The 72089-nt window shown below is 33.7% G+C and overlaps 3 protein-coding genes and 2 long non-coding RNA genes across 7 annotated transcripts in view; 2 read left to right on the top strand and 3 right to left on the bottom strand.

The window, feature by feature from the left end:
• tpm4b (tropomyosin 4b) overlaps positions 1-11621 on the bottom strand; it is a 13743-nt gene extending 2122 nt beyond the window's left edge. Inside the window, exons 1-6 of one of the 2 annotated variants that reach the window (XM_026205513.1) lie at positions 11355-11621; positions 8803-8928; positions 1519-1652; positions 1231-1348; positions 1077-1147; positions 95-170 (exon numbers count right to left, since the gene is read on the bottom strand). In XM_026205513.1, the coding sequence (XP_026061298.1) occupies positions 95-170; positions 1077-1147; positions 1231-1348; positions 1519-1652; positions 8803-8928; positions 11355-11468 (639 nt within the window). In that variant the 5' untranslated portion in view covers positions 11469-11621. Of the gene's footprint in view, positions 1-94; positions 171-1076; positions 1148-1230; positions 1349-1518; positions 1653-5637; positions 5946-8802; positions 8929-11354 lie in introns of those variants that run through there. The other variant, XM_026205514.1, reaches the window with a different exon arrangement.
• Positions 11622-17131: 5510 nt separating this feature from the next.
• LOC113045264 (lipoprotein lipase) lies at positions 17132-28943 on the top strand. Of its 2 annotated transcripts, XR_003275968.1 has the most exons (11): positions 17132-17354; positions 18012-18187; positions 18304-18483; positions 19814-19922; positions 20013-20246; positions 21830-22072; positions 22154-22274; positions 23021-23197; positions 24051-24158; positions 24245-24464; positions 28450-28943. XR_003275968.1 is itself a non-coding variant. In XM_026205510.1 (10 exons), exons 1-10 carry the CDS (start codon positions 17267-17269, stop codon positions 24396-24398), a joined length of 1590 nt encoding a protein of 529 aa, XP_026061295.1. In that variant the 5' UTR covers positions 17132-17266; the 3' UTR covers positions 24399-24663. The 2 variants fall into 2 exon arrangements, 1 of the variants encoding a protein (XP_026061295.1); XM_026205510.1 differs by lacking the exon at positions 28450-28943 and having other exon boundaries at positions 24245-24663.
• Positions 28944-29706: 763 nt separating this feature from the next.
• LOC113045262 (AP-1 complex subunit mu-1-like) lies at positions 29707-47384 on the top strand. Its single transcript, XM_026205509.1, has 13 exons — positions 29707-29924; positions 30689-30845; positions 31366-31433; positions 31565-31695; positions 31834-31981; positions 33204-33330; positions 33490-33632; positions 34606-34677; positions 34767-34925; positions 35013-35138; positions 44106-44181; positions 45576-45627; positions 46625-47384. The coding sequence occupies exons 1-12, from the start codon at positions 29883-29885 to the stop codon at positions 45596-45598; spliced, it is 1272 nt and encodes a 423-aa protein (XP_026061294.1). The 5' UTR covers positions 29707-29882; the 3' UTR covers positions 45599-45627; positions 46625-47384.
• LOC113045263 (uncharacterized) lies at positions 44172-52870 on the bottom strand. Its single transcript, XR_003275967.1, has 3 exons — positions 52575-52870; positions 51109-51164; positions 44172-44257 (listed from the first exon to the last, which is right to left on the bottom strand). It is a non-coding gene; the product is annotated as an uncharacterized LOC113045263 (long non-coding RNA).
• Positions 52871-68653: 15783 nt separating this feature from the next.
• The window catches only part of LOC113046355 (uncharacterized), an 8881-nt gene continuing 5445 nt past the window's right edge, over positions 68654-72089 (bottom strand). Inside the window, exon 3 of the long non-coding RNA XR_003276071.1 lies at positions 68654-69715. This is a non-coding gene — a long non-coding RNA (uncharacterized LOC113046355). The remainder of the gene's footprint in view (positions 69716-72089) is intronic.

The following is a 72089-nucleotide window of genomic DNA, read 5'->3' as shown; positions in this document are numbered from 1 at the left end:
AATGCAACAGCTCAGATCAGAATGCATTATGAATAATTTACACAGAATTTTGTTCTGCTCTGTGGTATTATGAGTCATTGGTCAGCTGACTTACCTTATCTGATTGAGCTTCTAAAGACTTGAGGTTGTTGGTTACGTTTTTCAGTTCTTCCTCCAGGTCTCCTCCTTTACTGTAAAAGCATAGATAAAAATTGGTAGACTCTTAAAAATAAAGACTCTAAAAGGGTGTTTTTGGAGGGATGCTAAAGAAGAACTGTTTTTGGTTTCCTAAAGAACCCTTAAGAAAAAAGCAAGTTTCTGAGTAAAAAATATCGGAAGCTTGTTTCCACCCCTGAAAAAAAAAATATTTTTTTCGTAATTGTGAGTTTACATTTCTCAGAATTGCATGAAATAAACTCGCAATCTTGCCTTTTTCTCAAAATTAAACTTGTATTTGCGAGTTATAAACTCAGTCAGAATTGCTTGATATACAGTAAAATCACAATTGCAAGCAAAATGTTGGAATTGCGAGGAAAAAAGTCTGAATTTCGAGAATTGTGGGATATGAACAAATCAGACTTTTTCTCGCAATTATGGCTTTTTCTCGCAATTGCGATTTTATATCAAACAATGCTGATTTTATAACTAGCAGCTACAAATTTGTCTCGCAATTCCAAAAAAAAAATGTTCATGAGTTTATTTAATGCAAAAATCAAAATTGTGAGATTAAGTCGCAATCATTTTTTTTTTTTTTTTTCATGGGCAGAAACAAACTTCCATAATTTTTACTCACAAGCTGCTGGTAAATTCACATTGAATTAAGCAGGAAGTAGAAAGCCTAAAATACAATTTTCTTGTAAAACATACTAAAAAAATCAGTCCTGACTTTATAACTCACAAAAAAGTCAGAATTGTAAAATCTAAAATCTGACTTTTTTAAATTTCTCACAATTGCACAATTGTTTATTCGGTGGCTGAAGCGGGCTTCCTGGGAAAACAGTTTCAAAGCAAACCCATTTGTTTTTTCAGTGTAGGTCAGCAAGTCGTGTTGTGGTTAACTGAATCTGCCTGTGTGTTAGTTAAAGATGTGTACTAACAGTTCTGCAATCCCTGCTCTCTCTTCTGCTCTTTCCAGTTCAGTCTCCAGAATCACCAGCTTCCGAGCGACCTGCAAACACACAGAGGACGTCCACAGATCCACTCCCGACTCAAACCGTTTGAAGAGTGTGTGTGTGTGTGTGTGTGTCTGACCTCTTCATATTTGCGGTCGGCCTCCTCAGCGATGTGTTGGGCTTCTTTGAGCTGTATTTCCTGAATTTCCATTTTCTCCTCATCTTTTATCGCACGATTCTCAATCACCTTTATTCCTCTGGATGCAAAAAAACAAAAACAACAACAACAAAGAAATGCATGATTTGTTATGCATTTCATGACAGCAGTTCTTAGTGAACAATTTCATGATGCATGATTTTTATTGTGCAACTGATGCACACCAGTAGTTGAATAATAATGTGCACAGATGCATGTGTTTGTTTGGACCTCTCGCTCTCATCCGCTGCTTTCTCGGCCTCTTCTAGTTTCTGGAGCGCCGTGGCCAGTCTCTCCTGAGCTTGGTCCAGTTCCTCCTCCACCAGCTGGATCCTGCGGTTCAGAGCGGCCACGTCTCCTTCCGCCTGGCAACAGAGAAGCAGTGCTTAAAGAGTCCGGCTACGAGGCAGGATCCAAAGATCCTACAGGAATGCTATTAGAAGCTAGTCTGGATCTTAAAACAATCTGCTAAAATCCTTCTGGATAAACTGGAATTCTAACATAACAAAACATTAGGAAATAAAGAAATGTCAGCTTATCCAGTAAGATCTTTGTAGATCCTTGTAGGATTGACACCTAATAGAAATGTACAGATATTAAAAATAATAATAATCTTTACTGATCTCATTTGTCTTTTTGATTTTATATTATTTATGCCCTCCGTTGCCAATAATAGTACAAGTTTGTGTTTAAAGTAACTAATAACTACAACTGAAATAAAAATGTTTAAAAGAATAAATAAATCTACTGTGAAACACAACAAAATTACTATTTTTTAAACTATAATCAGACAATATAAAAATTAAATCTAATTCAAAATATTAACAAAAACTATAAAAGTATATCACTGCTTAGCTTAAACTTATTTTATTTCAGCTAGTTGCCAATTAATATTTCTAAATATTTTTCACCTCTTTAATAAACCAAACATGTTCTAAATTAATTAATAAATAATACAATATATTATAAATTTTTATATATTATATAAAGTATATTATAAAGTATATTTTAATATAAATATATTATAATATATAAACATTTATATATAATAAATAATAATAATATTCAAAAATGTTATATAAAATATAAACTTTTTCTGATTTTATATACAAACATATATATATATATATATATATATATATATATATATATATATATATATATATATATATATATATATAAACTGACAAAATGAAAAAGCTATAATCTCCATGATACTAAAATCCTTTTTATTTTATAAAAGCTAAACTAACTGTTTCTAAAAGAGAACTGTAAGCGTATGTGAAGCTGATTCTTTCAGTTTCACTCATTTGAATGAGAGTTTTCCTCTGGCCACGCCCACTTCCTCTAACACAGAACAGAGTGGGCCTCATGCCTTATAAGGTGCTCAAACACGCATCTGATTATCATACCATTATGAGTCTTTAAAAGCTGCAAATACTTTTGGTCTTTAATGCACAAATATCAGGACACTAAATGGATTATTGGAATGAATCCTTTGTGCTGCTCCACAGATACACAGACAGGAGGAATGTTAGTTAGATTCACTTCTAGCTTCAAAAGTAAATCAGCTGTTGATGCTTTACTGAGATTGTAATGTGTCTCATTTCAGCTGAGATGAGGAAGCAGATCACGACGGAGTCTCCTGCAGTACAGTCATTTACTGCATCTGCTGATGTTTTGGATCTGCTTTCCAAAGATATATGGATAAAAGGGCATCTGGGTCATGGTTTTCTAAAGAGACATATGTTTGGATGAAAGCACACAGCAACAAATCAGACAGGAAGTGAGAATGTGAAGAATGTCATGCCCCCGACTAATTGTGGACAGCCGTTTCCAGGAAAAGGGGCTGTTGTGTGGTTATATTAGTGGTCAGTTTAATCCTTTAAAAAAATTGTGAAAAATGTCCCAAATTAATAAAAAATTCACATAAACCATAATATAATACTATACATTTTTACATTAACATTTACATTTAGCTGTTTTTTTTTTAAAGAAAAGAAAAGAAAAGGTAAGTGCTGACGAAGGTAAAAGGTCGAGAGTTAGATGTGGAAAACATTTGGAAGTGTTTTCCAGATTCAGTCATGTAGGCTTACTTTCAAAATAATATTTTTCTTTCCACCAAATAGAGAAGAAATGCCACTTTAACACCCAGGACAAAGTGGTTTCACCAAACCCATCTTGAGTAATTTTTTTTTTTTTAAATCAGTGCTTTAAGTGGGCCGGTACACACTGGTACTCAGTACCGCCACTTCCAAATAGACCTCTTGAGCATACCACCACCTCTCCGTTCGCCCAGGACGTGCTTTTAGCGTACTGGTACGTTCATTTGGACATCTGTTTTAATAGAGGTTTTAATCCTTTGCCTTCACTGCTGCTTTTCAGAGCGCCCTTCACAATGCACGCTTCCTAATAATTCCTAGTACGGAGTATGGAGCATGAATCACTTGAACCAGTTCGGGAGTTCGGAGCAGCTTCGCGGATCATTTGAATTAGTTCGAGAAATCGGAGCGGGTTCGCGAATCATTTGAGTCAGTTCGGGAGTTCGGAGTGGGTTTGCGAATCATTTGAGTCAGTTTGGGGAACGCAAATCATTTGAATCAGTTCGGGAGTTCGGAGCTGCTTCGCGGATCATTTGAATCAATTTGAGAGTTCAGAGCGGGTTCGCGAATCATTGAGTCAGTTTGGGGATCGTAAATCATTTGAATCAATTTGGGAGTTCAGAGCGGCTTCGCGGATCATTTGAATCAATTCGAGAGTTCGTAGCGGGTTTGCGAATCATTTGAGTCAGTTCGGGAGTTCAAAGTGGGTTCGCGAATCATTTGAGTCAGTTCGGGAGTTCAAAGCGGGTTCGCGAATCATTTGAGTCAGTTTGTGGATCGCGAATCATTTGAATCAGTTCGGGAGTTCGGAGTGGGATCACGAATCATTTGAGTCAGTTCGGGAGTTCAAAGCGGATTCGCGAATCATTTGAGTAAGTTTGGGGAACGCGAATCATCTGAGTCAGTTCAGGAGTTCGTAGCGGGTTCGCGAATCATTTGAGTCAGTTCGGGAGTTCAAAGCGGATTCGCGAATCATTTGAATCAGTTTGGGGAACGCGAATCATTTGAATCAGTTCGGGAGTTCGTAGCGGGTTCGCGAATCATCTGAGTCAGTTCGGGAGTTCGGAGCTGGTTCGCGAATCATTTGAGTCAGTTCGGGAGTTCGGAGCTGGTTCGCGAATCATTTGAGTCAGTTTGGAAGTTTGAATGCAGTAATGCAGTAGCTCTTTCTAAGGGTATTTTTTCAAAATCCTTTTGCACATTTTATTTATGTTCAGTAGGCTAGTTCTGTCTAGCTCAAGCAAATCCACAAACGAATAAAAGGATTTATTATTAAGGTTGCCTGTTGACTGCTGTATATTAAAGCCCTTCAATATAGTTGTTGTAACCTCAGGGGATGAGGGGAATCATCAAAACAAAAAAAATGCACATTCAACACAAGCTGATTAAACCACCAAGTGTTTAAAAGTCTTTCCACCATGGTGATATTTCATATGAGATTAATTTTCTATGATAGTATGAAGTTTATTTTTGTAAGTTCATTAAAGTCTTGACAAGAAAGTAATCTGCTAAAAACCTCCACCAGATGAAGTTTATTCATTTAACACAGGTTAACTATAGCGGGGTAAGTTGTCACAATTGGCAACCTGCTGCTTTTATTGACACTGATTTGCACATAATAACCTTTCTTCAAAAACATATTTTCCAGCTAAATGTAAATGGTAAAACAATCATAAAACACAAAAATCCCCCCAAAAAACTACTAAACTCTTTTTGTGTCCATCAGAAATGAATGAAAGAGAAGATAAAATTTTTAAATATAAAACACATGACATTTTGCCTTGATAACACAAACCCTTGTTTTCTCTAGCGATGGTTTATAAACCTTAATGAGGGTAGATGTTTTAAATGTATAGCCTACAGTTTATTCATTACAATATTGGTTAGTCAATGCTTTGACGTTTTTGTGTTAGCCTATATTTAGTTTAGGGTTAGGGTAAGTAATGGTGACAACTAGCCCCATTCTCTAACCTACTGGAATTTTTGATTTGAGTGTAAAATTCACTAAAATACTCATACTGTTAAATAATTTGTGCAACTGGTCTTTTAGTAAAAACTTTTTTCAGGCAGCGTGACAACATGCCCCGGTGTAGCATCACGCTAAAATACCGTGAGAAACATGCGCTAAAGTGTGACAACTAGCCCCGGTCTGCACTATTTTTGTTCAGCGAGGACCGAAACGCGCGAAAAGCAGCAGACAGAAGCAGTAGAGAAAGAAAGAGGAGTGCAAGGATGGTGATTTCCTCACTTTGTCCCGCAGGTCTCGTTCATTGTCCAGCTGCGTCTCTAGAAACTGCGCCCTGTCCTGCGCATCATCCGCCTGCTGCTGCAGACTCTGGATCTTCCGCTTCACGGCGTCTAAAGACTTCACAGACATCTCCAAAACTTCATGCAAACCCCCTGAGCGATCTGCAAACTCCGTGTGGAAAGGCGACTTTCTAAATAAACCAAGAGCGCGGATTTGGATCAGCTTCTGTGCGTCTCAAAACCGTCGCAAACTTTCCATTTGCGCGTCGCTGAATCGCGGAGCCGAAGAATGAGGAATTCTGGAAAAAAGGGCAGGAATGCGCAAAAATAGTCCAATCCCAGGAAGAAGATGCGGGTTTCAGATGACATCAGGGGGTGGTCTTCCTGTTTGACTCCTGCTGCTATTATGTGCTGACTTCTGGACATATTTGGTGTTTCTTATGAATGACCATGCTGTGATTGCGATGCATCATAATTGAGATATGACTGCTGAAAATCCTCAGTGCACAGAAAAAAAACAGTAGTTGTATTTATGCATTTATTAATGCATTTATTTAAAACATGAATTCTGTCATTTTTCTGAAACTTCATCCCCATCACATCACAGAATAAGTATTAAGATTAATAGTATTACGTTTTGGGAATGAGAGGCTTTTAAAGAAAATGTATTGTAAAAATGGCTTAAACAGACACACATCACAATTGAGGTCTAATTGTTTGTCATTTATATAAATTTATTATTAATGTATGTATTACATTTAATACATTAATACATACAATGTTGTTATACAATATTATTGTCAAATAATACGTTTAATACAGAGGGTATGACTATTTTGATGTGAGTTAACATATACTTTACATACTATATGTGTGTGTATTGTGTATGTATAAATACACACATACATGTATACTATATTTATGTGTATGTATATATTTTGCAGCCCTAATTTAAATCAAACACATCTGCTATTTACACACACACAAACATGCATGCAAAATGCACAAGATTTAAAGTAAATCTCCACCCGAATCTAGACATATGTAGCTCGAGTCCTTCCACAGCTTCTTCACATTCTCCATATGTTCCTCAGCACATATTCTTCAGCAGGAAGTGCTGTTGTAATTGTAGCAGTTATAGGGCAGACGTCTAGTTCCCAATCTGACTGCATTCTGATGAATTTCACACGCTGTGCTCGGAAACACGCTCTCACAACCTCCAGACAGACATAGGTCTATTTTCTGGCTCAGTAAAGTGTACATAAAAAAGATCGATTCGGCTCCACATTCTCATCGCATGAGCCACATAGAAAAACGTATGTGCTGAACACACAGCTTTGAGTGCACATTTTTTACAATTTATATTAATGCACCATTATATGACAGCATAAAGTCAGGATAATGAACTGCATTACTTGGTAGAAGAATCGTTTAATACAGTTATTATTAATAAACATCATTATTTTTTTATGTCAAATCAGCTTAACGCGAGGCTTTGAGTAACCCACAGCTTTTTATAATCAGTTACATGATGCTATCATAATACCATTTGTATTCCATTCAGTCAATTCCAGCATGTGTGGGAGTGTTTTTCGGCTGGAGTGTGTGTGTGTGTGTGTGTGTGTGTGTGTGTGTGTTTCCCCCAGCAGAAGAGTTGGATTCATTAGATTCAAGAGCTGAAGTTTCATTGTTTGCTTTAGTTGAATTCCTCACATTCCTGGGCTCTCTCTCTCTTTCTCTCTCTTTCTGTGTGTGTGTGTGCGTGTGTTTGTTGTGTGTGTGTGAAAAGAAAGAAATTAAGTCAACTGCTCTGTACAGACCTATGCTGTTGCCTTGTATAGAAATATTACACAAATAGTGAGACGGTGCTGTAATGATCTACAGTATATCCAGATGGTGAATGTTTTATGCACATGCAATGAATTTGAAACAAACTATGAGTATTTTTAAAGCTTGTGCTAAGTCAGATTTCAGACTGCTTTTACAAAACCTGAATTGCCTGCCTGTCAGGCCGCATTCTTTCAATTACAATAGTTTGGTTTTGCATGTTGGCAAGCTAATGCTGTCATTTTTAAATCAGTATAAAACACAAATATTGAGTGAAATAGAAAAACGATGAATATTTGAAAGAATATTTATATTTAAAGCAATGCATACTGTGAATGTCAAAAGAAGGCATTTTTTGTCATCTAGCATTTGGAAAAGCCAAAATACTTTTAGGATGACTTTAAATTGTTGTCCAGGTTTTGGAACAGAGCTTATTTGCCATACGATAAATACATGCAATAGATATAAGCGTCTGCCAAAAACATAATGTAAGTGTACAGGAATACAACATTTTGGAATATTATTATTATTATTTTTATTCTTTGCATTTATTTGATCAGAAATTTGACATTTTAATGCAGTTTAAAATAACTATTTTCTGTTCGATTGTGCTAAAACTTATTTCTGTGATGCACAGCTGTATTTTCAGCATCATTTTTTAAGTAAGAGAAAGGTTTTGTTTTTACACTGTCCCTTTAAGAAGTATAGCCTACATTCTCTCCCACTGCTTTAAAAGAATGCAGCTCTGGGATGGTGGACGTCACGTCCAGACAGTTTTTTATAATGATTCTCGGTTGTGCAGCTCCGGCTCTCATGCTTTGTGGTCTAGATTTTTTCCTGATGGGTTTCAGAGGTTGCCCTCACCCTAAATATCCATTTCCTCTGCATCTGAGCCCGGATTCCACAGCTTTCCGAGCTTGCTTTGTTGAAAAAAGGCTGATGAGTTCAAGTGAGCCTTGCTAGAAAATTGCACACTGAAGACGTTTGACGTCTCTGGGGCGTCCGGTAACAGAATGAGAAAGACATTTATTCAAGGCTGTCAGCGGTAGCCAAAACGGAATGTGGGGAAATTTTTCTTCTCTTTTTTTTTCCTGGCATGCTCCCACTATGATTAAAGCATCTTTGTTGCTGGAATGAGAACAATCTGTCTGAAGCTTCCCATCACGACCAGGTGCAAAGATTTACCAGAGAGCCACATGCGTATAAAAGCAGTGAGGGACTCATTATTATGATCCCATACGTTTTTGATTTAGATGATGGTGTTTTACCGAAATCCGGCGTCTTATTGAAGAAAAAATATTTTATCTGTATAAACAGGGTCTAATGCTTGAATACTCACATCTGTCGCCTTTTTCTCAGACAGCTCCAGCTTCTCCTGAGCGTCTTTGAGAGCTTCTGAATATCTGTCCAGTTCATCTTCAGTTCCTTTCAGTTTCTTCTGCAGAGCAAGCAACTCGTCTTCCAGCTAAAAAACCAAGAACAGAACATAAGATTAACAGATAGATAGATAGATAGATAGATAGATAGATAGATAGATAGATAGATAGATAGATAGATAGATAGATGAACAAAATGATTCACTTAAGATATTGACAAGTTTGCGGTCATCCCTGTTGCTTGTGTGCCTTTTCCTTCAATTTCTTCCTTCTAGTCAACTTTGCATTTAATATGCTTTGATACAGCACTCTGTGAACAGCTAGATCTCTGTGACTTCCCCTCTTTGTGGAGGGTGTCAGTGATTGTTTTCCATTCACCATTGACAAGTCCGCCGTCTTCCCCATGTGCTTTCAAAGAATAAGAGATACCCAGAATTTATATTGTATGGATGGTCACGAATGAAGCTTAAATGTAAATATTCTTATATTTTGAAATACTGGAATTTTATGAGTTATAATCTCTAATCATTCAAATCAAAACAACAATGAAAAACTGTATACTCACACTGTATATAATAAAATCTCCAGCTTCAACTACTACAATAAATATTAATACAATATAAAATATGGAGATATTTACTGCATATGAAATGCACCCTGAGCTACAGTTCTAAATAATATAATATAATATAATATAATATAATATAATATAATATAATATAATATAATATAATATAATCATAAAATGAATGTTAAAATACATTTATGCAAAATATTAATTATGTAACAGCTGATGTTAATTTATTAAGGCATTTTAATCAAAGATTAAATTAAAATTGATTTTATTATTATTAATAAGAATACTGTTTATATAAAAAATTAAAAAATACTTTTATTCAAAATATTTTATACAAGTTATTAATATATAATTTTGTAATTATTTTATTTATTTCCATTGTAAGGTGTAGAGTTATTTTTTTTTTCTCCCAACCACGTGCTATTCTGTATACAGTGATCAAAGTAAATAATATAAAAATAAATAGATAAATAAGATAGTTTTTCCTTTTTCCATAATATAAAGAACCTTGGAGAAAAAGATAGATTCAATAGATTTTTAATGCTCTAAACATTAAGTAAAGAAGCTTTATTCTGAATGAAGATTTTAACATGGAAGTCAAACTCAAACACTGTCAGGCATCCGTTTAACATCCCATAAGAACAGCTCATGAGTCAAATGAAAATGTGCAGAAGTTGTATGTCTGAATGTTTGGGGATGTTGAGATATTTGTGGGATGCTGTACTCCAGAGAGCCATAAACAGCTCCAAACACAGAGAAACAGCTGGCACGCTTCTGGATTATTCCTGTGCTCCTTAAAGTCCTCACCATTCCCGCTGATGCCCGGAATATCTGGGAATGAAGCCACCCTCCTTCAGTTTCCCTTAAAACCAGTCAACCATGTCAAATGCCATATTGACAAAAATATAGGGAATTATTTGCATTTAGAGATTTCTTTGGCTGCACTTATTGTTCCATAAAGACCTTCTATCACCCATGGAATCTCTTTAATCCACAAAAGGTTCTTTATATTGGAAAAAGTTTCTTTAGATAATGTTCTTCACACACACACACACACACACACACACACCCACACGTGCAAAATGGTTCTTTAAGGAAGTGATCACTGAAATTATTTTTTTGTAGAACCAAAATGTTCTTCTATGCAATCCCTGCAAAAAAAAAAAAATAAAAAAAATAAAATGAAATAAAGAAAACTCCCTTATATTTCAGCTCTTTTCTTTAGCATTGCCGAATGCATGCAAAGTTCTGAAATAGGATTTGTGCACCACTTGTTTATACTTTTCCAAAATAAAATAAAGTAAATGCATATATATATATATATATATATATATATATATATATATATATATATATATATATATATATATATACATACATACTCTTATTATTATCATTATTTTAAGTTATATTTTCCTCCAATTTATAGTTTCCAGTATCAATCATAATCGTCACAAAAGTTCAAAAATCTTGCATTTTAAACACACACACACACACACACACACACACACACACACACACACAAATCTTCTTAAATCTATTCGAATGGATGGTTAACTAAATAAACAAACATATAAGAGGGGATTTATTGTATTTCATTTATTATTAAATAATTTACAAACAATAGAAAAAACTATTTTACAAAAAAATCCTGAAAATGTAGGAATTACTTTGAAACTCTTTTCACTCAGAAATGGCTGGTAAACTACACAAATACTTAAAAAACAAAAAAGCAGCATTTTATTAAATCTGAAATGTTGAAGCAGACTAATTTTAAGCAGTTATACAGAAGTCTTTATGGTAAAACATTTAAAAAATCATGCAAAATATTTTTCAGTAAAGTGTCCAAACTTTTAAACAGCATACAGTACATCTGCAAGTAAACCCATCTGATAGCATCACTGCAGAATGGCATCACCAACACTTTCTGAGTCTCACCTGTTTGCACTTGTCTTCCGCTGCCTTCCTATCAGACTCGGCCTGCTCCGCTCGGTCCAGGGCGTCCTCCTTATCCAGCTTCAGCATCTGCATCTTCTTCTTAATGGCCTCCATTTTGCTCTATCTGCTCTTGGAGTTTCTTACCAGAGAGAGAATGAAGAGGAAACCGAGAGGCTTCGGGATCTAGAGCAAAGTCAGACAGAGAGAAAGGAATCTCATGCTTTTCCTCGTCAGACGAGGAGGTGGAGTGATGCCTGAAAGAGAGAGAGAGAGAGAGAGAGAGAGAGTCCACACTGAAACACATCATGAGCCGGAGGAGACCCCTTCCTCACACACACACACACACACACACACATAAACACTAAAATGTGCAGCTCCCCCTCCTCGAGCAAACTTTTCCCCCACAGAACGTCTTAAAGTCAGCCGATTCCCTTATTTGGAGCGAGTGCATGAAGCAAGAAGTGCTTCAGAGGGTTTAGTGGCTCCTCAAACTCCATTAAACTAGTCACTCTGACCCTGATTAAAACACAGCCCTGATCTTACTGTGAATGATTCATTAATGCATGTGAGAGGTTTATCAAACTGCAGTCACTTGCTCTGATTCTAAAAGACTTTCCTTCTGATGTCATCAATACCTTTTCTTTTTCAATCAACATTCTGGTATTTAACAAATTAGCACCGATTTTTCATGACTGAATCAATATAATAAATTAATTTCACACTTGAAATTATCATCGAGTGTCCTGTTTTAATCAGAAATATCACAGAATTTCACAAAAATCTAATTTAAAATCTACATGTGGTTAGTTTAATTAAAACATAATTAAGTTCTAAATAATTAATTTTAAATATTTAGATACGCAAGCAATAAAAAAAACCATGCACATAGATATAGTTTATATATTATATATAATGTGTTATTAAATAATTAATTTAGAACATACGGTTTAAATATAAAATAATTAAAGCCACATGCAACAAAATTTACTTTAGTAAAAAATTATCTAAAATACGTAATTATTTTATTATTTAATAAATACACACATTTATATGTTACATATAATTTAGTATTAAACTATTTTGCAAAAAATCTCATTTTAGGCTTAAATGTTTTTGCATAATAGAAATATATGATTTTCAATTGTATTAATTATTAATTAATTAAAATTAATTACTATTTTAAATAATATGTAATTATGTAATGTATATATACATTTAAATTACATATTTCTGATTAAAAAAAATTTAATTAAAAGAAAATTAAAATATATATTTTTTTTATTGTCATTGTCTCAACCAATAGAGTTTTTCTGGTTGTTCTCATGTAGTTCGATCGGCGGTCATGTGTTTGATTCAGGGTTGGTTTGGCTTCTTGAGTGGAAGTAAAAAAAGAAAAAGAACAAAATGGAAAAAAGCTGAATTCTTAACCAAGAAAAAGTCTGAGATGAGAATGCTTGTGCAAATCTGATTTGTTTTCTGCTGTGTTTATCAGGAAATGCTTCTATTTCAAATAAATACCGTTCTCTTGAACTGTCTATTTATCAAATAATCCTGAAAAAATAAAATGCATCATGGTTTTTACAACAAAATGAAGCAGCACAACTGTTTTCAACATTGATAATAATCATAAATGTTTCTTGAGCAGCAAATCATCATATTTTCATGATTTCTGAAGATCATGTGAGACTGAAGACTGGAGGAATGATGCTGAAAATACAGCGGAGCATCACAGAAATAAATGACCTTTTACCATATTTTCACATAGAAAAAAAAAGGGTTTCTTGATTTAAATAAACACATTTGAGAAACTGCAAAAAGGACAAGTGATAGAAACACAGAGGAGAGAGAAAGAGTCTAGCTTTATCACTGAAAGAAAAAAGTCCTCCCACAGGAAGTGCATCTGTGTCTCCTCATGCCCTTTTATGGTAAAAACACCCAAAAAAGCATGTGGGCACCTTGGGAATAGACGGATTTGATAGTGTGAGTCAAGAGCATAGCTGAGGTCCTGAGAATGAAGCCCAACACTGAGCACAAACACTGCACGACTGGAAACAGTCGATGGTTATTACAGCCAACAAAACTACAACTAAAATCACAAAAAGGCATTAAATCAAGGCATCTTTAGAGGGTCGTTACTGAGAGACTGGCTGTAACGACCCCAGGGAGGAGAGAGACACACAAGTCCTTCATCCTCCAGATGATTTAGAGATCATGACTTGAAAGTGTTTTATAGTCTGGATGAACCCTTTTAAGGGCTTGTGATCCTGCTGTGGACCGTGAGTCACTCATTGAGAACGGCACATGAGTTTATATTACATTCGCTGGACGTGTAAGTCATGAGATATGATGCTGCTGATGAGGTCTGGAAGATGTCTTCAGCCAAACACATCCCAGATCCAAGGACTTTGACACACGGCAATAGAACTGAATGCAGTTTCACGATACCAGACTGAGATCATAAATGAAGCTACAGGTAAAACACTGATTAAAAACGTCATTATTAAATTACAAACTATTTACTGTACTTTCTTAAAGGGATAGCTCACCGGAATATGTCAATTTGCTGAAAATGTCCTCACACTAAGGCCATCCAAGATGTAGATGAGTTTGTTTCTTCGTCAGGTTTGGAGAAATGTAGCATTGCATCAGTGTCTCATCAATGGATGCTCTGCAGTGAATGGGTGCCGTCAGAATGAGAGCTGATAAAAACATCACAATAATCAACAGCACTCCATACATCAGTTAACATCTTGAAAAGCAGAAAAGATTCAATGTAACATTGATTCCTGCTAAAATATGAGTTCATAATCCATAATAACGCTTCCTAGAGTGAAAAAGTGGTCTGGTCTGAATCAGGAGAGAAATCTGCACAGATCAAACACCGTTTACAAGCCAAAACAGTCTTAAACGGCTCTAAACAAACATGTGGCTGGATTTAGATGTGAGGGACAACAGAAGATATACTTTTTCACTGGAAGAAGTGTTATTATGGATTATGGACTGACCAGAAGCAACGGTTTAAAGTAAAAAACGTCTTAATGATGGATTTTTTTTCTGATGTGGATTACAGAGGATCCACAGGTGAGCAAGTGATGGAAATCTATAAATCTCCAAATTTTGTGATTTATTGCCAAAACGGCAGCTGCATTTAAAAACCATCTAATTTTCTTCTCTTCTTCATCTGTCTAATATGATCTACTTCTCAAAAATAGCAACATATTAGATGAGATAGAGTTTCAGTGTGTGATGCTGCATTTGTTCGTGTGAAGCAGTAAAATTAAGTTTCAAAGTCATAAAATAATCTCTTGATGACTGGAACTAAATGATATTGCAGCAGCTCAGTGTCACGTTTCATCATGTTCCACATATTATGGCCTGACATTAAATTCTGGCATCAAGACTGTTTTGGCAAATATTACAATAGAAACTGCAGAATAGATCTGCTCAGACCTCTGGTCATGTAGAGTTCCTTTGTTCACACTCTTAAAGGGACAGTACATGCGAACAAACAAACAAACAAAAAAGTCCCTGATCACAATTTATTTTTTATTTTATGGAAAAGTCCAGCATTTCCCCAAACATTTATTTTGTGTTTCATAGCATGAAAAAAATATTGTTTTTAAAAAATGTAATAGTCAGTAAATGATGATAGGATTTTGAATTTTGGGTGAACAATCCCGGTAAAGTCAGATGGGCATCAATTTAGTTTTATGTTCTGTGATATGAGCAAAATGCAATATGCAAATATTTTTTATAAATAACTACACATAATGACCAGTGTTGTTTTAATATCATTGATATACTCTTGTAGTTTTAATTAATATTTAAAGTTGTATTTTTATATTTACATTTTAATTTGACATTACAGTAATGTTTACATTAATGTTACATTTCAGTCATTTTGTTGTGTTTTTGTCATTGTAATTAGTTTTTAGTTTCAGTTTATTTAATAATTTTTTTACACACAGTTAAACTAAATGAAAAAAGAAATGTTGCTGTCATAAAACTTTTTTTTTTCATTTAAACTGATAATGGGTAATAACTAATAATGCAGATAATTAAAAAGGCTTGATAAAATGTATAAAGTTCAGTTTTCTTTCATTCTCATTCATCAACGCTATTCTTTTTGTATTTGTTTTCTTTGTCTTTATTATACAATTAGCAAAAAGCAAAAAGGCCTCTAACAAATTCCTTTTCTATTCTATCAGTTTTCTTTTTACTATATAATTAAAAATAAAAATAAAACTTGCTATGTGTACTGTGTTGAGCTAACTGAGACCTGTTATAACACTTGCATATCATTGCTCTTCTGTTGGTTTTGATTGCCTCCATTGTCCTCATTTATAAGTCGCTTTGGATAAAAACAAAACCCTTAAATGGCTAAATGTAAATGTATTTTAAGACCCAGCTGTTAGGTTTCCCCAGTCTGGAGAAAGACCATCATCAAAAGCCTCACCTGTCAGAATGTAAAGTTAAAATTTAAATTTAAATGTAAACCTTACAGCCAATTTTCATGTATAGATGACAATTTCCTATAGTTCAGAGCAGAGGTCAAAAGTCAAAGTCTTTTCAGTAATGATTTGTCATTGATGATGGATAGCTGCCCTCTAGTGGAAAGATCTGGAATAACACACGACTCTCACAAATTTATCAACAGGGGGCGCTATAGTACATCAAGAGAGTCAGATTATATTAATCTGAAAAAGAGTAGTAGCTAGTTATTTGATTTATTGGGGTTTTCCTCATACTTCAAGGCTTTATACATGTCCAAAGCATGATTTTATTAATACAACACCAGATGATTCTAAGTTTTTCAGAAATTCTTGCTCTGAACTGAAGCTCGATGCAATGCTGAAATTTATGCACAGTGTTCCTGTTTAGCAAAACTCTGGAACATTGATTTAAACATTTATGAAAACTCTTTTAATGAAGGTTAGATATTCTGCTGATACAGTCTATCAGATTCATGTAGACAGATGCAAACATGAGACTGTCAGAAAGAGAACGAATTTGAGAGAAAGACTGTACAACAAAGTGTTTTGAGTCTCTTTAAGAAATTATGAAAGAAATCTCAAATGAAATAAATATAAATAAATAAAAGCTTGCACAGATAAATGCAAATAATGTAATCAGACTTTAAAAAAGAATGAAATATATATATTTAAATTGAAAATGTAAAAAAAAATTATTCAAATTCAAAATGAAAATAACAAATACATGAACTTGACTATGTTTTTTTTTTACTTAGCATTAAAAGAATATAAATAAATATATAAATACATAAAGGCTATAATAATTTCAACCAAAAATAGACAAAAATGAATGAATTAATTAATATAAATGACTTAAAATAAGACATCTGTGTAATATATATATATATAGAGAGAGAGAGAGAGAGAGAGAGAGAGAGAGAGAGAGATGAAGACATCTTTAAAAAAATATTTTTTTTTTTATAATAAATCACCATGATATACGTGTACAATATCCAATCTAAGTTTATCACACGTTTACTGAGTGAATCTAGAAGCTTCTGTAAAGCTGTTTTAGCGTTTAGCATAACAATGTTTCAATCTTCACGCGAGCACAAAGGCTAAAGCAACTCATTCATGCATATGCAGTTGTTTACGTTAAGCGTGTGATTGACAGTTGTATGAATGTAAATCTCGCTCTTTTGATTTGCTGAAGTGGCACAGTTTGAGCACGATAACCACGCCCCCCGCGCACTTTCAACCAATCGCTGAAGAGCACGAAAAACACGCATTGTTCGGTATAAAGACTTCGAGCAGCAGCAGGTTCACGGATAAATAACACACGGAGCTTCCGTTAGCTCGTTATACCGAGATTATTAGCTTACAAATATTTATTTATATTGTACTCTGCAATTATTAATAATAATTTCTTTATTCTGTACTATGGGAACAGAAAGTTTCTGGCTGCTGCTTATCGGATTTTCTCTTATTGCGAGCGACCCAATCTCCAACTCTACTGAAGTGTTTGCTAGTAAGTTTTTGACCATCAAAATGATGTAGATGATACTATAAAAATGTGTTTCTGTTTAATCTTCATTTTACAGTCGTTTTACATTTGCTTATTTGTAATATACATAAAAAAAATAAAAATAATAATAATAAAAAAAAAAATATATATATATATATATATATATATATATATATATATATAAATTTAACATTACAATTATGTACAAATATTTTGTTAATTAAAATAAAATTGAAATAATATGTTATTATTAACATGACTCAATAACTCAATATTTAAAATGTAAATATGTGTCTATCTATATCTGTTTATTTTGCAATAAGAATGCATTGCAATCAACTGTATTTATATTAACAATGTGGAATTGACTAAAGCACAGGTCCAGGATCAGTGTAGTTGCTTTTTTATATGATCCACTTAATTGCACATACACTGACTCTGGATCAGCAAGTGCAGTTTAATTTCATTTTCCCAATATGCATTGTTTCAAAGCAGCTAAACAGAGATAATAGTTTACATGCCAAAGACAGCAGTGGTGAGGAAAGAGCATGAGGAAATATCTTGTGGAGAGCCCTTATTCCTCAGGATTTCAGATATGAAATGACTACGATACAGGCCAGAATAAACTACAGATGCTGAAGTGATTGGTGTTTGTTTCAGGTAATTCCTCTGAGCTGACGGTGGACTACAGGGACATCAGGTCCAAGTTCTCCATCAGAAACCCAGAGTTCCCTGACGAGGATCTTTGCTATCTCGTCCCAGGACAACGGGACTCTATTTCTGACTGCAACTTTAAAAATGATTCCCAAACCTTCCTCATTATCCACGGATGGTCGGTGAGTTCACACATGCATGCAGTTTGTCTGCTTTCAAACAGTATATGAGCTGCATGTGTTTATGTAACTGTTGCTGTCTTACTGTATATAATAAATAAAGGTGGTGTCTCCTGTAGGTGGCGGGTTTGTTTGAGAGCTGGGTCTTTAAGCTGGTGTCGGCTCTGTTTGAACGTGAACCCAGAGCCAATGTTATTGTTGTGGACTGGCTGGATCGGGCCAACAAGCACTACCCCAAATCAGCAGAAAACACCGGGCTGGTGGGGGCAGACGTGGCCAGGTTTGTCAACTGGCTGGAGGTATGTGTGCAGAGAAACACATCGTAGCATTGTTCATTTTATTGCTGGAGCATTTTTGTAATGACAGTCAACCGAATGTTACCCCACATCACTACTGTGACAAAAAACATGCCCAAGTCAAAAAATAAAAAATAAAATAAATAAATAAAAGGTATAGACAATGGTTTGTATCTCTATAGCTTCTTCAAATAGTGAGCAAAAAAATTATAATAAATAAATAAATAAATATAAAATAATTAATTGTTGATAATGAAGTAATTAAATAAATAAATTAATTAATAAATTTAGCAAGGTGAAATTATTATGGAAATTAATCCCAGTGTTATTATTGTTAACCAATATCACAAATGAAATAAAAACAAAAAACAATGAAATAAAATATAAATATTACATGGAACTAAATGTGAAAACTAAAATAAGCTGAAATAAGGAAAAGAATTGAAGCCCTAAAATTACAAATGGGAAGAGAATACAACTAAAAAAGTATTATTTATTTACATTATTTAACAATTATTTACATTATTTAAATACAATCTATAACTAAAACAAATGGAAAAAGTGCATAAAACAATGACTTAAACTTAAATTATTAAAAAACATTAATTGAGATCAGGTGAAATGAAATATATATTTTAGAATTAAATAAATAAAATTATACCTGGAAGTAAACTAAAACTAAAACTGAACTAAAAAAAATAAAATAAAAAAATAAATAAATAATAATAATAATGACAAAGGCACCACAAAATATATATAAAAAAAAAAATGTAAAACTTAAAATAGAAAATGTCATTCAAATTGTAAATAAATACTTTAAGTATATAAAGTATAGTGCTGTCAAACAAATAATCGCATTCAAAAAAAGTTTTTGTTTACATAATATACTGTGTATATTTATTATGTATATGTAAATACAGACACATACGTCTGTATATTTAAGAACAATATGTTATCTTTATATTTTAAATATTTTTATATATAACATAAAACGTATATATAATAATATGAATATATAAATGTAAAAATGTGTAAATATTTTCTAAATATATACTGTATGTGTGTGTGCATTACATATACAGTGCATATACTTATACAATGTAAACAAAAACTTTTATAATGGATGCGATTAATCGGTTGACAGCACTAATAAAGTATTTAAGTATATAAATAATACTAAAATAACACTGATCCACCTAAATTATCAGCAATACAGAAGATATTAATAGTCTAATTTCTTATTTTTTTTGGAGTGAAATATAAAGCGGTTGTTAAATGTTGTTGCAGGCTGTCTCAGATTTGTTGAGTGATGTTTATTGGTGTTGTTGTGAAGGAGATGGACTATCCTCTGGAGAAAGTGCATCTGTTAGGCTACAGTCTCGGCGCACATGTGGCCGGCGTCGCAGGAAACCTCACCAACAACAAAGTCAACAGAATCACAGGTGTGAAGACCTTCATTAGATGTTTGTTATAGTCTTCCTTCGTAGAGTCACACCGAAAGCGTTAAAATGCCGTGTTCTCCGTCTCTTCAGGTCTGGACCCCGCGGGCCCCAGCTTTGAGAACGCTGAGAGTCTGAGGCGTCTGTCACCTGATGATGCCTCTTTTGTAGACGTCCTGCACACAAACACCAGAGGCTCGCCGGACCTCAGCATCGGCATCCAGAGACCCGTGGGTCACGTGGACATTTACCCCAACGGAGGCACCTTCCAGCCGGGCTGCAGCATCCAGAACACCATGAAGCTCATCGCCACCTACGGCATTTACAGTACGACCCATTACTGCATCCTACTCCTACACTGATATAGTATTGAGTCATATTTAGAATTTATTTATATTTTTATATTTGTTAATTTATTTCAGTTTCAGTTATTTGATCTAATGATTTTAGTACTTATTTAGTTATTATTTTTAATCTATTTATTTATTATGTAATTTTTATTTGTTTTTTTAAAATTTTTTATTTAGCTTTAATTTTTATTTTTATTTTATTTTTGTTTTAATGTAATACTTTTGCAACTTATACATACATATATATATATATATATATATATATATATATATATATATATATATATATATGTATGTATGTATAAGTTGCAAAAGTATTACATTAAAACAAAAATAAAATAAAAATAAAAATTAAAGCTAAATAAAAATGTATATATATATATATATATATATATAATTATTATTATTATTATTATTATTATTATTATTATTATTTAACAATGAAAAAAATTCAAAAATATTTTTTACTTGAGCCAATGAAAAATAATTAACTTGCCCTAAGAGCAAGTTATGAAAGAGTATACTCTATTTCATCTTTATTTAAATTAAAAAAAAATTATATATAATTTTAGTTAACAATAACAATGATGTTAGTAAAATGCTACATCTATTCAAATAAACTGTGCTTTTGCTATTTTTATTAATATCATTACTTTATATATTTGTTTTGCTTTAATTTTATAATAGTTTCATTTATTTTATCTATTGATAGATACAATTTTATTTTAATTAGTTTTAAAAAAAAAAATTATTTAGCTTTTTATTTTATTTATTTTTATTTTATTTTTGTTTTAATGTAATTCATATATATATATATATATATATATATATATATATATATATATATATATATATATATAATACGTATATTTTTAATTATTTATTATTATTATTTAACAATGAAAAAAAGTGTTTCATTCATCCAATTTAAAAATATTTTTTACTTGAGCCAATGAAAAATAAATAACTAAGAGCAAGTTATGAAAGAGTATACTCTATTTCATCTTTATTTCAATTATAATTTTTTTAAATAATATTTTAGTCAACAATAACAATGATGTTAGTAAAATGCTACATTGTGCTGTTCTTTTATTAATATCATTACTTTATATATTTGTTTGGCTTTAATTTTAAATAGTTTCATTGTTAGTAATTTTATCACTTCGTCTTTAATTTATTTCACTTAGTTTCCAAGGCAACATTTCAAATATGCATTTACATTTTTTTCACATAATATTTATTTCAGCTTTATTTAAATGACCAAAAATGATTTTTAATCCTTATAGTTCACAATTAAATGCAATTTTGTTATGTGCTTTTGTCATTTAAATTAGTATTTGTTTTAAATGTTGTTAATATTAATTTCCGCTTGAGTAATTTTAGTATTTCAACTTTACCTTATTTCAAGCAACATATGCATGTTTTGTTTTAAGTTCATCTAATATTAATGTTTCAGTATTGTTTCAATTACTGATGAGGATTCCTAGGTCAGACAGTAAGTCATAAACCTTCAGCTTGTGTTTTTGTCTCTTAACACCGGCGACCTTTGACCTCTGTCAGACATGGATCAGATCGTCAAATGCTCTCACGAGCGCTCCATTCACCTGTTCATCGACTCGCTGGTGAACCGGGCGTACCAGAGCTGGGCGTATCGCTGCAGCTCCAGAGACGCCTTCAACAAGGGCCTGTGTCTGAGCTGCCGCAAGAACCGCTGCAACAAACTGGGCTACGCCGTCAACAAGATCCGCAGCGCCAGGAGCGCAAAGATGTTCCTCAAGACCCGCGACATGATGCCGTTTAAGGGTGAGCCAGAAACCATCCAAGAAATGCATCACAAATCTACATTTGTGAGTTTTCATATGCATCCCTCTCGTTCTCTCACAGTGTTTCATTATCAGATCAAACTGCATCTGTTCAGCGACAAAAACATGACTTTGCTGGAGCAGCCGATGAAAGTGTCTCTGTTCGGGACGACCGATGAGAAGGACGACATCGCTGTCACTGTGTGAGCCCCCTTTTTTCAACCCTGGATTTTATTGAAGATTTTCAGTTTTTTAAGGACTAAATTATATTTATGGAATAGTTATGAACCACTCTTTGAGCGTAGACCTGAAAATTACATTTCTAATTTAAACTGCTGTAAAACTGGAATGCTTATGGCAGGCATAAGTTTGAAGAAAGACACTTGGTAGATTATAGCTGAAGGGAAAATGTGCATGGAATAAAAAAGTTACTAGAAGTATAAGTTCATTATTGTTAAAATGCACCATTTTTTTTTTTTTTTATATGAAATATACATTTTCCAAAACGTGTTTTACTCTAAACCTGCATGAAAAACAAAGCAGCAAGTTTGGTTCCAAATTCGAGGTTGATAATTTTCAAATGTTTTTTAAACAAGACTCAAGGCTGCATTTATTTGATTAAAAATACAGTAAAACTGTGAAATATTTTTACTATTTTAAACAGCTATTTTCTATATGAATATATAGTAAAATGTAATTTATTCCTGTGATGCACCGCTGTATTTTCAGCATCATTTCTCCAGTCTTCAGTGTCACGTGATCCTTCAGAAATCTTATACTCATTTTCTGCTCAAGAAAAAAGTATTTTTCCAATTCAGTTGCCATAGAAAGACTAGCATCACACTTCAACATTTCTGAATGTTATTAGATACAAAATACCACAGGAGTTTTAAAGAAACTTACATGAGGGACGGTAGATCATTAAACGTGTCTTATGTTTCTGACGCAGGCCCAGCGTGAGCACCAACAGCACCGTCTCGTTCCTGCTGACGTCTGACAGAGACATCGGCGAGCTGCTGATGCTGAGCTTACACTGGGAGAAAGATTCGTATCTCTACGGCTTCTTCAGCACCAATCAGTTCACCATCCGCAAAATCAGGGTCAAATCTGGAGAAACACAGTCCAAGTGAGTCGTTTCAGATCACAGAGCCAAGCTGCTATTAGTGAATTAAAGTCAGGACTGCATAGATGCATATATACAGTTTGGGATCCGTTTATTAAGCGAGGATGCATAAAATGATCAAAAGTGTCAGTGAGGATCACAGTATTATGCTAATGATTTCTATTTTGAATAAATGCTGTTCTTTTGAACTTTCTATTCATCTGTGAATCCTAAAAAATTTAATTGATCACAGTTTCGCAAAAATAATGGGTGGCACAAGTGTTTTCAACATTGATAATATATAGAAATGTTTCTTGAGCAGCATATTTTCATGATTTCTGAAGATCATGTGACACTGGAGACTGGAGGAATGATGCTGAAAATACAGCGGAGCATCACAGAAATAAATTACACCTTAATATATAGTCACTTAGAAAACAGCTATTTTAAATTGTAATAATATTTCACAATTTAACTGATTTTAGTGCATTTTTAAACAAAGAAATGTAGCCTTGGTGAGCAGAAGAGACTATAAAAAACATTAAGAAATCTTACTCATAGTAGAGTATTTATGTTGCATATCATTAAGTTGAAATGAGCCATAACAGAAAACGTTTCATATTTTATTTAATGTGTTTGAAGTGAATTACCTGATTTATAGGGTTTAACTATTTTGTATTATTACCACCATTTATGAATAAATGGTTATATTTCACAGAATTACTGATTTAACAGTATTTTTAATCAAATAAATGCTGCCTCGGTGAGCAGAAGAGGCTTCTTTTAAAAACATGAAAAAGTTGCACTGTTAAAAACTGCTCAATGTATAGTGAAAATAACACTAACATGTAAAATGAGCATTTTCTTTTCTTTGAAGGCTAATATTCAGACCCAGAGAAGGAGCGTTTGGTTCACTGGTTCAAGGTGGAGACGCTGTTGTGTTTGTGAAGTCGAGCGAGACGCCGCAGAGCAGGAGACAGCAGAGGTGAAGACCGCTTCCCTCTCACTCATATATACTGTATTCATATAGTTCATAAACAAAACTCTCTCTGTCTGCTTCTGGACTCTCAGGCAGCACAGACTGAAACATCTCGGGAGCTTCTTCAAACAGAGCATCAACGAAGCAACCGCAGACATGAGTAAAGAACCGGAGTTACTTCATGATGAAGCGACAGAGATCATGACAGAAGCCACCGCGCAGATCAACGCTACAAACACTTTGTGATTTTATTAATGCCATCTGCACCAGATGTACTGCATCTGAACAGATTTCATTCGATGTGACTTGCAGGTAACATTTGCATCCAAAATCAAAAGAAAAGAACAAAAACTATATGCATATAGAGAAAACCTTGTATAAAACACCAAATATTCGTGAGTGTAATGCATTCAGAGTTTCATCCCAAAATCAAAAGAAAGAAATAATGAATTATATGTTGCACTGAAGCCACTGAAGTTCTTTTTTTTTTTTTTTTAACATGGGGATTTTTAAGGAGCTTAAGACTTATTTTATTTAAATTTTTTGGTAACAATTGGATTTTTTAGAATAACTTTTATGCTTAATTGTCATTATTTTATCTCTATTTTGAAAATTACTGAAATACTTTCTTTTAAAAAATTTTATTTTATTTATTATTACTTATTTTAAAAAATCCCCACAAATATATATATATATATATATATATATATATATATATATATATATATATATATATATATATAAAATAAAATTTTTTAAAAAATAAAATAATTTCTTATTTCTTTCTTTTGATTTTGGGATGAAATTTGATACACTTAAACATACATAAAATTTAATTTTTCCCATGTAGAATTAATGTGTGTAAAAATAATAATAATAATAATAATAATAATAATAATAATAATAATAATAATTTTATTCCAACTTGATGGATTTGGTTATATTTATAGTTCAGAATAGATTTTTTCTTTTTTTTATAACATAAACTAATCAAGATTAAAATGACTAAAATACAAAGCATGTGTACATGATTATAGTGGCTTAGATTAACAATATTAACTGTGATCTGAAACTTAACTACAGCTACCTCAGTTTGACGAAACAAAATAAAGACAATAGAATTCAACATTCCAGTCAAAACATGTAAAATTTGCAGATTAATATATTTTCACATCAACAAATCAATGCAATTAATTATTTTTGTTCAAGTGAATGCTTCAAGTGTACTGTATATTTTTCTTTTATGTTTTCAGTGCATGTACAGTCAGTTTGAAGAGTCCAGACAGTATAATTATTATGTTTTTTAACCTGGACATTACTCACAAGCTTTCAAAGAAAATGTTATGATATTGTCATCATGCACAAATTGAATTGAAATGCCTGGCGATGTGAATCTGTCATCATCCATACTTACACATACAGTAATTCAATATTTTGACTTGACTTGCTGAAAGCATCTTGTGTATTCCTGCTGTATGACGGAAGAAGGGTTTGTTTATTATAATCACATGCAAATGTATCCGATTAAATTTGTAGCTCATTATTATCATTTAATAATCATTTTAGAACTAGATATAATCATTCTCAATAACCAGCACATCAAATTCATTATACAATAATAAAAAAAAAGTTTTGTAGACACACACAAAAACCTTTATTTGCTTTTATTTTAAATATTGTTCGTAAAAGAAAGGAAGGATGTGTCCAAAAGGAGGTTTTTAGAACTTCTTGGTACAAATTTATCCCAATAATATTGTTAAATAGACACACACACACACACACACACACACACACACACACTGCATTCATTGTGAACTTTCCCCTATTTTCTCACTAAACTCATCTGATGGACAGATATATCTGCATTTGAGTTCATTTCGATCATCGGCATGTTTAATACTTGGCACATGCATTTGGACATCATGGAAAGGTTTATTTTAGTTCCTGTTTTCTTAGAAGATCATGTGTGTGTGTGTGTGTGTGTGTGTGTTTGAACACAGAGGGCTAAAATAAGCATTGAAGGTAACACACAGCAATCATATCTGAACACACATACTGTTCAGCGATGGAAATATACACCAGACATCAAATACAGCAGCTTTTACTAATGCACCGGCGCGGGAATCATTTCTCTCAACTGTCTCCAGAAAAACATCTCAACAGTGACTACTGGGCTCAGATCTTTACATTGAGAAATACCTGAAAGAAACATGAATATTTTGCTCATTTCATGGAACAGATTTAAACTGTCAGCTGTCAGCTTTTGCCAGAAGTCATTCAGCTTTTTTTTATTTTGTTTACTGTCACACATGATCTACTCCATGCCTTCTTTACTGATTTTATGAAGCGAATAACTAATGATATTTCCAGATGAACACTTTCTGGATTTGAGCAGCTTTGCTTCACTTGATTTCCCATGAAATCATGATCAAATGTGAAATGAGATCTCTCAATCATCATTGGATTGCATTGCATTACCGTGCTATAAAATCACATTCATTTATACATCACGAGCTTCAGAATTCAATCACCTTTCATCCATAAGAATATCAGCATCTGCACCAAATTGGATATTTTGGCTCAGTTTGGGACTTGTTTGGGACAAAAGCCATATTCATAAAAATCATACAGCTCATAACTCGCAGATTTAAGGAGAAAATCGTAAAAATAATGGTATTAATTAAACCAATAATTTTGGTTTTGGAGGTTATCCCAACTCCAATTGTTCCTGTGATTATATTCTTGTTTTCATTAACCATTTGGGTAAGAAGTAAGAGCTGTTTATTTATTGTCTCATATCTGCTATGATATTCTGTTAATTAAAAGGCTGTTTATGTGCATATCTGCTAATTGTGAGCACACAAGCACACATGTAAGAGGCTGAAAATTAACCGAACATAGATATTGTTTAATTAGTCACACTCAGCCTGCATTTAAACAATTTTATTTGAACGATGCAATCTTTATTTTTGTTTTTAAACCTTTATTGCGCTCTACAATATGTCTATGAATAAATCTCTGACTGCGAATATACTAGCCAATCACTTTGTGCATAGTTAATAAGCATGCTGACATCATCAAAGTAAACCCCGCCCCCTTACTCTGAGCTCAAAGACTTCTCTCTATTTCTTAGTTAAGTTGGTCTCAGCAGCTTTATGAATAGGCTTTAAGAGAAAACTCTTTTTACTGCTATTTAGGAGAACTTTTAGTTGTTGAAATGTTTTGTGAATACGGGCCCTGATGGATCAAATATGATGCAAAACATAAAACACACACGCATGCATGTATATGTCAGGCTTTACAGGGTTAATAAACCTGCAGCAGTTCAAGAGCCGTGTGTAACTCGAGCTCGTGTCAGGTGACTGTGACCGGCACACTTTCACAAAACATGCGCAAGAAAGTTCACTAACGCAAGATGATATTTCAAATATGTGTCTAATTATAGAGCAAAGACCTTTCACAAGATGCAGCTTAAGTCCACGACTCATAAATCATCAGCAGGACCTTTCCAGAAAGCCCAGGACTTCCTTCCTGCACAGAAATACACAGAGCAACTAAACAAGAGTTTTCCATCTTCACATTTATCTCCACTTTATTCATTAATAATTCATGTATTCCAGGAGGTTATTTGTTCAAGCCTACAGCAATCTTCATGTGTTTACCTTTATCCGAATATTTCTTATTATACTAGTATATTAGCATGTGAAATCATTAAGTTAAGTATAATTTGATTACCTGTTTTTAATCAATATTTTTTACTGATTATATTTGAAATACATGAAAATATATTTAAAATCAACACAAACTTTGCTTCAATTCTGTTGAATCCAACTCTGTCATCCATCATGGATCACAATGCATAAATAAATATATTTTTAATTTTATATAAAATATATGGTAAAAAAAAAAATGAAATAAGTAAATTGTGAACTGAATTAAAATATTGATATGATAAAATATTGTTTTAGAATGTAAATATTTGAAATAGTTTTGAATACTTTTAAATATTTATTTTTAATATTTTAATATAAATCATTTAAAGACCTGGATTTTTTTTTTTTTTTTTTACATGAGTGTAAAATGTCTCAAAGATCACACATTAAATGTGGGTATAAATTGTCCAATTCTATTCAATTCATATTAAATATTAAATTTTAATGACAAATATAATATAATATAATATAATATAATATAATATAATATAATATAATATAATAATTAATAAAATAATATTTTGAATAAAGAACATGAATATTGGATTCATGTTTGTTCAGTGATTTGTCTGTCTGTGTTTCAGAAGCGAGCTGCATCAGTCTGGAAAGCAGTGAAGAGGTTAAAAAGCAGACAAAGAGATGCTCTGAACTATGTTTGTTGCTCAGATGGATGATGGATGTCTCTGTCTCTGTCTGTTAGTGATTGGTCAAATGAAGGGGTGTGAATGTCTGACCTGTACACGCTTAAAGATACAGCTTATTGGCATCTGGAGAAGATTGTGATTCTGAGGACCATTGCTGGGTTTTGCTCAGCAGAGATTTCACCAGTTGTGACTTTCGTTGGCAGTTCACTTTAGTTTTCACAACGGTCAGTCAAGCGATTTCACATTTTGATGTGTCTGCTCCTCGTAACCCTTTCACACAGTAAACGTCTCATCTGCATGTCAAGGTTAAACTGTGTCTGCGAAGTCCTGTCTCAGTCAGAAATAAAGATCTGACGTCTCACTATGAACAACAGCATGCAGAACATACAGACAACAACAGCCTCACACTCCACACTTGTTAATTGAAATAAAGCTAAAATGAAATATAAATATTAGATTAAATCTTAAACTGAACAAAATTATAGAAATGCCAAATAACGGAAATATGTTTAAGTTGAAGAAACAGAATTACTAAATTGAAAATTTCATTCAATCTTGTTTTTTAAAAATATATATTTTCTTATAACATTTTCTTGTTTTATTTATATTATATATTTGCAGTTATTTATATATATACTATATTTATCTTGATTTTTGTATTTATAGTTATGTTTTCATTTCTTGTATAGTAAATGCTACTAAATAATGCTTCATAAAATAAGTGGCTCAGTGGTAAAGCATTTCGGTAGAAGAATAAAAGGTTGTGGGTTCGATTCCCAGGGAACACACATACTGGTAAAATAAAAATGTGTAGCCTGAAGTGTTGGATCAAGTTATCACTTTTTGCACACTTGAGGTAAACTGGGGTCGTGTCCCAGTCCATAGAGACCAAAGCCCGGAAATCTAGAAAGCACTACTTCGAGCATCGAGCGCCATCTAGTGAAAATAAAATATATTACAATTCAAATGTGTATTTCTTAATTTAATAAATAAATACATATCACATTTATATATTAATAATATTAGAACAATTGTAAAATAACTAAAAATGATTATTAATGTATAAATATAATATTATTATTTTTTAAATAATATATAATTAATAGAGACACCTGAAGATATGTGATTTGTGTCGCAGTGGTTTTTAGTGTAGTTCCGTCATTCGTCCAGAGCGGCAGGCGGCGCTGCAGTCACTCACTCTCACCGCAGCAGCGTCTCCCGGTTCCTCTAAATCTCTCCCATCCGCTATTTTGATGCTGGAGATTCTCTGATCGTCTAAAACGGATGACAGCTCTTTATTAAACTAACAAATGCGACAGAAGTGAGCGAACTTGTGTATATTAAGGATCAAAGCGGTCGCGGAAGGCGCAAACATGTCGGCGAGCGCTGTTTATGTGCTGGATCTGAAGGGGAAGGTAAGATAACGGTTCACTAGCACAGCAGGCTAAAGCTAATCCACATAAAACATCAACGCGAGGTGATTGAAACAGAATTTAAACTTATTGTTCAATACAATAAATGAAATCAGAGTGGTTTTAAAAGTCCAGAGTATTACGTTATCAGTTAATGAAACTGAGATCTACTGAAATATATATTAACTCCTCAAGCAGCTGCTTATTATTAACAGGTTTTGATTTAGCAGCTGTCAGTCAAAAGTCAAGCATTATTAATCAATAAATAATAATTATTAAATGTTATTTCTGTGTGTGTGTGTGTGTGTGTGTGTGTGTGTGTGTGTGTGTGTGTGTGTGTGTGTGTGTACATATGAATTGATAAAATGATATGAAAATAAATACAATTAAATTCATTCATTAAACACGTGCTTATTTTAAAGTGATGTTTTGATATGGTAACTGTCAGTCAAAGTCAGTTATTATCACTAATTAATAAAGAGCAGACATTTGTCTTAATCCTTTTTTAAACCTGTTTGTGTCCATCTCTATGCATCAGTTTGAGTTGCATGAAATAATTGCACATTTCATCTTACCTCATGTAAATTTTTTAATATTTACAGTCTCGCAAAATCATTGCCTTCTATCTGACAGTAGAAACTAAATACATTACAAGTAATGCTTTGGTTACTCCAGTGCATCTGGGTTGATATGGATGCTGAGCCTGGAAACGAGTGTCTTTGGATTCGAACTGCTCTGCATTATTGAGGATCATCTTTGTGTTTCAGGTGCTGATATGCCGTAATTACCGCGGTGATGTGGACATGTCCGAGATCGAGCATTTCATGTCCCTGCTGATGGATAAAGAGGAGGAGGGGATGCTGTCGCCCATCCTGGCTCACGGGGGAGTTCGCTTCATGTGGATCAAGCACAATAACCTGTACCGTATCCTCCAAACCTCGAGAATCTAGAACAGAGAATCCCATTCATTTTAAACAGACCGTCTGTGAGCTCCGAGGTTACCAGGGTTTTATAGTTAACTACATTAAAACTACTTGAGACCTGAAATATAATAAAACTCACAATTAAACATCAGCTTCTAAATAGATAAACTCAATAAATGTACGTTGTTTCCAAAATTGCCCGTGATCACGCAGCTCTATTAATTATTTAATTAGATTTTAATTTTGAATCTAAGCTGGCCTGAACATTATAAAATTACAATGTCATAAAAATGACACTAAATTACTTTATTATCATTGTGATTATAAGTAGTATCTGAAAAATACATTCAGAACAATGGCTGCTGAATAAATGTCAGTTCACTCTGGCATTTTATTAGGTTTTGATCATTCATAATATTATTTAGGATCCATTTAAAACATGTTTGTTGTAACCTGTTAATCATTTGATAGGTTTACTGTCTCTTTAAGCATGTTTTGTCTCTTAACCCAATGACAAACAGTTGTTGCAACCTCCAAGAAGAATGCTTGTGTCTCCCTGGTTTTCTCCTTCCTCTACAAAATTGTTCAGGTACATTATACATCAGTTGTGGACTTGAAGTGATTTCTGGGTTAGGGATGAACCCAATAACAGTTTATCACTGCTTACATTTGAGTATCACTTGCTTTATTCAAACAGGATTCTGATGTGTTTTTCCCCAGGTTTTCTCTGAATACTTTAAGGAGCTGGAGGAGGAGAGCATCAGAGATAACTTTGTCATAATCTACGAGCTGCTGGATGAACTCATGGACTTTGGATACCCGCAAACCACTGACAGCAAGATCCTCCAGGAGTGAGTGCATGTTTGATTTCCTTTTATGAGCCATTTTTAACAGCTCTGTTCACTCGCCATCAAACCGTGTGAGTGAGATTCATTTAAAAGCAGATGTGATTCATGAAGTAACTGATGGAAGGTGTTTATTTTTAACAGATACATCACGCAGGAAGGTCACAAGCTGGACACGGGCGCTCCTCGGCCCCCTGCTACGGTCACCAACGCCGTCTCCTGGAGGTCAGAGGGCATCAAGTACAGGAAGAACGAGGTTTTCCTGGACGTCATCGAGTCTGTCAACCTCCTGGTATGTGTTTAGAATAAACAGGAATCCGTCACAACGAACAAGACACATTCACATCCATGATTTTGTTTTCTCGAGATGAACCTGCTGTTCTCATGAAAGCTTTAACACGTTACCGAAACGACACGTTTACTAATAGGCCCGAGGCGAGCAATCAAATCACATTATATTTTGGCTCCTAACAAGATAATTGCATGTAGTTTTACAATAATTAGCTCTTCGTGTTGTGTTTTGCGTTATATACTGAGTTAATGTTTAGTAGTTGTGCAAGTGTACTAAAATATACTTCATCTTTGATCATAAATTATACATGATTATTTAAAAATGTGTTTTTCAGATGTAATATGTAATGCATATACACTGAACAAAATTATAAATGCAACACTTTTGTTTTTTCAGCCCCATTTTTCACGAGCTGAACTAAAAGATCGAAGACTTTTTCTATGTACACAAATGTGTCTAAATCTGTGTTCGTAAGCACTTCTACTTTGTTGAGATAATCCATCCACCTCACAGTATATTTGTAGCAATAGCCAAAAATACATTGTATGCGTCAAAACTGTCAATTTTTCTTTTATGCCAAAAATAATTAGTGTATTATGTTCCATGAAGATATTTTGTAAAAAATTTTATCGTAAATATATCAAAACGTCATTTTTGATTAGTAATATGCATTGCTAAGAATTCACTCGGACAACTTTAAAGATGATTTTCTTAAAGTTTAGATTTTTTTTTGCACTCTTAGATTTTCAAATAGTTGTGTATCAGCCAAAGTTAGTTTTATCCAAACAATCAATAAAAAGCTTGTTTATTAATCGTTCAGATGCTGTATTAAATCTCAATTTCAAAACATATGACTGGTTTTGGGGTCCTGGGTCACATAACATCATGTAACTCAATGACCAAAATGATTGGGATTATGATTTTTGCAGCTCGGTAACTTAATTATTAAATTAATTAATTGTGAAACAGAATAGTTCCGGCTTTTAAAAAAAAAAATCAGACTGGATGAGTCACATTATAAAATTACAAAACTATTATAAAAATAATCACACTAATGAACTATATTTATTTATTCATACATTTAGTATTTTTAATCAAGATAAATTGGATTTAAAAAAATTAATTTACTTATTTTCTACTCTGCTAACTTATTTTTTTATTTTATAAAAAATAAACTACATTTTTTAAATTTTAATTAACGTGTTTGACATTTACTCCGCAGGTCAGCGCGAACGGAAACGTCCTCTGCAGCGAGATCGTGGGCTCCATTAAGATGAGAGTGTTCCTCTCAGGGATGCCCGAGCTGCGTTTGGGTCTGAATGACAAGGTTCTGTTCGAGAACACCGGCCGTGAGTCTACTTCCTCGAGTTTCTGTCCCCATACGGATGCTAAAAGACCCCTGTGACATCTGAAACAGAGCTTTATGGCTTTTATTTCACGTGTCCATGCTCTGAGCTCATCTGGATGTGTGTTTTACTCATTTGTTGAATCAGATCTCTCTTCTTCAGGTGGGAAGAGTAAGTCCGTGGAGCTGGAGGATGTGAAGTTTCATCAGTGTGTGCGTCTGTCTCGATTCGAGAATGATCGCACGATCTCCTTCATCCCTCCGGACGGAGAGTTTGAGCTGATGTCCTACCGCCTCAACACTCACGTGAGGGTCTAAACTCACTTCAAAATAACAAATATACTCTTATACTTAATTATAATATTAATATTAATGATATAATAATGTTTAATATAATATAATGTAGAAGTACAAAGGTACAAAGTGTTATGTAAATGTAATACTGAAATTAAAAAAAAACAATGTCCGTAAGAGTAAAAAATAACTTTAGTAAATGAATAAATTATGAAAAAGGAATAATAAATAAAAAGGAAATTATAAATTACAACAAAAGTTGTAAATTTAACTTAAATAATAATATTGTAAAGTAAATATTTTGTTTAATAAATATACAGTTGAGATTTATATTAGGATTAAGATTTTTTTTTATATAATACAGACATACAAAGTGTTATGTAAATTTAATACTGAAATATATATTTATTTATATAAGATAAAAAAAAAACTAATTTGATTACATTTAATAAATTCCGAAAAAGGAATAATTAATAAATGAAAAGGAAAAAATAAATAACAACAAAAGTTGTAAATTAAACCTAAATAATAATAATCTAAATTAATGTATTTTATAAATATAAAATTTTAAGATTATATTTAAAATATTTTTTTATAATATAGAAATAAAAGTTTAATGCAAATATAATATTGAAATAAAACAGAAATTTATATTTTAACAAGATTAAAAAATGTAAAAACAAATAATATTGTAAATAGTTTATACATATATATACACAGTTTAAAGTTTAATATTAAGATTAACATAAATATTTTTATCACAATAATTGTAAGTAAAATAATATAATAATAAAAATATATAATAAAAAATCTAAAACTACATAAAGTTATTACAAATAATAAACAAAAACAGTGGCATTAATTCAAATTATGTCAATTCAGAATATTACATTATAAAACGTGTTAATTCAAGAGATGAATAAAACTGTAATAGTGTAAAAGCAGGTCAGTCTGATTGTGTTGTGGTGGTTCTCTGTGTGAACAGGTGAAGCCTCTGATCTGGATCGAGTCTGTGATTGAGAAGCATTCACACAGCAGAATCGAGTACATGATCAAGGTGAGAACACCTGCATCCCTGGGATTTTGTGGTGTGTGTGTGTGTGTGTGTGCGCACAGAGCATCTAAATCGTGTCTGTTTTACCGCAGGCCAAGTCTCAGTTTAAGCGACGCTCCACTGCCAACAACGTGGAGATCCACATCCCAGTCCCGACGGACGCCGACACGCCCAAGTTTAAGACCACGGTGGGCAGCGTCAAGTGGGTGCCGGAGAACAGCGAGATCGTTTGGTCCATCAAATCTTTCCCGGTAAGAAACAAGCACATTATACTACATCTGTTAGCTAAAGAGTGATCTCAGCAGAAGCTTACGAGTGTGTGTGTGTGTGTGTTTCAGGGAGGGAAGGAGTACCTGATGAGGGCTCATTTCGGGCTGCCCAGCGTTGAGGCGGAGGACAAGGAGGGAAAGCCACCAATCAGTGTCAAGTTTGAGATTCCTTATTTCACCACCTCTGGAATACAGGTGACTTACCGTTACCTTCACACTTTCATTACAAAGTGATACTTGATGGCTTGCAGTCCACTTTTTTTAAAATCTTGGATTATGAGATTGATTTAGACGTGTTTTCTTAGTATTATTTCTTAGTATTATTACTAGTTTTTATTCATATTTTGAATTAGCTTTTTATTTTTATATTTATTTTATTTTTAATTTAACTACTTTAGTAATTTTATGTGCTTTTGTGTTTCTTATATATTACAATTTAGTATTATTTATCTACTATTATAGTTTTTTTCTTCATATTTTGAATTCAATTATATTTATATTTTCAGTTTAGTTTTAATTTATCTACAGTTTTGTAATTTTATGTTCTTTTGTCATTTCTGTTTTTTTAATATATATTACCATTTAGCATTATTTATCTACTATTATAATTTTTATTCGTATTTTTTCAAAATATTTTCAGTTTCGTTTTAATTTATCTACATTTTAGTAATTTTAGGTGCTTTTGTAATTTTTATTATTAGTAGTAGTATTATTTAAATTACCATTTAGTATTATTTATCTACTATTATAGTTTTTATACATTTTTTTAATTGGCATTTATTTGTATAATTTCAGTTTAGTTTAAATTTATCTACATTTTAGTAATTTTATGTTCTTTTGTAATTTCTATTCTTTTTTTAATATTATCATTTATTATTATTTATCTACTATTATAGTTTTCATATTTTTTTAGTTGGTTTTTATTTGTATATTTTCAGGTTTGTTTTAATTTATCTACATCTTAGTAATTTCATGTGCTTTTGTTATTTTTATTCCTTTTTTAATATTAGCATTAAGGGTTTTCCCCCTAAATTTAAGTTTGAGTTTTAGTTCAGATTTTTTTCTTATTTTTCTATTTCCAATAGATAATTTTAAATGTAAATGAAAATAAGAAATTGAAATAAGTTTGTGTTTATTTTTTATTTCATTTAACAAAAATGTTTGAATAGTTTTAATTCTAGTTTTGCCTAACATGGTGTAGGTCGGCCTCACGAGGATTTAGAGAACAGAGGCTTTCAGTTGCATTTGTTCATAAATAGATTAATCATTACTTAAAAAGCAGCTCTTGTGTTATGGTGTGTATTACAGAAGCAAACATTATTTTCACTTCAACCTTGAGTTCAATGCAGCATATGTTACTACTCTAACTAGAAATATTGAATCAGAATTAAATCTATATGTCAGTATTCAGAAGAATCAGTTTTTGACACTAGGTGGCGCTGCTGTCTGTATGTGATGAGCACCTGTTGCTCCGGCTGTGGCAGATGCAGTGTGTGTTCTGGTTATTCCTCTGTTACAAGTCTGTGCTTTTAAAGGATTTGTACACTCACAGTGGTGTTTAAACATTAATATGAGCACATCACACACACACTATGAGGCTTTGAGCAACCGTTCTCATCTTTGATCAACTCTTGAGTTCATTTAATTTCACTAAATAGGATTTATTTATGAAAAGAAGCCGGAATCCCATTGACAGCAAGGGCTCTGAACATCATCAGACATCTGCATAGAAGAGGAACATATTAATAATATCTCATTTATTTATTCTGATCAGGTGTTTGCCGTAATGTTGATTCAAAATTTCATTCAATGGAAGAGATATTCTGTGTATCATTTCATTTCTTGGGAGCGTAAGTGAGGCTGTGACGGATCGACGTCTGTCCGACTGATTTTATCTCTGCTTGTGATTGTTGAACAGGGAAATATGTTTTTTTTAAATCAATTGCTGCAATTCTGTCCCACTCAGCCTCGATTTCATTCATAAAACGATAAAAACAGCATCTACAACTACATTGACTACAGCTAGAATAATTAAAAAAAGGTTTTTGAGGATTGAAAAAATAATAATTAACATTTTAAATGAGAAGTGGTGCATTTGTAGCCAAGTTAAAATACAATTAGGTTATTAAAACAATTAAAAACCGAATAAAAAAAATGAATTAAAGCAAAATATATAAATGTTTACAAAAAACTAATAAAAAAAAAAATCTAAACAAATAAAATAAACTATTATTAAAAATAAAGAATAGCATATTAATAATATTAAAATAACTTCAGTTCTGTTTGTTGATGAAAGCAGAATGCTTCACTCAAAAATAATAATTCTGTCATTTGTTCATTTTCATATCCTTCCAAACCGGTATGATTTCTTTCTTCAGCAATCAATAATTATTATTTTTCTCCATAAAGTGTAAATCAGTGTCAAAGTCCATTATTGTTGTGGTTTTATTATAAAGACACTTTCTTGGAAATAATCATGAATGAGGACAGACTCCTTTAAGTTCTCTTAAACATGACATTCGGTAGAATATTTATCTTGTGTCTCGTGCAGCATTGTGGGTTTTAATCTTGTTGCATTAGAAACGGTTAAAGTTGCATGCATGTGTCATATCAGGACACAACTCTGTATAATGACATGGGTATGACACAGGTATTACAAGGAGAGGGTTCTTATGAGGACATAACCCATGTCCCCATTTTTCAAAACTCTTATAAATCATACAGAATGAGGTTTTTTGAGAAAGTAAAAACGCACAAAGTTTCCTGTGAGGGTTAGGGTTAGGTGTAGGGTTGGTGAAGGGTCATAGAATATACAGTTTGTACAGTATAAAAACCATTACACCTATGGGATGAACACACTTTACACAAAAACAAACGTTTGTGTGTGTGTGTGTGTGTGTGTGTGTGTGTGTGTGTTGTGGCCGTGACAGTGGCCCGATCCAGACGCTGGTGGCCAGTCAAGGCCAGGACAGACCACAGCTCCTGCTGCTGATTCTTGTGTTTTAGCAGACGGTGTGTTTATTTGTTATGGTCAGTCGAGTGTGTGTGTGTGTGTGTGTGTGTTTCTAAGGCCTCAGCAGTTTATAAAGGCGGGCCGAACAGAAATGAACTGTACAGGACTGCAGTCGAGCTGTGGGACGTGTTTGTGGAAACTCTCAACAGAAAAACTGCTGTTTGTTGATCTGGGAATGATTCTCGCACAGATGTTGTGCACTGCAGCGGTCAGTGGATTCATGCTTTTTGTGTTAGCATGAATAGACCATTTTAAATTTGCAGAAATGTGTTTGCTTCATGCAGAATTTGAATGCGATCAGTTTTTGTTTTACAGAATGAAATGAGAATAATAATGCTGTTAGTCTCTGTGATCTTCTCTACTGTAAATATGACTCGAGTCTCTTCTTCAGTTTGTGTTTGATGATCCAGCAGGACAAAACTAAACAAAATTGCAATAAGATCCAATGCTCTTAGCGAATCTCAAAGGCTGATTTAATTCAATAATTATATGCACTGTGTGTTTCAGAGTGTTTGTTCATGCAAACAGCTCATCTTTGTTAACAGTAAATGCTTCTCCACTTGAACTTTTTTTTTTTTTTAGGCATATGCATCCATTTCTGGTGCTTATAATGTGCATTAGAAAATGCACCATGCGCCAAAAATCTTTCCAGACTTGTAATGAGAAGCACTTCTAAATAAAAGAGCAGCTTTAGGGTCCCGATGTGGTTTTCCCTTAAAGAATAAATGTTTTATGCTAGCAATAAATATTAGTCTTGTAATTCAACAGTAATGTAATAAAAATTTAATTATTGATTATATTTCCTTAAATACTTTTCTTTACATTTATAATCACAATATTAATATTTCTTATTTTGTTTTATTAATATTATTTAGTAATGATAATAATGATAGAATAATGTTTAGTGCTACAATATGTATTTATAATATTAATTTTAGGCATTTTTAGGTTTTTATTTAAATTATTATTATTTGTGCAACAATGTGCATGATAATATTTTAGTTTTTGTCATTTATTTTTTATATAGTTTAGTTATGAAGCAAGAGGTATTTTTATTATTATTATTATTAGTGCAGCACTGTGTATTATTATTATTTACAGCAATATTGATATATTTACAAAAGAAAATGGCACAAAAAAACTACAAACTGTAAAAAAATTGGTAATATGCATTGCAAAGGACTTCATTTGGACAACTTTAAAGGCCGTTTTCTCAAATTTTTTTTTTTTTTTTCTTGCACCCTCAAATTCCAGATTTTCTAATAGTTGTATCTCGGCCAAATACTATCCTATCATAGCAAACCACACATCAGGGGAAAGCTTATTTATTCAGCCTTCAGACAATGTATAAATCCAAATTTCAGAAAATGTACCCTTATACCTGGTTTTGCGCTCCAGGGTCACATTTCACATCAGAAAAGTCACAATTTGTTTTCCCCAAAACGTGCAGCCCCTTCCAGCAGATGAGAATGGTGCATCTGATCGCTGAAGAACCTGCGCACCTTTCATTTACAAGACATGCGCCGAGGAATCACAAAATAAAAGCATTTACAGTGGAAGCCAGTACTGCAAAGTTGTAAAGCGTCTGCGTGAGGATTTATTCGTTTAATATGTTTTCTGATCAGTGTCAGATTTATATTTATGCATGTAGCAGACGCTTTACTTCAGTCGAGGAGCCAGTATGTAATTTAATGTTGACATTGTTTGACACTCTGTAAGCCACAAACCAGACGAACAATCGACAATCAAATGAATCAGACAAATTACAGAGAGGTTGAAGGTGAAGCATCAGATGAACTCGGGGCGACCTCGGTTACGATATCCATAAACAGCTTCTCCAATAAAATTACTTCTAATTTTCTGTTTTAAACAAAAGATTTCCTCAATATAATGGTAAGTTTCATCAGCCCACGCGGATATCAACGACATAAATCCGTCCGAAACTCAATTTCCCCTGAGAGTGAGGATGTTTGGGCTAAAAGACAGTGTCAGATCTAATTAAGAGGTGGACTTCAATGAGATTTCCTCTGGTTTTCGTTCAGCGCTCGACTGCGTCCCATGTGTCTTGTGGGGGTTTTGAACCTGGAGCGTCAAAAGAGCTCTTTGGGAATATAAATGCATGTTAGTTCTTCCATAAATCAAGATTATCATCCGATGCCTTCAGCTCGAGGTGCATAACACACTCCTGTGAGAGAGGATTCTGGGTGCTGACCTGCTTGTAAACCTCGGGCAGGCTTTGATAAGCTCTGCTGGCTGCGGTCGGTGTGTCTGCGTGCCCTGAGCGCCAGGCGTCGAGTCCCCTGCGATTAGCGCCGCTAGCTGATTGTGCCACAGTCCCACGCTCGCAGAACCAGGCTGTGGTTTGGTTGCACGTCAAGCCTCGGGCCGTTTGTCTCAGACTGGCCGACCGCATCTAGAGATCTGCAGTCTGTCTGGATGAACTGGACTGGCCTTTGGACTATTACCGCTGACCTCTGCTAGTCACAAATAGACACGTGCGTGACATTTTTAGCATGCATGGGTTTTATATGAAAACCCGAATAGTTTTCCCAGCATGGCTATATTTATACTACTGGTCCATTTTTTTTTCTTCTGCTCATCAATGCTGCATTTGTTTAAAAATGCAGTCGAAACTGTAAAATTATGAAATAATTTTACAATTTAAAAGAACAGTTTTCTATGTGAATATAATGTAAACTGTAATTTATTTCTGTGATGCTCCGCTGTATTTTCAGCATCTTTACTCCAGTCTTCAGTGTCACATGATTTTCAGAAATCAGAATAATATGATGATTTACTGCTCAAGAAACATTTCTGAATATCAAAAGAATATCACCGTTTTTGCTGCATGAAAGAGATTTTAAAATCAATTTATTATATTTATTCAGTAAGGAGGCATTTATTTGTTTAAAGGTGCAAATAAAAAGACAGACATTATAAGGTTAAAAAGATTTCGGTTTTCAAATAAATGCTATTCTTTTGAACTTTCTGTTCAACGAAGTTTCTATTCATTGAGGTTTCCACAAAAATGTTAAATAAGATTTCAAAATTGATAATTAGAACAGTTAATGATAATTGTGCAAATCTGATTTCTAAATGTTCAGTAATGATGCTGAAAATTCAGCAGCGCATCACGGAGATAAATTACATTTGGACTTACATTCACATAGAAAACAGTTCTGTATTTTTGATCAAATAAATGCAGCCTTGGTGAGCAGAAGAGACTTATCTTATATGTGGATGAAACAAGCGAAAGCACGAAGCTTGGCATTTTTCTGATCCTCTAATTGCTTGACTTCTCAAATTAAAGTGCCTTTTTTTTATAATAGTGTTTCCCACACTGTTATTAGGTGTAACGTGCAGCCTCTCGTTGACGTGTAATTTTCACAAAGGTTTTTTAACACACAAAACAATCTTTAACTCTCTCGTCTATATCTTTGAGCTCTACACACGACAGACGTCCGGCTCACAACATTTCTCGGGGTCATTACAAACAATCGTTCACCATATAGACCTAAATAGAACTCATTTCTGAACTACAGATTTAGGAGAGGACTCTTATTATGTTCAGTCTTGCATCCAAACATCATCACACACTGCAAACACACATTAATGTCCAAACACCATGTAAAAGTGGATTTTGCATAATAGATGGCCTTTAATGAATACAAAAGTTCAAAACCGCATTTGTTTGAAATAGAAATATTTTGTACGATTATAAATGTCTTTACAGTCATCAATGGAATACATCCTTAAGTTAATAATTAATAGACATTCATTTATTTTCTCATTAATCTAACTGAATTCAAACTTTTGAACAGCGATGTGCAATCATTAGTGTTTTATTCCTGCTATGTTTTGATCAACAACATTGCATTTGAATTTTTATATTTGCCATGATGCATGTTTTTCCGTCTCATTAGAATTCTAAAAACCCTGAAACCCCGTCCTTCAGGAAAAGCCCTGCTGTATATTTTGTTTGCTTGTTTACATATTTACGGAATGCTGCATGTCAAGAGCTGAATCAGCAGCGGTGTATGTTTGCGTGCGTCTGCCTGTCTGCCTGTCTGACCGTGAGCTCACGCCGCATGCTAATGAGAGACCGGTGACCACGCACATCTCAGCACTGCCCACACTGGACTCCATCCAGCTGCAAATATACACTGGAGTTCACTAAGGGCTGACCAGAGCATGACATAAACGCAGCCCGACGAGACGAGCGGCGCACGGCATTATTTAGCCCTTCACCGTCTGGCCGTCTCGTCGCGCTCGCCAGGGTGGACTCCGATGGTGGCCTGGGAAGTTTGTGTGAGCTGCACCCAAGAGTGGCACATCACCGTCCCCACAGACGCCAGGATTCCCAAAAACGTGTGTGTGCACAGGGCTGTCCTCGTGCTTTTTAAATCTGCATTGATACCTAGAATACAGCTCTCGTTCTGCGTAAGCCTATTTTGCATTTTACGTCGGCTATTTTTGTGCATTTTAGACAGGGAGGTTTTCTGTGAGAATAGAGTCCACGATTAGAACAAACGCTCGGATCAACAAACACAGAGCTGCTGGAGACGAGGACTGTAATTCCTCACGTCGTAAACGTCCACCCTGCGCTCCGGGGCAATTAAAGGTGACTAGAGACTTCAAATTGAATTGCAAAAATAAAGTTACCAAATAAAAATACAAAACACTCCTAACCACCCATTCCCCCCATGTTTTAATTGTTTCGCCAAACAGATAGTTCATAACTCAGTGTTTAGCCAGATTTGGAGTTCTTGTACTAGTTTTTTGATATATTAACATGATTATAGTAAGTTATTATGGTATATAATTGTTGGGGAAAGTTACTTTTAAAAGTAATGCATTACAATATTGTTACTCCCTAAAAAAGTAACTAATTACGTTACTTACTAATGCGTTACATTAAGTTTGCATTACTTTTTAAATATGAGCAGGACTTGATTGTTTTGAAAAAGTAACCTAGATATTTTCTTGTAAATTAACAATTACTAATTACTTGAAAAAAGTAATCTGATTATGTAACTTTTAATGCGTTACCCCCAACAATGCTTATTATTATTTTATAATAATATTTTTATATTATAATAATCAATTACAATGTATATTATTGTTATTGAAGCTGATTATGTTGTACTATTTATATACCAATTATAATATAAAACGTGTGTGTGTGTGTGTAATCAGTAACAATTATTATTATATAAGTGTGTATTAAATATATTTACATTTGGTAATATTTTAGTTAGTTATAAAAAAAATCAATTAATGCATTATAAACTGTATTATATTCCTGATTATGCAATTGCTATTTTTTCTAATTACAGGAACCAACCAACAACACATAATTTGTTTTTAATAAATAAAAATATATAATCTTTATATATGCATTCAATCTGCAATTATTATTTTATTTCCAATCACAGAAAACTACAATTTTCCCCCAACAGTAGTCGTGTTGTTTAATATAGAAGCAAAATAGACTAAAACAAAGGGTGAATTGTGCCGGTTACAAACCAGCATAAAACTGTTGAAATCGTATTGTAACATGGGTAGAAACAACACTTCACCTCTAATTCTGAGTATCAGGTTTATCTGTCGCCTCTTACAAAACGTGATTGTGCTCTTTCAGCATGTTTGGAGCGGTTGTGCAAAGGCTTGTGTAGTGATGCAAGGCCCGTATGAACCCAACGAGTGCCATTTCCCCAATCTCACTTCTTCATGGGCTTCCGCCCGCGCTGTCCAACTTCGCCACTTTCCCATGGGCTCCGACCCTAACCCTCGGATGCCCACGTGGACCTGACATGAAGCTAATGCTAGATGTAGATATCACAAGCCTTGGATGCGTTTGCTTGATATTCCTCAAACATTCTTGCTTGGGCTTCTTTAAAGCCTTTTTGTTGTTGTTGTTGTTGTTGCATACAAAAATGCAATCATTTTTATTCTTTCTTTATCTTTTTAGCCGTCTTTGCACTGCATTGTGCATTTGAAAAGTATAATTTAAAACTAAATATTGCTTTGCATTGTTTGAATGGGTTGTTATTTATTCCCATTGCGTTGTAGGCTTTTAGAAGGTTTGCCTTAATGAATTCACCCACAATGCATTGCAGTGTGTCAGTAATATATGTGTGTTTTGACAGGTGCGTTACCTGAAGATCATCGAGAAGAGCGGCTATCAGGCCCTGCCCTGGGTGCGATACATCACCCAGAACGGAGGTAAAACACTCTCTCATCCTCTCTTCTCTCTTCTTGTCATTGTTTTTCACAGCGTTGCTTAATTGTTGCCAAATACCTGCAGTGCAGCGCAGAATGATGGGAGATTAGTGTTAAATGCGGAGATGAAATTGTTCTGTTGAAAGAGGATGTTCAGGACAGACATGTGCGCGATGGTGAAACCCAGATAAAATTAGAAGCGCTGGTACAGTGAGGGAGTGCTACATTTCTTTCTCCGAATTCACATCTTCAGCTTACAACTGAGAGCCAGGGCTTAATGTTTCGCATATATTTTAGTAGTCAGAGTTGTATTTTATGAATTTTTTTATATAAAATATATATATTTTTTTATTTAGTTAGGTATTTTCTCATCAATTCCACCGTGTGTAATATTTTGTTGCCTTTTTTCTGTATTTGATGAGAAAATAGTTTTTTTTCGACTATGAACCATAATTTCTAACCCAGCAGTCACCGTAGCTAATTAAAAAATAAAGATAACAAATTGCAAAATAAAAATATAATAGTTAATAAAAATATTTGTTATATATATCATTTTTTTTCTAGATATTTTTCTCACTTCAGTCGATCTATATTTCTCCCTTTAATAATTTTTTTGTATTTGCACTGAAAGTATTTTATTTTTTTTTCAATCATGAAAACCATAATTTTAACCATTGTAAATTAGATAAATTATAACAATAATAACAAAAGTATAATATTTCTATCATTTGCTCTTAAAGTTTTTTGTCTGTAGCTAATTAAATATTAAAAATAATAAATTACAAAATAAAAAGTTACAATTGTGAAGCCATGTTTTTTTGTTAAATAAGCATGATAAAGATATTGTCATCTATATATAGCTATAATTATAATATATTATTATAAGAAATAATTGTTGTTTAGGGCCATATTTACAGAAATGCTGTTTAATATATTAATAAGGCATGTATTTTTGACGCGTGACAAATCCCCGTGGTTTCATTAAAATGGACAGTTTTATGGGGCTCACAGAAGTGAAATGAACAGTTTTTACTACTGCTGTTTAAATCAGAAACACTATTGAATCCTCTTTGTCTTGATGCTCTCGTCTAATGACATGAAATGAAAAGTGCTCAGCTTGCAAAACTGTTGCTAAATGTTCTCCAGTCGTGTAAACTCCGGTTAGCCGTCTTCCTCTCTGAGTGCATCCAGCATGTGTTTGATACGCACCATCTATCTTCATCTTGTGAACTTGTCTCAATCTTCCTGACTGATGGAGCTCTTGATTGTGTTTTGATGGGTGGAGAGAGAAAGTTCAGCTGTCACAATTAACTTTCCCCCTGTATTTCCATTTTGTCCTGTTTCCTGTCGTTCTGTGCATTTAATTAAGCCTTGCTCATTTCCTTCGCTCTTTGCAGACTATCAGCTGCGGACTCAGTGAACATGAAGAATTAGCCTGGAGGATCATGGGTCTGTCTCTCTTTCGGCTCCACACTCATCTGCAGTATTCACGACACACTAGTGCTTCCAATCGTTTCAAACAAATACATGTCAGATCTTAAGACTTACGGATTGCAATCGAGTTTAGGTTTTATTCAAATCTTCCTGTTTTGAATCTTACGGAAACTCTCCAGGACATTTGAATCATATAAATCTTTATTTGAAAGAATCATATGTATCTTTACTCGGAAGAATCATATGAATCTTTACTCGTTATTAGAATCATATGAATCTTTACTCGGAAGAATCATATGAATCTTTACTCGGAAGAATCATATGAAATCTTTACTCGGAAGAATCATATGAATCTTTACTCGTTATTAGAATCATAAATCTTTACTCGGAAGAATCATATGAATCTTTACTTGTTATTAGAATCATAAATCTTTACTCGGAAGAATCATATGAATCTTTACTCGGAAGAATCATATGAATCTTTACTCGGAAGAATCATATGAATCTTTACTTGTTATTAGAATCATAAATCTTTACTCGGAAGAATCATATGAATCTTTACTCGGAAGAATCATATGAATCTTTACTCGGAAGAATCATATGAATCTTTACTCGGAAGAATCATATGAATCTTTACTCGGAAAATCATATGAATCTTTACTCGGAAGAATCATATGAATCTTTACTCGGAAGAATCATATGAATCTTTACTTGTTATTAGAATCATAAATCTTTACTCGGAAGAATCATATGTATCTTTCCTCAGAAGAATCATATGAATCTTTCATTTTGAATAACTAAAATTCTTATCTTGTCAAAACGAATCACATTCCCATCACCTTCTCATTGATTCTGTTGATTTGTGTTGAAATATGAGCCTGACGTCCTTGAGAGGATTTGAAAGATTCATACTTGCTGATTCACTGAACTGAATCATTTCTTGGCCGTTCCACAAGCTTTAATTCTCAAACTGCAGATGTGTGTGTGTGTACGGTGTGTGTGTGTTTGACAGTAAACCGGAATCAAGTTCCTTTACACTTGATGAAAACGCAGCGCAGTCCTCGTCCAAGGGTATCACGTCACATTTCAACGGAGGAAGTGTTCATACGCGTCACATTTCAGATGTTTTCATACTGTAAACACGTCATGTTTGTGGTTATTTATCAGATGAATTCAACAATGTCGTGAGGTCACAGCGAAAGTATGTTGCATATTACAGTGTTTGTTACATTTCAATCAAAAGTCAAAAGATCTTATGATATTTTGAAGCGTTTGTATTTCTAGGTCATCATTTTGTTCAGGGACGTCCTCAGATATTGTTTATTAATATTCAGTATTTTTAGTTTTTTATGTCATTCCTGCACACTGACTCATTCGTTTGTATTTTATTTTCGAGTTTATTTATAGTCTGTCCAGTGATTGAGTATTTTGGGCTGCTCTGGGATCTGTTCACAGTCCCTCATGAGTTTACACCACTGACTCGAGTGAAACCGTTCAACACACAACTGAAAACTAAAGTCAACCGTGGTGCCAATTTAAAAAAAAGAGGAGATTAAATCATAATTGTTAGTTTTTTGTATTAGTTTGTCGATTTGTCTCATTTCAATTGCCTTCAAAGGACAGAATGTGAAGGTTACCATGTTTACTATGGTACAGCATGCAGTGGAGCTGAAATGTGACGTAATTGCATTCCTCTTGAAATGTTCCTGTATCTCACTTAATTCATCTCTTTGTGCACGTCAGACATCAATAAAGTACCCGTTTAGAAAATACCTTGTCTGATCCATCTCATAATTACTATTGGAACATGGCTAAATATTTATTCATTTGGCATAATATATAATCTACATACTTTAATCAAGTTTGAAATTAGCAGTTTAGTCTATATACTATACACATTTGAATAAAGATGTTTTTATATGCATGTATAGATTCATTTTATTTCAATATTTTGTAGATTAAAATGTGTGTGCGCGTGCATATATATCTCACACACACTAATAATGCATAATGTGCATTTTTATACATATGTAATTTATAAAATGTATACTAAGGATATATTTAATTAAATTAGGAATTAAAGAATGACTATTCTGTTCCAAGAACTAATATTTTATATATATATATATATATACAGTCTTGTTCAAAATAATAGCAGTACAATGTGACTAACCAGAATAATCAAGGTTTTTAGTATATTTTTTATTGCTACATGGCAAACAAGTTACCAGTAGGTTCAGTAGATTGTCAGAAAACAAACAAGACCCAGCATTCATGATATGTACGCTCTTAAGGCTGTGCAATTGGGCAATTAGTTGAAAGGGGTGTGTTCAAAAAAATAGCAGTGTCTACCTTTGACTGTACAAACTCAAAACTATTTTGTACAAACATTTTTTTTCCTGGGATTTAGCAATCCTGTGAATCACTAAACTAATATTTAGTTGTATGACCACAGTTTTTTAAAACTGCTTGACATCTGTGTGGCATGGAGTCAACCAACTTGTGGCACCTCTCAGCTGTTATTCCACTCCATGATTCTTTAACAACATTCCACAATTCATTCACATTTCTTGGTTTTGCTTCAGAAACAGCATTTTTGATATCACCCCACAAGTTCTCAATTGGATTAAGGTCTGGAGATTGGGCTGGCCACTCCATAACATTAATTTTGTTGGTTTGGAACCAAGACTTTGCCCGTTTACTAGTGTGTTTTGGGTCATTGTCTTGTTGAAACAACCATTTCAAGGGCATGTCCTCTTCAGCATAGGGCAACATGACCTCTTCAAGTATTTTAACATATGCAAACTGATCCATGATCCCTGGTATGTGATAAATAGACCCAACACCATAGTAGGAGAAACATGCCCATATCATGATGCTTGCACCTCCATGCTTCACTGTCTTCACTGCGTACTGTGGCTTGAATTCAGAGTTTGGGGGTCGTCTCACAAACTGCCTGTGGCCCTTGGACCCAAAAAGAACAATTTTACTCTCATCAGTCCACAAAATGTTCCTCCATTTCTCTTTAGGCCAGTTGATGTGTTCTTTGGCAAATTGTAACCTCTTCTGCACATGCCTTTTTTTTAACAGAGGGACTTTGCGGGGGATTCTTGAAAATAGATTAGCTTCACACAGACGTCTTCTAACTGTCACAGTACTTACAGGTAACTCCAGACTGTCTTTGATCATCCTGGAGGTGATCATTGGCTGAGCCTTTGCCATTCTGGTTATTCTTCTATCCATTTTGATGGTTGTCTTCCGTTTTCTTCCACGTCTCTCTGGTTTTGCTCTCCATTTTAAGGCATTGGAGATCATTTTAGCTGAACAGCCTATCATTTTTTGCACCTCTTTATAGGTTTTCCCCTCTCTAATCAACTTTTTAATCAAAGTACGCTGTTCTTCTGAACAATGTCTTGAACGACCCATTTTCCTCAGCTTTCAAATGCATGTTCAACAAGTGTTGGCTTCATCCTTAAATAGGGGCCACCTGATTCACACCTGTTTCTTCACAAAAGTGATGACCTCAGTGATTGAATGCCACACTGCTATTTTTTTGAACACACCCCTTTCAACTAATTCAACGAATTGCCCAATTGCACAGCCTTAAGAGCGTGCATATCATGAATGCTGGGTCTCATTTGTTTTCTGAGAATCTACTGAACCTACTGGTAACTTGTTTGCCACGTAGCAATAAAAAAATATACGAAAAACCTTGATTATTCTGGTTAGTCACATTGTACTGCTATTATTTTGAACAAGACTGTATATATATATATATATATATATATATACACACACACACTCTCTCTCTCTTAATAAAATATACATGCATGTATACTTTTGATAGATACCACACAAGATTAGCATAACCAAGACTTTAAGACTCAAACATATGAAAATGCACTAAATTTGACCTGTTTTCCCCTGAATTATCCAGACCAAGTTGATCCAAACAGATGTTGTGCATGATTTAATGTTTCTATCTTTACCCAAAGTCATGCCATTAAATATAAAAATGATCATTTATCACTTTATAGCTGATTTACCGCCGCTTTGGTGTGTCTGTTAAACATCTCTAGTTTGTTTTGTGACGTGTGGGTTTTGGTTGAAGTCCTGGAACGAGCGCAGGACAGTCATGCACCAGTCTTTGACTCTACTTGCCCTTTTATTGTGATGCTGTTGTCCTATTTTCATGCAACAGTTATCGGCCCATGAACACGACTCCACCTGCATTACCAGCATCTAATGCAAAAGCCTTATTATTTTCATATTAATTAATAATTGTTCTTTTTCCCATGATGCCATTGCTCTCAGTATTGGGTCGGTTGTATAAGACCAAGCAGCAAAAGCTTTGAAAGATTATTCAAGGATAATCAAATAAATGGTGTTTGGCATTTCCATCATTACGCCCACATTTCAACATTAATTTCTCTTGGCATAGATCGACACGGCTTAGTTTGATTGTTCTGAGAAACTGTGGAGGTGGAATGAGAGTCCGGATAAGTCACAAAGTCAAGTTTCGGTTAGTCAGGAAAAGTGGAGTGTGTCGCTTTACAAATTGTTTGTTAAAATCCAGGAGCCGATTATTTCATAAACATGGTGATCACTTAAACGTTCTGTGTGCATAATGTTCACAAGTTTTAAATTAATACTTTTATGCAGCAAAGATTCATTAAATTGATCAAGAGTGACAGTAAAGAGGTTTAATGTTACGAAGTTTCAAATTCTCAAAAAAAAAAAAAAAAGTATTTTTTTTATATATCTCGAATAAATGCTTTATATTCATAAAAAAAAATCCTGAAAATTAAAATGGATCTCAGTTTCCATAAAAATATTGAGCAGCACAACGGTTTTCAACATTGATAATAATCAGAAATGTTTCTTAAATCATTATTCTGATTTCTGAAGATCATGTGACACTGAAGACTGGAGAAATGATGCTGAAAATACATCTGCACATCACAGAAATAAATTACATTTTAACATATATACACATAGAAAACAGTTCTTTAAAACTGTAATAATATTACACTATTTTACTGTATTTGTATCAAATAAATGCAGCTTTGGTGAGCGGAGGAAACTTGTTTTAATAACATTAAAAAGCTCACCGACTCGTTTAAAAAGTTAAATAAAATGTTGCATATTTTAATGAATGGGTTTGATCATCCTGATAAACTTTGGGGATGTTTACTGTTGGTATACAATGTCTTACAATTATTTAAAAATATTATTTCTACCTTTTCTTTAAAAAAAAAGCATTTGTTATGGTTACGGTTTGGTGTTCTGGACAGATAAGCACAGGTTTGTCTTCTGGTTGATCAGGTTTGTGTGGGAGTCGAAAGGACAAAAGCTTTTGACAGAAACAGGTAATACACACTTCACTTCTAGAGCTTCCATTCATAGTGATCACATACCTCAGAGCAGGTTCACACACACACACACACACACACACACACACACCAAACCGTCCCCGAGGACGACTCAATCACTGACCGGAAACGTTCCTGGCACCTTCTGCTTTCTGATGTTTGGCACAGAATGTTTGATCGCTGCAAAGAAAAGAAAAAGAAAGATTCAAAATTCTGAGACCACTTTTGTATGTAAAACATGGGGGGAAATAAAGCAGAAATAAATCCCAAAAGTTACATTTTTGTGACTAATTAAATGATTTTTCGATGCTATATTTCTTTAAATCTCAAATCATATTGGAGAACATGATCATGAGGTCATTAAAGCAACAGACTAAATTACACTTTTCTCTTAAAACTTGTATTAACATAAATGTTTTGCATGTAATTATACATCATGGTGTATTCATCATTAGGCATATATTAGGATAAGTCTATATTAATATAATTTATATTATAAAAATATTATATAAACACAACATTTTTATTAAATATATACATGCATGTGAATGTACACATAATAAATATACACCGTATACATACATGTAAACAAACACTTATTTTGGATGTGATTAATCGTTTGACAGCACTAATTTTGTTGTCTTCTTTTAAATGCTCAATAATGTAATTAAGATTTAATAATTGTTTTTTTTTTTTGTAGTAAATAACAGAAACCTTTTAAAATGTAAAAAAAATAAGTATTTTATATATTTCCCCCAAAAAATATATTATAAAAAAATATAAGATATATGTATATTTTACCTAATTGAAACAACATTTTGGTTATTTTTTAGGCCTAAATAATTTATAATGTAATTAATAATAAGTAATAATGTTAAACCTCAGAAAAGTTTAATTCATGTTTAAAATATACAAAACATTTTTTTTTTTTTTTTTTTTACAAAATGTAAAAGTAAACAAAATTTGGGAAAGATGTATATTAAACATTAACATAAATGAAGACATTCCTACATTACAAATGCAAAAAAGAAATATTTTCATAAGTGGTCTCAGACTTTTTGGCTCCTTGCTCTCAGATTCACATTTATTATGGTGCTTCGTTTCTAAAAGCAGGTGCACTGAGTCTAAAAGTCCTATTGCACAACTCTCTTACAGTTTAATTTGATGAAACAGGGCAGCAGGGTATGTACGTGTCAGCGGAGTATAATATGATAAACCCACAAAGCCATAAAGCGTCCTGTGAATGAGTTTTACTGTCTGTAATTGCATCCTATGATGAAACTGGAGCAGATTAGCCTGGTTTGAGCAGGTCGGACAGCGTGGCGTTTTCACAGGGTCACACGGAAACCCCTTGTTTTGATTCAAAACGGAATCCTGACGCCTAGCAACCCGGTTCGAGCGGGGGAAGCCCTGGCTGTGTGACGTCAAACAACAGGTGCGGAGATAAACTCCAGGAATTATTTAGCTGCCATCGCAAAAGATGCATGAGTCAGTGCAATAAAAACTGACTGAAGGAGCACCGGATGAAGGCCATCTTTACTTAAAAGTGTGTGTGAAAGGTGCAAGACACAATAAAGCAGACGAACTTACCCTCTAATTTACAATGACATGCAAGGATTTCTCATGAGGCCGCAGGGAAACAAGGAAATCTCGCTGAGATGAGCTTTAATGAGTGGCCTGAAACTAAGGGCCGTAAATGAACGTGTTTCAGGTGGTGAAGCTGATTGTGACTGGCTGCACCACAGCAAACCTTTAACCAGAAACTTCCTTAATGCACAGGTGTGCACTGATTTATTAGCCAACAACATTTCAGCCAAACTTGATCGTCAACATCTAGATTTTTACCTATTACACAACTTTTGCACATGCAAATTACTTTATTGGAAATCTGTCAAGGGCAATGAGAGCGTTTTGTTGAAGGGCAAAACAAAAATCTGATTATTACAAGAAATCCAGGAATGAGAAAATGTGATTTTAAAAGTTATTATCGTTAGTGAAAACGAATGCCAAAACCATACAAAAAATATTGTTAATGAAATAAAGTAAAAAACAGACTTATTTCAGCTGACTGTCAAGGCAACATTTCTTATTTTAATTCAGTTTAACCATGTAAAATGGAAATAAAAAAATAATAAACAATGACATACTTTAAACACACACACACACACACACAATAAGTTTGCTTTAATTGCAATCATTATCTAAAATGGTTTAATGAACTATTTCGAGTTTAATTAGGCCTAATGTCTTAAACATATTCTTGCATTGTAGATTTTATAATGAAGTGATTTTTGATTACCAGATTGAATTTTCACTGCAGGGAATGTTCTGGAAAGAATGTTCTCCAGTTCATTGTTAAGAAACAGATAACATTCTTCTAGTAATGTTAAGTTTTTAATAATGTTCAGAATTTTTAAATGTCATTTTAGAATGTTCAGAGAACATTAAATGTAACATTCTTGTAATGTTTGCAAAATGATACAATGGAATGTTCCAGTAATGTTTGTCAAACCAAGTAAAAAAATGAAATTTAGAATGTTCAGAGAACATCTGGAACATTTTCATAACTTAGAATGTTAGCTAAATGTATTTTCTTTAGCTAAGTTTTGGCCTGACATACTGATAGCTGCAATAGTAACGTCCCAATATTTCGTCGAGCTGGCACATGATTTAGCTCTTTTAAGAAACCGTGGCTATTTCCATGAATTTTCTCAGCACTATCATTTGACGGGTCAAATGGCATTTCGCAAGTTTACGATGACAAATACCAGGTGTAATGTTAGTGTGTGAAAGTGCAGTCAGGTAGATGTTTGCCCCAGTGTAGCCACATTCACCTCCTCCAGAATGTGTGTGTGTGTGTGTGTGTGTTTGGAAACACAGTTGCTGTGGTGATAAAGTCATTTGAAGCAGCTCAAAGTCTGGAGGAGGACGGCTGATGCAGCAGCTCTTGCACGAGATCCAGCTTTGGATGAAATCTTACCAAATGACTTCCGGCGGTTACACTCATCGACCTCACCTGAAATAAAAAAGGATATACTCTATTGCGTATGCAAACAGCCCAAATATCATTGTCTGCCACACCTCTTTTATATAATAGCAGGTTATTCGAGAAAATTCATCAGATTCAACATCATTATATTACTAGCATCATATACTACAATAAACCTGTTAGAACACGTCCAGATCATATCCCACTCAAAAATAAATGTTTTAAATTCATTATTGTCAAGACAATTAAGCACACCCACCCTAATATTCATTATATAAAAATATATTTCAGGTATTTATTTATTTAATTCAAGTATATATTGATGAATCATGGTTTTAACCAAATGAATTTAAATAATGCATTTTTTTTTTCAAAAACAAATAAAATGGAAAACAGAAACAATTCTTCACTACTTTTGGCATTTTTACTTAGTTTTTTTTTCTGTATAAATACCAATTATTATAAAAATTAATTATTTTATTAAGATGTATTTCTTTTCAGATAATACGTGTATTTTGGCTGAAACTATATAATTAATTAATAAATAATTAATTAATATATTTTTTTATATTTTTAAAGTGCAAACTTCAGAAAGTTTAATGCTGGCTTAAAACTATTTAATATATTTTCTACACAAAACAAAAATAAATCTTACCCACTTAAAATTTTGGATTTCTTTTAGAAATATTTTTCTTGTTTTTAAGCATAAATTAAATTACACTTTTCTGAGATTTATGCTTAAAACGGTGGAAAACAAACAAACAACGATTTCAATTGGGTGTGAAAAATACACAAGATATATTATCTGAAAATATGTCTTAATACATGCATGCCCTTTTGCTTCTCAAGTAAATGTATTTTTAATATTTATACTGAAAATCAAAACAAAATGCAATAAATTTTTATTTTTATTTTTGTGAAATGTAGATCAAATTGTTTTTACACATTGCTTTATTTCTAAAATGTTCCTGGACAGTGTTTTCACATGGAGACAATGCACTGTTGTCTAAGTTACTGCACATGAATAATTCCTCAAATCAGAGCCACGCAGCAACATGTCCTGCGTGTGTGTGTGTGTGTGTGTGTGTGTGTGTGTACACTGTGGAAAACCCTACAGCTCCATTACAGTTGTTATGTAACACACTCAGTCATTCTGCCAAACTCTGAATGTACAGAAACCGATATACTTCTGACATGTGTGACAGTGTGTGCCGGTTTCAGTCAAACCCAGGTTCTCACCGGTATACATGACCCGAAACAACATCCTGGCAGCCAGCAGACGGAGCGAGAGACTAAAGGATCGCATGTAAAGACCTGCACAACACCTGCAGCCTCAGCTCAGGTTCACTTCCGGCCTGAGCGTCTATAGGATCACGGTATCAACAGTTCTACTTTCATGCTTTCATTTATTATTTACATTTGTATGTTAATGCATGTAAGCATTGCAAGCATCCATGTTAGCATTAGCATGCATGTTAGCATTCTTCATATTTGACCCCTGTAAAGTACAAGTGCATCTTGAGCTTTGTAACATATTGACATCAGGCTCTGCCAGAATTAGTAAGTGACCCGGGTTGCATGCTCCCTATCTAGAAAGCACTAAATCGGTTGCATTTGCATTAGGATTCAGCTTTAGTGGTCATATCCAGTAATGGAAATGAGCAGTGGAAACTGTGATCGTCTGAGCAGCTGTGATTCACCAGTCACTTGTCAAAGGCCTTGATTCACTTTGACGGACGACACAAACGCTTCTGGGTTTTTCACGCCGCTACCGAAAACACTGGGTTTTTTTTCCTCCTCCAAGGCCTTCGAAGCCGTCTGCATAGTATCTTTCTGCAGATTTTCTCTGGGCTTCTTATTTGTTTATTTTCTCGCCGACTCTTTCGAGAACCTCAGTGATATTTTAGCACATGTGCATGGCAACAGCAAAACAGTAACGCAGCAGATGAATTCCTGGCCCGACCGCGTTTGTGAATTAGTGATCATGTAAAAAGCCACTGTGGCTTTGAGATTGCAAACAGGCCATGTGGAGACACAGAGAACTAACCAGCCCTCGAAATAGTCCGGCTGTTTGTGCGGAGAGAGAAGAGAACGTGTGTTTGACATCAGGGACAGTCGGGACCGTCCTGTGAATGTAGACGTTACCAGCTGTTGAGTGATTGTTTGGGACTTTCTGCCAGAAAATGAAGCCAATACTACAATAAAAAATACTTTTGTTTAGCAAGGACACATTAAATAAAGCAGAAGAAGAGATTTCTCTCAAAGATATGACCCTGGAACATAAAACCACACATAAGGGGCAATTTTCTCAAACTGATATTTATACATCATCTCATCATCTGAAAGCTGAAGAAATAAGCTTTCCATTAATGTAAGGTTTAACCCCTTAACTGTCACTCACGTTTTTGAAGATAGACTTGAATGTGCATGATACAAACCTAAACCTACATGATTTTGATGTACCATTTACATGGTAATGCAATGTCTGATTTTAAAATGGGTTTTAAAGGATTAATTTTTAGATTTTATGTTTTCAAGTGATATATAACTTCTGATGATTTCTAAAATGTGATAGAGAAAAAGGCAACGAGGAAGTCTTTTCAAGGTCAAAGGTCAAAGGTCAAAGCTCCTTTTGTAATGTAGATTCCTGAGGGTGCACTCTTGTCATAAATTTATCTATTACTTTTCCTACATAATTTTTAACAAAAAATATTGGTAAAATATATATTTGGGAGTCTTAGACCTTTCCAACGATATATAGTTTGTCAAGATTAGATTAGATTTGATTGTAATATAGTATAGTCAATGTAGGCGTCCTGTATTCGGGGTCGGGGTGACATTTAACAGGTTAAAAAATAAGTTTTTAATATATTTACGGTAGCAAATTTACAAAATATCTTCATGCAACATGATTTTTACTTAATATCCAAAGATTTTGGGCATGAAAACCCCCCCAAACAATGTATTGTTGGCTATTGCTACAAATACACCTGTGCAACTTATGACTGCTTTTGTGCTCCAGGTTCACATCTAAAAAAAAATCGTATAAACTCCACTAAACTTTTTTTTTCCGTCTAATAAAAACCATTTTTAATTGTTAAAAAAATACTACTTTTATTTATTCATTCATTTAAATGTGCTATACAACACAGCATTAAAACACTGATATGGCTAAATTATCAATTTTGATTCATTGCTTTATTATATGGCTTCGTTATTTCTCTCATGCCTGCATTCTTGACATCTTTCTGTGTATCTCGAATTTTCCTATTCTAACCATAAAGATTACAATCAAAACAGAAAAACTTAATAAAATGTAAAAAATCATTTCAAATAAAAACTGATAGTACTGTATCTCAATGACACTCAGTAAACACCGGCTCCTTTTACTCACCCTCATGTTGTTTCCTAGCTATATGCTATATGTTTCATAGAAGAAACAAAGTAATAAGAAAGGTTTGGAAACAAAAGGAAGGATTTAGGAGGACTGAAAGGCCACTGGACATAGGTTTTTGCATAGTGGTCTTCATCACGACATCTGGGATGACATTTTCACTTGACAGAAGGAAAAAGAGAGCATTCCCTTGAAACAGTTTGCTGCCACATGCTCTCTACTAACCAACATAAACACAGCGTATCCTCCGAGTACCCTAACCCTCATAAAAGACACGTTTATAGACGTGCGGACGGAGGGGGTTCATTACAAACCCTCTTTTTTGTGGGGGTCTATTTAGGGCGATCCTCCTGATGTGGCTTGGATTTTGCTATTTTCACTTCACCCTTGAATTTTCTCCGACCAGAGGAATATCTCAAACCCCTCGGCTTTGCCCAAACCCAGCTCTGGGATAATTACTCGGCTCTGAGTGTAATTACACAGAGGTTCTCTGGCTGTTATAACGGCAGGAGTGAGGGGTCAGACACCCACAGACCTTGCCTGTCAGAGGGGTCCGTCTGCGGGGTTATTTTTACCCCATCGGAGAGGGGTCCTGCTCCAATTATAGAGTACACAAAGCAGTTAACTCGGCAGTTTTGTGGTGAGGAGATGGAAGAGGACTTGTACAGGAAACAGATGGAGTAATATAGACTGAAAGAAGAGAAAAAGAGGGGAAAACACCTCACCTGCTGCTGCTGAGTTACAGCTTTTAACTCAAATAGTCAACTCTTTATATACTTCACTATTAAACCTGTCGCACACAATCTACTCCATGCTTTTTGTCGTCTGATTTGTGCAATTGTACAATCGTCCAATTTCAACTCGTGCATGTTTTAGTTTGCTGTCAAATCTTTACTGGTTTTTATAAAGCAAATGTAGGAATATCTTAAGGAACATTTGTTCATTAAATTGCATTGCACTTTATGTTCTGATCATTCAATGTTAAATATCCGCTGTACTGAAGATCTCATTGATTTACATTTACATGCATCAGAATTTCATCCCTTTTTGTCTATTTAAATATCATTTCAATAGAAACATCTGCACCAAATTGTATATTTATAAAACTTTTTCATAAGGCAGTTCATCATTGAATTCAGTGATGTCATCATCCAGCTCAGTTCAGTTTAAATAGCATCTGTGCAGTCAAGTCGACGAGATCTTGGAAAATAAGTGTCAACACAATAAACCAATGATAGCCACTCGACCACATGCAATACAGTGATTTTACCACAGTAAAGAGGGTTTCAGGCACAACACTTTACATTTTTTAAACACACACACACAGTAAAGAACACATGGCCTGGAGTGATTCTTGATTAATCTTGAAGAAATGGCATGTTATGATATTTATATTTACAATTGTATAATACAGTAAAAGAAACTGTTATAACACAGGTATTTAAAAAAAGAGCATTATATATAAATACACACACACACACACTCCTTTTCGTTGTAAAATCTTATTTAAAGCTTCTATATATTTAAAAAAAAATCATATTTCTATGTATTTTCTTTATGATTGAGTATATAATAAATATATACTAATGCATTACAATTATAATGCATTCTATTGCATTAAATGGAATAACATTTAATTTAATAACTTAAATATGTGAAATGTCTGCTCTTTTTATTTTATAGTAAAGACGTTTTGTTACACAATTTTACTCTATTTTATAATAAAGTCAATAAATTGCATGTGATTTTATTTACATATAGACACAGACCAAAGAAATGCAATGCTTTTTTTTCCTTTTGTGATGGTTGCATCCATCCAATACTGTGGTGTATATCTAAACAACACCTTCATCTGCTCATTAGGATGCCAGTGTGTGTGTGTGTGTGTGTGTGTGTGTGTGTGTGCTCACATCCCCCCAGGCCGTGTTTCACCTGCTTTGATCCTGTAGATGTGATGTTATCTCTGATGATTATCTGTGAAGACCCCCAGAGTCAAAGGCCTGAGGAGACCCCAGCTTCACAAGCACCTCATGCTTTACAGATTAAAAAACAAAAACCTTTAATTAAAAGGGTAAAGTGAAAACTTGTTTTGTGTCATGATTTATTTTAGAAATAAATGTATAATATATGTCAAACTTTTTTGAAACATTCCTAAATTATAGATTCACATATGTAAAAATAATACATTTATATGCATCACTGTTTATATGTATCAACTGAAATACTACATTTTTATTAATGTTTTATATATTCTGTTTTCATTGTAATTTTAGATAACATTTTGGTAATTTAGTTGTGTGTTTTTGAAATTTTATCTTTTTTTATATGTCTTTATATTTTTATTTGTTTTAATTTTAGTTGTAGTTAATGTAGTACATCATGTTAAATTAAAATTAGTTTTTTCACTGGTATTTCACTTTATTTGACCAATTAATGTACCTGCACCAATACAGCCAAATAAATAAAGTTGAATTCAATAAACAATAAACAAAACATATATTTTTATTTTTCTTATTTATTTTATCCAATTAGTTTTTGGCAATGCAAATCTAGTTTTTGGTCATATGTTGCCTAAACTGAACTAAAATTAAATGAATGAAAGCGTAAGAGAGAAAGAGAAAGAGACTTGACTTTTCACTAACAACTTTACTTTACACCAATCCTCAACATATTACAGAGCTAATATTGCTATTATTAAAGTATTTTCACTTTTTATTATTACCTAATTTATCTGACAATTTAAAACTCATTCAGTACCGATTATGAATAAAAACTTTTATTTATAAATAGATTCATACGTTATATAGGCTACATTTATTTATAAGTGAAAGCATTCATTAAAATAAATGTATACATTAATTATTAAATAAAGGTATGAATTCTAATTTAATTTGAATTTTAATATTATTATTTAATGCACTTTTTAATATGACCTACTGTATTTTTCTGTTTAAAAAGCATTCAGTTGTGATTATAAATAAATAAATAAATTTATAAATAGATAATAAATTAAATAGATATATAAATTATACATTTGTTTATAAATGAATTAAAGATAATTTATAAAATAAATGTCTAAATTTGTAATTATATTACAATTTTATATGATTATTATTTATATGCAAAATATTATTTTAATATTACCTACGTTATTTATCTGTCTGTTTAAAATTCAATGGTGATTACAAATAAACTTATTTATAAATAAATTAATAAATTATACATTTGTTTCTAAATTAAATTCATTCAAAATAATTGAAACTAATTATACATTTATTATTGTTATTATTTATATGCACACTATTATTATTCATCTTCACAATATTATTTTTATATTACTTCCTTTATTTATCTGTCTGTATTCAATGGTGATTATAAATAATCTTTTTTATAAATAGATTAATAAATTATACATTTGTTTCTAAATTAAATTCATTCAAAATAATTTTGAAAATAATTATACATTTATTATTATTATTATTATTTATATACACACTATTATTATTTATCTTCACAATATTATTTTAATATTACCTCCTTTATTTATCTGTCTGTTTAAAAATGTATTCAATGGTGATTATAAATAAACTTATAAACTGAAATTAATAATAAATGTATTATTATTGTTATTTATATGCACACTATTATAATTCATCTTCACCATATTATTTTAATACTACCTTTTCTAAAACACATTTTGAGGTAATTGTGACTTTTGCGTCTCAGAGAAGGCAAAAAAAGAAGAGCTTTGCACTTTTCTCCCCATCATATCTTGCCCAGGGGTGCGTTTCCCAAAACCATAGTTGCTAACTAAGTTCCCATTGACAAAAAACTAAGTTACTAACAGGTTAACAACTATGGTTTTGGGAAACACATCCAGAATGGCTCTCAAACCCAACCGGAGACCGTCCGTCACATGGCTTTGCGTTCACATGTCTGACTCGCTAAGCATTTCTGCAGGGCGATTTTAACCCCGACGCTTAAACCTCGTCTCGTTTTCGGGCACGCCGGAGAAATCTTCCAGCGTTTTATAAGACGGAAAAATTATAACAACTGCAACATTCCTGCAGGGCTGTAATTTTCTTCCGGCGGGCGAAAGCTGTGTGTTATGGTCTGGGTCAGGGAACACATCACAACCCGTCATCAGGGCCCACATCTACCCCGAGCGGTCAGCCACATCACAGGAGCCGGTCAGCACCAGCGGGAAGACCGGGAACATCACAAAAACGCAGCCAATCAGTGGAGAGAGTCCCGCATTACTGTACATTTGCCCCCTAACCACCATTCTCTCTAAATAAAGCACATATTCCTTTTAAATTACAGTATACAGACCCACCCCTCCCTACAATTAACATGATTTAGACGCTGATGGATGTCTCTAAACAATCATGAGCAGGATTCGTGAAGAAACACTCACAAAGCACAAGCTGAATGAATCTAGGTTAACTGATGCTTAAGACACTATGTGAAGAATGCTTCGAAAAACAAGAAAACAAGCTGCTGTTCTGATAGAAACACCAGTACCACGATTTATGGTGCACTTTATTATCATTTGTGACCCTTGGCCTTAAGTGTACATTTCTCAAAGTTGAGATTTATACATCATCTGAATCTGAATAAATAAGCTTCGGACAATATTTGGATGAGATGCAACTATTTGAAAATCTGGAATCTGAGCGTGCAAAAAAATCTAAACACTGAGAAAATCATCTTTAAAGTTGTGCAAATGAATTCTTAGCAATGCATATTACTAATCAAAAATTACGTTTTGATATATTTGCGATAGGAAATTTACAAAATATCTTCATGGAACATGATCTTTATTTAATATCCTAATGATTTTTGACCTAAAAGAAAAATGGATCATTTTGACCAATGCAATGTATTTTTGGCTGTTGCTACAAATACAGTATTGTTCAAAATAATAGCAGTACAATGTGACTAACCAGAATAATCAAGGTTTTTCGTATATTTTTTTATTGCTACGTGGCAAACAAGTTACCAGTAGGTTCAGTAGATTCTCAGAAAACAAATGAGACCCAGCATTCATGATATGCACGCTCTTAAGGCTGTGCAATTGGGCAATTAGTTGAATTAGTTGAAAGGGGTGTGTTCAAAAAAATAGCAGTGTGGCATTCAATCACTGAGGTCATCAATTTTGTGAAGAAACAGGTGTGAATCAGGTGGCCCCTATTTAAGGATGAAGCCAACACTTGTTGAACATGCATTTGAAAGCTGAGGAAAATGGGTCGTTCAAGACATTGTTCAGAAGAACAGCGTACTTTGATTAAAAAGTTGATTAGAGAGGGGAAAACCTATAAAGAGGTGCAAAAAATGATAGGCTGTTCAGCTAAAATGATCTCCAATGCCTTAAAATGGAGAGCAAAACCAGAGAGACGTGGAAGAAAACGGAAGACAACCATCAAAATGGATAGAAGAATAACCAGAATGGCAAAGGCTCAGCCAATGATCACCTCCAGGATGATCAAAGACAGTCTGGAGTTACCTGTAAGTACTGTGACAGTTAGAAGACGTCTGTGTGAAGCTAATCTATTTTCAAGAATCCCCCGCAAAGTCCCTCTGTTAAAAAAAAGGCATGTGCAGAAGAGGTTACAATTTGCCAAAGAACACATCAACTGGCCTAAAGAGAAATGGAGGAACATTTTGTGGACTGATGAGAGTAAAATTGTTCTTTTTGGGTCCAAGGGCCACAGGCAGTTTGTGAGACGACCCCCAAACTCTGAATTCAAGCCACAGTACACAGTGAAGACAGTGAAGCATGGAGGTGCAAGCATCATGATATGGGCATGTTTCTCCTACTATGGTGTTGGGTCTATTTATCGCATACCAGGGATCATGGATCAGTTTGCATATGTTAAAATACTTGAAGAGGTCATGTTGCCCTATGCTGAAGAGGACATGCCCTTGAAATGGTTGTTTCAACAAGACAATGACCCAAAACACACTAGTAAACGGGCAAAGTCTTGGTTCCAAACCAACAAAATTAATGTTATGGAGTGGCCAGCCCAATCTCCAGACCTTAATCCAATTGAGAACTTGTGGGGTGATATCAAAAATGCTGTTTCTGAAGCAAAACCAAGAAATGTGAATGAATTGTGGAATGTTGTTAAAGAATCATGGAGTGGAATAACAGCTGAGAGGTGCCACAAGTTGGTTGACTCCATGCCACACAGATGTCAAGCAGTTTTAAAAAACTGTGGTCATACAACTAAATATTAGTTTAGTGATTCACAGGATTGCTAAATCCCAGAAAAAAAAAATGTTTGTACAAAATAGTTTTGAGTTTGTACAGTCAAAGGTAGACACTGCTATTTTTTTGAACACACCCCTTTCAACTAATTGCCCAATTGCACAGCCTTAAGAGCGTGCATATCATGAATGCTGGGTCTTGTTTGTTTTCTGAGAATCTACTGAACCTACTGGTAACTTGTTTGCCACGTAGCAATAAAAAATATACTAAAAACCTTGATTATTCTGGTTAGTCACATTGTACTGCTATTATTTTGAACAATACTGTACACCCCAGAGACTTCAGACTGCTTTGTGCTCCAGGGTCACATTTGTGTAATTGCTAGGTGAAATGTAACTAATAGATTGCATTTCATTAAATTTTCTATAGCTTTACATCACTCCATAAATCAGAAAACAGTGTCAACATTCAGAAAACAAAATCAACTGTTTTGTATTAGAAGTTACCTGTAATGCTATGTCTATATCATTTTCACCATGTATTCAGGGTTAAAATATTATATAAATCCATGCAAATGATTTATTAAACAAATTTTAATGCATAAGCATGATAATGCATGATAAAAAACTAATTTTAGAAAACAACCTTTACAGAAATCTACTGCAATTTAAATCTACAAACACAAATAGATAAAGGGCAATAAATAAAATGTACGAAATAAAAAAACACATAAATGTTTTGAAAAAGGAGTTTTATTTAGCTTGTAATGAATTGCCTTAATTGGTACTTTCATGCACCAATGTTTTATTCTTTTGTCATTATTTTACTGTTAATATATCTTTATTAACATTGCTTAATTTACATTTCTACTAAATTTATTTTTTTGCATTTTTATGATTCTTTAAGCTGCCACATTTTATGATGCTTGTTGTACAAATAACAAACAAAAACATACACAATATACAAATCTGTGCCCATTTTCAGCCAATGTTGAGATCTCTTCTGAAACTCTAGAAGGGGCATGCAAACAGAGGGACATCTGTAAAGATTTGATTTGTGAGTTTGATCCAAACACAGATTCACCCAAACAATCTCCTGCTGAAGTGTGACACCCATCAGAGAGCGGAGGAATGCAGAATCCCTTGTTTTCATCTAAAGACAAGAAAGGCACATGGTCGGCAGCAGTCGGTGTTGACAGATGGCATTCATTCACTAGCATGTGATACACATACCTGACAGCGCTGAAAGGAGAAAAACACACCAGAGAGCATCTGATCGTGGGAACGCTCGGCGATAATGAGAGATATTGTGATGAGAATCTCTTCAGTCATGCAGCAGTGATTCACCTTATCATCCACAGACATCACTAAAGTCATGAGGGGATATTTTTAGCAATGCTGAGATCCCAAACACTAACTTTACAGCTCATTGTGTGTTCATATCTGTGCTTGTAATCACAGAAAATGATTTTCCAGCACTATTCTGACAGCATAAACTCTTATTCAAGTAGGACACATTATGAATGCTACGTCTTTGCTGGTTAGTGCATGGGTTAGATTTTAAGCATTTTATGCTAACTTTGGATATTTCATTTAAATCAAATAGTCATAAATCGTAAACAATCGAGTTTATTCTTAAAACAAAACATCTGCTAATAGCGTCAGAAAAATGTACTTAATTCAAAGGAAATACAAGAACAATTTTCTAAACCCTTGAGCAGATATTTTTCTTGCTTTCAGCAAAAACACACTTCATTTTCTGGAAACCAAGATTTAATATCTGAAGCCTTTTGGAACTTCAAACAATTTTATTAATTTTTTAAGAATGTTTAAATACTGGTATTGGAAAATAGAAAAAAAATACTAATATATATATATATATATATATATATATATATATATATATATATATATATATATATATATATATATATATATATATATATTAGCTAATATTCGTGCGATTTTAGTGGATGAAAACAAATGATATTTGTTTTGATATTTTTTACATTCATGCATTTTAAGTTTGTCTAAGGTGTTTAAATGATTAGTAACTCAAGTGTCAGAAATCCCGAGGCATTTGAGAAACACACACACTTGATCTGATGAATCACGTTCACACATTTGTTGGTCCTCTTTGTGTGTGTGAATGCAAGGTAGATCTCCAGTGTTTATGGTCTGATGTAAAACATTGTTGACGCATGCTGTGGCCGGCCAAGCATCTGCCTCTCACTCATTTATCTGCTCATAAAGTTCTTACGAAGCCTGGCTGGAGTTTATCAGACACTGCATTATAACAGCGAGCATGTCAGTATAGCGGCAGGTCAGGGTTTTTTTTAATCAGAGCATGCTGTGCATTGAGGTTTCACTGCTTCACGTTCACGCGGTCAGAACCAGCTGTGACTGTGCAACAAGTCCGTCTTGTTTTTCAAAAGAGTTAATTACATGTTTACTTATTTCAGACAGTCTACTTTATTCTCCAGAAATGCTGGAGCTCATGCCAGAGTACACTGAGCGTGCACTAAACACGCTTTTAACTCAGACCTGCGGTCGCGTTGCATTGCACTTCGTGACGTATTCTTGGTTAGTTCACATTCGTGAGGGTGACCATCAAACACTTGATGAGGTGATATTTAGCGTGCACTAGCTAATGCCTTAAAGACATATATCCATGATACACACGGAGAGCAATTATATTAATAATCATGCGTATTATACTGCTGCTATTTGGTGTAATTTAACTGCATGTCAATCAGAAAGAACATGCATCTCATTCTTCTTCATAGCAGTACTTTTATTAAACAAAAAATAAGTGTTCTGTAAAAAACTCAAAAACTTCAAAGGGATCTGTGCGATTCCAGCCGAGGAATACGATTCTTATGTAGTGATTATAACATTTCTTTACATTTTAATGACTAATGCTCATCTTACACTAGCTCTGCTTCTGTGACTTCACGCATTACGTAATCACGGTGGAAAGGTCCACTATATAGAGAATCTTTCCTCAAAAACAGCTTAATTTCTTTTTCGACTGAAGAAAGAAAGACATGAACATCTTGGATGACATGGAGGTGAGTCAAGAGTCAATTATCAGGAAATGTTCATTCTGGAGTGAACTAATTGTTCAAGAGTTGATTCACCTCAGAATGTACCCAATCACACACACATTCACGTGCCAGCACTCTGGAGACACACACACACACACACACACACACATATTAAAATGACTAAAACAGACATAAAAATAAATTAGTTTTTTTTGTGTGTGTGTGCATATATATATATATATATATATATATATATATATATAATTATTAAAAATACAAATATTATTTTTTATTAATTTTTTATTAGAAAAAAAGAAAAAAAAAAGAAAATATTAATCATTTATGATTAAAATATTAATCAATAATATATTATATAAATGGTACTAAATACCAAAAATAAAAAAAAATAAAAAATAAAAACCCTGCATATTATCATCCAAAATAGCATTGTACATTTTTATTATTATTATTATTATTATTATTATAACAACATATAAAAAATGGCATGATAAAAATAAAATGCACAAAAAAATCATGGCAAGGTACCATATACAAAATGGCATGATATACAAAAAAACATGATATTACCATGATACTATGTCCAAAATACCATGGTAAATGTCTGAAGACATGTTATTGAGGCACTGTATATAAGATAACAGGAAAAATGTTCAAAACATAGTATTAATATAGTATCTCATATAAAATACAATGGCGATATCATGGTAAATGACCAGAAATGCAGTATTACCATGGCACCATGTACAAAATACCATGGTAAATAAAAATAAAAAAACATTGTAAAAAAAAAAAAAAAAGAAAAGGAAAGGAATATAAATCCATAGTGACTCATTAAGCATTTGTCTCAAACAATGTCATTTTATGTAATGAGCGGAAACAAAAGTGCTTTGTTTGCAGTGCAACCGCTGGAATGAAGAAACTTTTATCCATCTCAGTTGACTTAAGATGGCATGCAGGAACAGAACAGACGTATGTGTGTGTGTGTGTGTGTGTGTAGGTCACCTGTGTACCTGTCGTTCTCACTCACGTGAACCATGCGTCCGGCCATGTGCTAATTGCTTTATTGTGCCTTGGGTAAACATGACACATTCACATATCTGCCACGCTGGCTCCGTCCTGCAGCGCTGTGTGTCTGCATGCCCTCCACACACGTGAGTCTCTGAGTGAGTAAGAGACGAGCTGCAAGTCATAGCAGGATCTGAGCACGGGCCGCGGTGCCCTGCGTCTCGCCAGCGTTAAGCTCCTGTTACAGCAACCCACCAGTTTCAGCAAAACAGAAACCAGCATGTGTGTGAATTAAGATTAGTTTCTAAACATTTATCCCGTATGCATGAGCTCTCACACTCTCGCACGCTCGTGTTTGCATTCGCAGCGGTGACAGATCACCGTCTCAATGTTGATAGATCATTTATTTGACTTTCTCAAACACGTCGGCTATGTCAGACATATTTCTCCGGTGTAAATGTGTAGATAACGAAGCCTGTCTCTACAGTGAAAAGCAAGAGGAATTTTACTCTCGTTTCCTGTAAAGCATCTTTTATGTCACATCTGTAAATTTATAGCACAGACTATGATCTCTATAAACACATGCGAACAGATTGATGTCGCTCAAAACTGAAACTGGATTAGCTCATCCTGTTTACAGACAGCACATATATATATATATCAATCTAGAAACACAAATATGTAAATACAGGGGTGAACATTTGGCCAGAGCATTGAATGTACTCACCCTCAGGCCATACAAGATATAGATGCATTCCATCATTGCTCACCAGTGAATACTCTGCAGTGAATGGGTGCCGTCAGAATGAGGTAAAAGCATCACAAAAATCCGCCAGTAATCCACATAACCCCAGTCCATCTGTTAACATCAGGAACATCAGGAACATAACATCAGCTCCTGTGAAAACATCCATCTCCTCTTGTCCTCTCACATAAAAATCCACCCACATAGTGCTTGATCTGTGCATATTTCTCTCCTAATTCAGATGAGATAATTTTTTGTACTTTGTAAAGGACTATACATAAGTAGAGGACTTGTATTTTAACTGGAAGCAATGGCTTAATGATGGATTTGTTTTTTTACAAACACAGATTTTGGCTTCACTAGACATTAACTGCTGGACTGGAGTGCTGTGGATTATTGTGATGTTTTTATCAGCTGTTTGGACTCTCATTCTGACGGCACCCATTCACTGCAGAGCATCCGTTGATGAGACACTGATGCAATGCTGCAATGATTACATACAGGAAACAAACTCATCTACACCTTGGCATGAGAGAGAGAGCACGATTTCAGCGCATTTTCCTCTCTGGCAAAACTGCTGCTTTAAGCATGCAAGGAATTGCATTTTTTGCATTTGCATGCATGAGTAAAATACATGCATCTTTTATAGTGCCACACTGTGTGTTATGCATTGCAATCAAACACATTTCGGATTGAAAGAGCAAGCCAAATTGATCTCGAGTCTGCTTTCGTTTACTTCAAGTGTCTTTCAGGCCTGAATCTCCCAAGGCCACTAACTCAAATATCTAAAAATACATGTTTTCTGCGTAATTATACAGTATGTGATGAAATGAAATGAGCATGGCTTTTGTGATGCGTGTGAGTGTGTGTTTGTGTTTTGAGGGGAGGAAAGTGATCAAATTTGTGGTATGGTATGATTGAAACATGATGGTCCATCGGGCTGCACTTGTTATTACATGTGGAGGCCTATAAATAAAGAGCTAAAATAGAAAAGAGGCTTTAAGGCATGCATGCACATTTTAATGCATCTGAAAACAAATCTCTAAAGAGACAGTCAGAAAACAACTCAGGAAACTTAATGGAGTTCTCAGATGTTTCTCCTTAAATTCGTTAAACTTTTGATTGCAATAATCTGAGCACAGTTTGTGAACTTCATTTGTAAATAAGAAAGATAACTGGGTGCTTTTTCTCCAACAAAAATCTCCATTTAATCTTGTTGATTTGCATAAGAAACAAGAAAGTTGTAAAAGGTGCAGATCTTACTTCCGATTCCAGTTTTTCTTTCCAATCTGATGCTTTCGTTCAAAATGATCAGCATTCCTGTAAAATCAGTGTGCATTAATGTGATTTGCTAATTAAACTTGGAAGATACCTCTATATTTTATGCATTAAACACACTGTAATTAGTTGCAAACGTGCCTTAAATACTTAAAACAGTTTGAAAGCACTGAAACTATCTGAGGCTTTTCCACTATTTAAGAGCTTAAACTGAAACAATATTTAGAGAAGTTCAATGGCTTCTCAAAAATGTCAAAAATGTAACATTCAATATGTTTAAAAACACATCAACCGTGTGTATGTGTGAGCAGGGGTCTTGAATTTTGCGATGCCATTAACAGAGTTATTTTTTTGAAGTGGTGTGTGTGCTGTGTAGATGGGGTTTGGGGGGGGGGGGTCTGGCGAGTGTTATGAACAGAATGAGCTCATTCAGAGCTCGTCGTGCGCTCAATAGTGCCGTTTGTCCCCTGTAGAGTAAACACAGGCACTGGAATCCCTCTAATGTGGTATTTCAGTAGTAGAAGGCAATAGTTCATCACTGTGTCCTGCTCTGAAAAGCCAAACAGCCCTAAAGGTCTGCAACAGAACTGCACTGTTGTGGGCTCGTGTGTGAGAGCGGGTCAAAAACAGACTGAAAAGGCTTTTGTAGCCATCAAAGATTGCAAGGAAATGATTCGACGGGGAAAAAACTATGAGAGAAATGACAACAGGGAAAGTGAAAAACAAACTGAATGCACAAATAAATGTACACAACTTACATACTGTAGCAAAAATACCCTTTTCATATTTATGTAGCATTAGCATTAAGCTGTATATATATATTTAGTTTATAGTATATAATATATAGTATTTGTATGTTTTTTGTTTTTGGTTCCTAGATTTGCAAGAAAGACTTTTCCAAAATGTAAACAAACATTTTCTTATAGTCTTGTTTGCAAATTGAGGCATCAATAAATAAATAAAGAAAACTTTTTAATTTTAGTACTGTGGATAAAAATAAATAAATAATAAAGAAACACTTTAACATTTCCATAATTTCACCATCAATGTAAAAATAGTTTTTCAAAGTTGTAATAAACACAAACAAACAAAAATATTTGGGTTTAAAATATATAAAATATTTAATTTCAGCTTTAATTCAGTGTGTTACTTGTTTTTCTTTTTTATTATTTGTGAAATTTAATAGCAATTTCTGGTTGAAATTTCTTTCTATAGCATTTTTTCCATAACTATAGATGTTGAGTATGAAATTGCAATACAATATAATTTATTTTTATTATTCATTTTTAATTCTAACTATGTTCTGTGGTGTAAATTGTAATTTGTTTACAATTTTTAAATATGCAAAAAGGTTTTCTCTTTAGTCAGTCTGCAGTCATTATAATTAGCTACACAAAAATCAGTAGAAGTCTATGATCTGTCCTCGTTTAGAGCTGTGTGTGTGTGTGTGTGTGTTGGGTGTGTGTGTGTGTGTGTGTGTGTGCTGTGTACTACATTCATTTTATAAAAAATTTTAAATGATGTTTATCTAAAAAGTGTAACAATGCAAGAAGGTTTTATGTAATGAGTAGGTTTAGGGTCAGTATGAAAGTAATATAAGTCTATGGAAAGTCTACAAATGTGTGTGTGTGAGAGAGAGAGTGTGAAGAGGGCACTGAGGTTAGATGTTATCTAGTCTCTCTTCAACTACTGTGTTTAAGTGTAATTATAGAGTTGAATTGCAGTCACACGCTCTTCACAGCTTTGAAGTGGATCACAGATCAAGAGATGTCTCTTAATGGCCCTTAATATGCAATGCCACTTATGCAAAAGCCTGAGAGTTACAGCACACAATGAACATAATCACACAACAATCACTCGTGGTGTTATAATTAACACGTCAACAATAAACAAACACAGTGCTCACATGTAGGACAAAACAACAACTCACTTGTTTACTCAAGAAAGAAAAGGGATTCAATAATAAGTCTTTAATCAGTTTCCAAATGCTTCTCCTGAGAAAAAACAACTCAATAATTTACTGTTTCCTCCAGAGCTTTATAAACGATATATGAAGCCTGAGCTGCTATTCACGTCATAGATCTACTCTCTTACAGTGTGACAATTATCGTCTCGATACTTGAGAGATTTCAAGAGCAACCTCCAAGCAATAAAATGCTCCTCTGGGCACAAACGTTCATCCTTGAAAAAACAATGACAATCTCTTTAGTTATCCGGCTGGTTATGCAACGCTCTGTTAATTAGTAGAAGTGCTTTGTCTCAGCACGCATGGCCAGATGAAACCAAAAGCTCTTACAGTAATTACGGGAATCTTCTGTGAGTGCTCAGGCATCTTCTGTCACGCCGTTCCTAAATCACATCCTCTGAAACATCTTCAGGGCTTCCAGCTTGCCATTATAATCTGCTGACAGCGCTT

Source organism: Carassius auratus, chromosome 27 (genome assembly GCF_003368295.1).
Source record: "Carassius auratus strain Wakin chromosome 27, ASM336829v1, whole genome shotgun sequence".
NCBI classification, from domain to species: Eukaryota; Metazoa; Chordata; class Actinopteri; order Cypriniformes; family Cyprinidae; genus Carassius; species Carassius auratus.
Note: the sequence above shows the minus strand (reverse complement) of the source record. Positions and strands in the feature narration are given on the sequence as shown.

Excerpts from the sequence above, each read along its gene's own strand:
- LOC113045264 (XM_026205510.1), top strand. The coding sequence starts at position 17,267 with ATGGGAACAGAAAGTTTCTGGCTGCTGCTTATCGGATTTTCTCTTATT. Across the intron at positions 17,355-18,011 it reads CTCTACTGAAGTGTTTGCTA|GTAATTCCTCTGAGCTGACG; the intron begins GTAAGTTTTTGA and ends TGTTTGTTTCAG. Across the intron at positions 23,198-24,050 it reads TCTGGAGAAACACAGTCCAA|GCTAATATTCAGACCCAGAG; the intron begins GTGAGTCGTTTC and ends TTTTCTTTGAAG.
- LOC113045262 (XM_026205509.1), top strand. The coding sequence starts at position 29,883 with ATGTCGGCGAGCGCTGTTTATGTGCTGGATCTGAAGGGGAAG. Across the intron at positions 31,982-33,203 it reads TCGAGTCTGTCAACCTCCTG|GTCAGCGCGAACGGAAACGT; the intron begins GTATGTGTTTAG and ends TTTACTCCGCAG. Across the intron at positions 35,139-44,105 it reads TCACCACCTCTGGAATACAG|GTGCGTTACCTGAAGATCAT; the intron begins GTGACTTACCGT and ends GTGTTTTGACAG.